Genomic DNA, 70,375 nt, shown 5'->3' with positions numbered 1-70,375 from the left:
GAAGTAATTTTTTCTGTACAGAGCTGAGACATGCTGCAGGGGCACCCTTTGGATTTTCTGTCTTTTCCATCAGACCAGGAGCTGACGGGCTCCTTATCTCCGCTCTCTGACATTATAAACACTTATTACAGCTCAGTTATTATCTTACTGATAAGAATGTGGCTTAAATAAGTGTTTATGACCAGTGATGGCCAGTTCGCATTGTTCGCCAGCGAACACATGCGGGCTGCCATCTTAACTCACAAGTCCGGCGAGGCACAGGTAAGCCCTTACCTGTGCCTGCGCCGCGAGCCGGTCTGAAACAAATGTGGGAGCAGGCAGTTCCGAGAACAGCTCGATGAAGGCCCCCGGCGGCTGTTCTCGGAACTCCCTGCTCCCGGTGACCGCATTTGTTTCAGACCGGCTTGCAGCGCAGGTAAGGGCTTACCTGTGCCTCGCCGGACTTGTGAGTTAAGATGTCAGCCCGCATGTGAACACGGCGAACTGGCCATCACTGTTTATGACCTCTTAGTGGTTTAGAGATGCGGGTTAATAGATGACCGGCACAAAGTGAAAGTGTAAGTACCAGTCACACAGTTAGAAAAACTGTTTGTGACAGAACAGCTCAATATTTAAAAAAAAAGATTTTTAGCCAAAAATGAGTAACATGCAAGCCTAAAAAAAAATATATACACATACTTGCCGACTCTCCAGAAACATCCAGGAGGCTCCAGAAAAAAATGGGCAGACCTCCAGGAAGAGATGGCAACTCTCCGGCACGGCATAAGCCTCGATGTAGTGGTGCATCATCAGACTCAGCCCTGGTATCCTGTTATTCAAATATAAACTGAGGGGCAGTGAGTGTCACAACAAGGGGTGCAGTCTATAACAAAAAGAAAAGGGACGTCATTGGAGAAAAGGTGTGTCAGTGTCCAAAACTAATGCTGTCTCCGCACCTCTAGTGCCACGTTCTGCATCCCACTTCTGGAAGGTTGGCACGTATTCTAACAATTTGGTGGTAATATTCGGAACGGACTGAGTTGGGTGGCATCGCTCCCTAAACCTTAGACTTCGGGGTCGGGTGGTGGATCACCCCGGACAGATGTTTACACTGACAGTGATGTCACTGGGACCAGCCCTGGATACGTAGGGGGTCATTTATTAAGAAATATATGACACATTTTGTTGCAATGGGGTTTTGCGGCAAAATCTGCCACTTTTCCCTGCTCACGCCACTTTTTCGAGGTTGCGGAAAAAGTGAGCGTGGGAGGGGAAGAGGGTGGCCGGGCCGTCTCATTAACCATTTTCTACGGAAATTTATGGCGTGGAAAATGGTCTTAAACTACGCCAGCAAGGGAGCTGACATAGTTTAAACCATGTCGCACGGCCGGTGGAACCAAGCGCCAAATTTATGTGGAGTCCTGCGCCTCTACATAAGTTTGGTGCATCCGCCGCCAGCCCATGGAGATTAAGACTGGCATAGAAATCTCTGGTCTTAATAAAGGACCCCGATGGTAGATGACCACCTTGGAGAGTGACTTACAGAGTGATGCAGCAATGGCTGTGTTAGAGGGGGCCTATGAATTTTAACGCCCCCGTTTCTTGTTTCCCACAGAGTGGACTAATATGATGGGTTCGGAGTGGATTGTCTGCCACACCCCTGAAAACTGGACCCTGTTGCAGTTCTCTAGAGGTGATGACATGATAGCGATGGTCCACAAAGCGGAGGCCTGGATAAATGTGATAAATGTGGACAGGAATGGGTCAGCATTCTTCATCACCTCCACCGCTGAAGAGGATGATGGGAGTTCTCCCTCCTTTGAAGAACCAGTGATAAAGACGTTAAATGTGACATGTCGGTGGTGGAGTCCACCCAACAAGGCGAAAGGTAAAGTAACGGCTGGGGCTGCCATGTAGACCGCTCCACATGGCGGCCTAACTGCGCCCCACACTAGAAGCTTCCCTGGGCGAGGGGGTATCTGATGGCTCCCATAAATAATGTATGAATTGTCGCAATGTGTGGGATATGATGATGGCGACTCTGGTGGTACGGTGACTTGTGCCGTCTCTTTCCTGGCAGGGTGGCAGCTGTTCCTGGAGGGGAGATACTGGATCATCGTGGCTGTGGCGTCGTCCTCTGCGCTGCTCTGCCTGACGCTCATGGGCTGCTTCGTAAGCGTGAAACGCAGTGCGTGTTACATTACAGGTCCCAGCACCTGTCAGGATGTGTGGGCAGATATGCAGGAAATTTTTCAATAGACTTTGTGGTTCAATGCTTGCTGTCAATGAATGAATGCATTCATTTTAGCTATTTATAGGATGATTGTGTCTAAGAAATATCTGATTCTAGAAGATTTACGTTTCACTCCATTGTGTAAACGTCTATAATTCCCTTCCTTCTCCCCAATAACTAGAAGACGTGCGGCCATGATACCCGAGTATATTGTGACTCATAGTGCAGCGTCTTCAGGTGTGGCTCAATCCTTCTCGCTAGAATTCTTAGAAATTCTATTAAACTGCTTCTCAATTAGAAAGCTGGCGCTATAGATCCCGGAGGGGTTGTCACTTACCAGGTTCCTGATTAAATGTCAGATGTGCTTAGTTGGTTAGTAATGCCGGGGCTGTGTGGTTTTGTAACTCGGGAAAGCTGGGTGATGATTATATTTCACGTTTCATTCCAGGGAGGAGGGTGAGGAGACAGGCCAAGAGCAGGTGAGTCCTCGCCGTCACCTCAGGAACGTCTACGTTATTTCCTGATAATGGAAATGCTGACCGCTCATAGACTCGTGGGTGAGGGGCCTTGTATCAGTCCAGACATTGCAGAGGATTGACGCTGTTCCCTGTCATCCAGGTTCTTCAAGGTGAGCACAACCACCAGGAATCTCTACACAGACTCCATCGACCCGGAGGCAGGTAATGTTCTGTGTCGGGTCATGTCTACTTCTTTCCCTACTTCCTCTTTACCTGCTCCTTCCTTTATCTTGTTTTGGCTTTTCATCCTTTGTTTTTTTTTTTCTTCTCCTTCTCATTTCCTCCTCCTTCATCTTTTCTGTACATTTACATCTTTTACTTCTCCATCTCCTTTTCCTTCGCCTGTTTTTACTTTTTATTCTATTCCTTTGTTTCTATTTACTTCTTCTTTTCATTCTTTTCTTTGTTTGCATCCATTCATCTTTCTTTTTCATCTCTTTCCTGTCCTTATTCTTCTCTTTCTTTATTTTCTTCCTCTCTTCCTTTGCATCCATTCCCTTCTCTTCTTTCCCATCTTCCTATCTTCCTTATTCTTCTCTCTGTTTCCTACTTCTTATCCTTCTTTTCCTCTTTTCTTCCTTTGCATCCATTTCCTTATTTTCCTTTTCCTACTTCCACTCTTCCTTCTTTTTTTCTTCTCCTCCGTTTCCTTATTCTTTTTTTTTCTTCTTTTGTATCCAATTCATTTCTTCTTTTTTCTTTCTTTCCTTTTCTTCTTTTTTTCTTTCTTCTCCAGTTTCCTTCTTCTTTTTTTTCTTATTTTCCCTTTACTCTTCATTTGCCTCGATTTCCTTCTCTTTACTTCCCATCCCTTTTTCTTCTCCTCCTTTCCCCTTTCTTTCTCTCCATTCCTTCTCTTTCTTTTTCTTAGGCCTCATGCACACGACCATTGTTGTGGTCCGCATCCGAGCCGCATTGTTTGCAGCTCGGGTGCGGATCCATTCACTTCAATGGGGCCGCAAAAGATGCGGACAGCACTCCGTGTGCTGTCCGCATCCGTTGCTCCGTTCCATAGCCCTGCAAAAAATATATAACCTGTCCTATTCTTGTCTGTTTTGCGGACAAGAATAGGCATTTCTACAATAGGCCGCCCATTCCGTTCCGCAAATTGCGGAAGGCACAAGGGCGGCATCCGTTTTTTGCAGATCTGCGGTTTGCGGTCTGCAAAAAACGGAACGATCGTGTGCATGTAGCCTTATTCTTACTTTTCATCTTCATCTTATTTCCTATCTTTATTTCCCTCTTTTGTTCCTTCACCTTCTTTTTATGAAAACGATAACAATATTAAAGTGTAACTGTCATTCTTCTTTTTATTTTTGTAATGTGTAGGGGCAGCGATACTGACCATTTTTGTAATATACTTTTATTACTGAAATCGTACATTTCTATTAGACAAATAGCTCTAAAGTGGCCCATTTTGAGCCTTAGCAACGCTCCTCTGTCTTCTGTTTACATAACAGTGGAGACTAACTAACACTGACTGTGTTATGTAAACAGAAGACAGAGGAGCGTTGCTAAGGCTCAAAATGGGTTACTTTAGAGCTATTTGTCTAATAGAAATGTACGATTTCAGTAATAAAAGTATATTACAAAAATGGTCAGTATCACTGCCCCGATACATTACAAAAATAAAAAGAAGAATGACAGTTACCCTTTAATGATAATCATGTAGTTATTTTCCAGTTTAGTGATGATGATGATGATGATGATGATGATGATGATGATTAGACAGGACCTTAATCCTCTTTTTTTACATTATTCACCAATTAGACGTTGCCTACAAGGATCAGGATTTCACCTATCAGAATGTGTCTCTGTCTAAAGTCGTCAATGATGATTGTTTCTCGAACAAGAGCTCCTTCCTGTCTGTGGGTGAGTGTATCCCAGGGATCCTGAGAGACAGAACACATTCTCCTCTCAGCAGCCAGGACATGTGTATATGTACATGCATCCATATAGGGCCCACATGACACTGCCAGCCATGGCTAAGAAATAGTCTGATTCAGTGTCAATATAATACTGCCATACAAATCCTAAATAGTTATTGACTTTATGGTAGAGTTTCTGGTGGTCTGTGGCGTGAAGGGATTAATGGTAAAGTCCCTTGTAGTCTAGGGCAGTGATGGGATAAATGGTAATGTCCCTGGGTTTCTAGGGCAGTGCAGGGATAAATTGTAAAGTCTCTGGTGGTTTGCAGCATGGAAGTGATTAATAGTGAACATCCTGGTGGTCTGTGGCAGTGAAGGGGTTAATAGTAAAGTCCTTGGTGGTCTGTGGCAGTGAAGAAATAAATGATGAAGTCCCTGGTGGTCGGCAGCATTAAAATGATTAATGATAAACTTCCTGGTGGTCTGCGGCAGTGTAGGGATAAATTGCAAAGTCTCTGGTGGTCTAGGGGAGTGATGGGATAAATGGTAAAGTCTCTGGTGGTCTAGGGGAGTGATGGGATAAATGGTAAAGTCTCTGGTGGTCTAGGGGAGTGATGGGATAAATGGTAAAGTCTCTGGTGGTCTAGGGCAGCGTAGGGATTAGTGGTAAAGTCCATGGTTGTCTGCAGCATTGAAGTGATTCATAGTAAACTCCTTGGTGCTCTGTGGCAGTGAAGGGGTAACGTCCCTGGTGGTCTGGGGCAGTGAAAAGGTTAATGATAAATTCCCTGGTTGTCTGTGGCAGTGAAGTGATGAACGGTAAGGTCCCTGATGGTCCAGGGCAGTGAAAGGTTTAATGGTAGGTGAATGTTTACATGCTCCACTCCCAAGTTGTTACGGGCACCCTAGGAAACAGGGCCTGGACAGTTGACCCTCAAGCTGGATGACTCGTTGGTCGGTGGCAGAGGCTCACAGGGAAGGAAGGAGAAGATTCACTTAGCAGCCATCATGTGGCCAAACATCTTCAAAGCTATCCCTCTCAACCTCCCCATACACAAGCACACTGGGTTCAGCTCCCAGGACATGCCCCATTAGGGGCTCAGGTTTGAACTTGTTGTTGTTGTCGATCGCTCCGTGAACTTTATGTCTTTGGTTCACATTATTGTAGGGACGGGGTCATTTTTGAGACTTCCAATGCTTTTTTGCTTACTCTTGGTTACTCCATGGTCTGCACCACGCCCCTCCCCCACCCGCCGTTCTGAGAACTGTCACTCCCCAACAGTCAGAACAAAAGAGGAAACGAAATTATTTTCTTCCATCGTGTTGTTGCCATGTGTCACGCTTCCCCGGTCTCCCCCTGACAATTCAGCCTCAAAACATGTCTCTAATAAACACTAATGTCCACTAAGAAGCCGGTATAATAAGCTTTATATCGGGCCCCTGCATTCTAGGGCCCCTCTTGTTTTATGTAAATTAATTAAAATCTAATAGTCACTAGGCCTCACTTATCCGAACTGTAAGACTGTCCTTGTTGCTCGTAGCAACCAATCAGAGCTCAGCTTTTATGTCTGAAACTGCTCTGGAGAAATGAAAGCTGAGCTCTGATTGGTTGCTAGGGGCAACAAGGACAGTCTATAGGTGCCCATTACCCCCAGCCCCCTACCCTGTACACATGCACGCTTGGTTCAGATGCATTATCATTGGGGCGAGGAGATCCCTCAGGCGGTGGGCCGTCTCCCATGGCAACAAACGATCAGGCATAATACAATTTAACATCATGCTCGATCCATTCTTGTGCCATAGGGGAGAGATGTGAGTCCCCCATACACATAACATGGCGGGTTCTACTGACTTATCTTCTATAGGGTGACCATTTTTAAGATCTCTGCTTGCTGTCAGTGAATGGAACAATGTATTGTTTACAATTAGAAGGTGATTGCCTGCCCAGACCTAATTCTGCTTACTCAGCTGAGGGTTCGTAGCAATGTATTAGTGTTAAGAATCCTCTGAGAGCTAAATACAGCATCAGTACTAATCCACCCCCCCCTCGCCCTGGGACCTAGACATCCCCTTTAAGTGTTTTATAATGTAATCTCGCAGGTGGCGATTCTTATCTGGAGCCGATGGTTGAAGGAGGTGATCAGGTGTCCGATGGTGAGAACACGAAATATACCGTATACCCCTCTCTCACAGAGAGCAGGAGTGTAATACCCTCTCTTCACCTGCAGGTGGCTGCTACGAGAACACCACTCCGGATCGAGGCGACCACCAGGGCTCCCTAGGTAAAGTGACCTCAGGGGTGGTCGGAAGGATGAAGATGTCCGCCTACGTGACGCTAACATGGCTGACGCTTCTCTCTTCTGTCTCCTAGATGGCGACTGCTATGAAAATGCCAGTGAAGAAATAAAAGATGGATCGGAGGGTGCGGGCTCAGGACTATGTATTGTATTCAAGACTATGTTCTAATGTAGTAATGGCGCCAGTTCATGTATGTTCTCCCCGTGTCCCAGGGTCCCAGTCATATGAAGACATGAAAGGATCCATCTGTCTACAAACGGAAACCGAGACTCTGCCTGACGAGGGGATAACGCAGGACGAGGGTGAGCGGCCATCATGTCGAGGGGCAGGGGCCGACAATTTACTCTAGTCACAGCAAGAGCAGCGTCCGAAACTCTGCTGTAACTATAGGAGGGGGAGACCACGCCAAGCCACCAGTGACCGCATGTTTTACTACAAAACCGTGTATCCATTGGCCCTTGCAGGTGGCGGTTTGATCTCCATCTATTGGTAACGGTAGTTTTTCAGGTTGAGATTATGCTTCTCACTCCTGTCTGTCATCGACAATGGGCGGAGCCAGGAAGTGAGGGAACGGGGAGGAGCGGGCAGGGCCTGTGCGTTACTATAAAGCCCAGGTGACTAGGTAACTGCTCCATAGCTAGAAATGGCTACTGTTACTTCCTGCTAACAATGGAAAAACAGGTCAGGGGCGTGACTGGCGGACACAGGATGAACAGGTCAGGGGCGTGACTGGCGGACACAGGAAGAACAGGTCAGGGGCGTGACTGGCAGACACAGGAAGAACAGGTCAGGGGCGTGACTGGCAGACACAGGAAGAACAGGTCAGGGGCATGACTGGTCGACACAGGAAGAACAGGTCAGGGGCGTGACTCGCGGACACAGGAAGAACAGGTCAGGGGCGTGACTGGAGGACACAGGAAGAACAGGTCAGGGGCGTGACTGGCGGACACAGGAAGAACAGGTCAGGGGCGTGACTGGCCGACACAGGAAGAACAGGTCAGGGGCGTGACTGGAGGACACAGGAAGAACAGGTAAGAGGCGTGACTGGCGGACACAGAAAGAACAGGTCAGGGGCGTGACTGGCGGACACAGGAAGAACAGGTCAGGGGTGTGACTGGCGGACACAGAAAGAACAGGTCAGGGGCGTGACTGGCGGACACAGAAAGAACAGGTCAGGGGTGTGACTGGAGGACACAGGAAGAACAGGTTAGGAGCGTGACTGGCGGACACAGGAAGAACAGGTAAGAGGCGTGACTGGCGGACACAGGAAGAACAGGTCAGAGGTGTGACTGGCGGACACAGGAAGAACAGGTCAGGGGTGTGACTGGCGGACACAGAAAGAACAGGTCAGGGGTGTGACTGGCGGACACAGGAAGAACAGGTCAGGGGTGTGACTGGCGGACACAGAAAGAACAGGTCAGGGGTGTGACTGGCGGACACAGGAAGAACAGGTCAGGGGTGTGACTGGCGGACACAGGAAGAACAGGTCAGGGGCGTGACTGGTGGACACAGGAAGAACAGGTCAGGGGCGTGACTGGTGGACACAGGAAGAACAGGTCAGGGGTGTGACTGGTGGACACAGGAAGAACAGGTCAGGGGCGTGACTGGAGGACACAGGAAGAACAGGTCAGTGGCGTGACTGGCGGACACAGGAAGAACAGGTCAGGGGCGTGACTGGCCGACACAGGAAGAACAGGTCAGGGGCGTGACTGGCCGACACAGGAAGAACAGGTCAGGGGCGTGACTGGCGGACACAGGAAGAACAGGTCAGGGGCGTGACTGGCCGACACAGGAAGAACAGGTCAGGGGCGTGACTGGCCGACACAGGAAGAACAGGTCAGGGGCGTGACTGGCCGACACAGGAAGAACAGGTCAGGGGCGTGACTGGCCGACACAGGAAGAACAGGTCAGGGGCGTGACTGGCCGACACAGGAAGAACAGGTCAGGGGCGTGACTGGCGGACACAGGAAGAACAGGTCAGGGGCGTGACTGGCGGACACAGGAAGAACAGGTCAGGGGCGTGACTGGCGGACACAGGAAGAACAGGTCATTGGTGTAGCATGTGTAAGTGATTTCCATAGTGATTTTTTGCTTTAACCAATATTTGCATATACTCAGATCCATCCGCCCGTGTAGGACGTTCCCACTGCCGATGTAACACCGCCATATAGTGAATGAGGAGATTCTCATCTTCCGCTCTTTTCTTGCAGATGCTGATTCCTATGAGAACATGCAGACTCCTCTGTACACCCAACTAAATCGTATCATTTACCCCCCACACAAACCCACCGAGGAGCAGGCTGAGGGCAGGAAGGCAAGTCTGGTGGACCCCACTCCCCACCTGCACCCCAGAAAAGAGTCCACCAAACTTCAAGAACTCAGTAGGTGTCAGGACAGTAGCTCTGGGCTAATTGTGAGCTGAGGGTCGTCAGGGGGGGGCGAACGGCCTAGGACCTCCACCTGCTGAAGCTTCCAACACCGTCTTCAGGGCATGTGGAGGGACTCTGTACAGGACTGTATTTGGCAGCATATGGCGGTATTGTTTGAGCACTGTATGGCTGTTACTTGATCCTGTATGACAGCATTACATAGGAAATATATGGCCGTATTATTTGGGTCCTAAGTATCGTTATATTATTTAAGCCCTGAGTTTGGCATGTATGCCTGGGGTGTGCCAAATGTAAGCTTAGACTATGCATGGCGCTAGTGCGTCACCTGGGCTACATACGGCCACAGCATAAGTGTAATATTACAATAGTCTGCGGGCATTCTATCTATCTAAAAATGGAAGAAAGGCGGCACGGATAAAAAAAAAATGAAATGGGTGCTATGTCCAGGAGTGTGGCTCCTTACCCAATGTGATAAGCAAAGAGATGGACAGCACTGCCAGTCAAAAGCTCGCGGCGGATTATTCACCCACGTGGTACAGTGAGGCAACGTTTCGGCTCCTACAAAGAGCTTTTCTCAAGCAAAGAACACAAGTGAAATACAAGATATATACAGTCAGGTCCATAAATATTGGGACATGGACAGAATTCTAACATTTCTGGCTCTATTCACCACCACAATGGATGTGAAATGAAACAGACAAGATGTGCTTTACCCGCAGACTGTCAGCTTTACCCGCAGACTGTCAGCTTTACCCGCAGACTGTCAGCTTTACCCGCAGACTGTCAGCTTTACCCGCAGACTGTCAGCTTTACCCGCAGACTGTCAGCTTTACCTGCAGACTGTCAGCTTTACCTGCAGACTGTCAGCTTTACCTGCAGACTGTCAGCTTTACCCGCAGACTGTCAGCTTTACCTGCAGACTGTCAGCTGTAATCTGAGGGCATTTACATCCAAATCAGGTGAACGGTGCAGGAATTACAGCAGTTTGCATCTGTGCCTCCCACTTGTTAAGGGACCAAAAGTAATGGGACAATTGTCTTCTCAGCTGCTCCATGGCCGGTGTGTGTTATTCCCTCATTATCCCAATTACAAGGAGTAGATAAAAGGTCCAGAGGTCATTTCCACTCGGCTATTTGCTATTTGCATTTGGAATCTGTTGCTGTCAACTCTCAAGATGAGATCCAAAGAGCTGTACTATCAGTGAAGCCATCATTAGGCTGAAAAAACACAACAAACCCATCAGAGAGATAGCAAAAACATCAGGCGCGGCCAAAACAACTGTCTGGAACATTCTTACAAAGAAGGAACGCACCGGGGAGCTCAGCAACACCAAAAGACCCGGAAGACCACGGAAAACAACTGTGGTGGATGACAGAAGAATTCTTTCCCTGGTGGAGAAAACGCCCTTCACAACAGTTGGCCAGATCAAGACCACTCTCCAGGAGGTAGGTGTATGTGTGTCAGAGTCAGCAATCAGGAGAAGACTTCACCAGAGTGAATACAGAGGGTTCACCACAAGATGGAAACCATTGGCGAGCCTCAAAAACAGGAAGGCCAGATTAGAGTTTGCCAAACGACATCTAAAAAAGCCTTCACAGTTCTGGAAGAACATCCTATGGACAGATGAGACCAAGATCAACTTGTACCAGAGTGATGGGAAGAGAAGAGTATGGAGAAGGAAAGGAACTGCTCATGGTCCTAAGCATACCACCTCATCAGTGAAGCATGGTGGTGGTAGTGTCATGGTGTGGGCATGTATGGCGGCCAATGGAACTGCTTCTCTTGTATTTGTTGATGATGTGACTGCTGACAAAAGCAGCAGGATGAATTCTGAAGTGTTTCGGGCAATATTATCTTCTCCTATTCAGCCAAATGCTTCAGCACTCATTGGACGGCGCTTCACAGTGCAGATGGACAATGACCCAAAGCACAAAGCATACTGCAAAAGCAACCAAAGAGATTAAGGGAAAGAAGTGGAATGTTCTGCAATGGCCGAGTCAATCCCCGGACCTGAATCCGATTGAGCTGCATTTCACTTGCTGAAGACAAAACTGAAGGGAAAATGCCCCAAGAACAAGCAGGAGCTGAAGACAGTGGCAGTAGAGGCCGGGCAGAGCATCACCAGGGATGAGACCAGCGTCTGGTGATGTCTATGCGTTATGTCACCGTTCACCTGATTTGGATGTAAATGCCTCACATTACAGCTGACAGTCTGCGGGTAAAGCTGACAGTCTGCGGGTAAAGCACATCTTGTTTGTTTCATATCAAATCCACTGTGGTGGTGAATAGAGCCAAAGATGTTAGAATTGTGTCCATGTCCCAATATTTATGGACCTGACTGTGCAGCTCAAACATTTCATTAAGATCATAATTGCATAATTAAAAAAAGTGAACAAATCAATCATAAAAACAAATGTGCATGAAGTGATAGGTAATATATAAATTACAAATGCATGATCAGATATAATATATATATATATAATACATAAATCCATAAATATTTCCACAAAATCCAATAAAATGCTCAGTGGCATAGACTAAGCCCAGGTGCAGTGTAAAGTGATAAGACGCTCTGTCTATATATATTGTGCAGTGTCGTTTTTGCTGTGATTTTCCCGTTTTCGCTGTTTTCCGCTCACTTTTTCTCACTTTCTCTTCGTTGACAGATGGAGATTTTTATGTTTCCTATGAAACCAACAACCTGTGACAGGAGCCGAGCGCAGAGAGGGAATCCCCGCAGCAGCACAACCCTCATCAGAGCAGACTATGGGGCGTCGGGACTGTGCGCTGGATCCGCACCAAGGACCTATGGACATGTATGAAGAGGTCTACTGACTCCGTTCCTGGGCTGCAGAGCTGACAATTCGTGACTTTACTGATACTCAACAATTTCCTGCGCCGACCAGTCAGGGATGTGAAAAAGACGCCATCTTCATAAAGAGGAGACATCTTTGGGGACATTTCTTGTTTGCAGTTCTCACATTGGCCACTAGATGGCGACACAACAGCCGAAGAGTCGGGAGAGTCTTGTTTTCCGACTGCTGTGAAGACGCCAATGTGACCGCACTGAAATAGACTGAGCCACGAGACGCCGCTTTTTATACCAAAGGACTCGTTCTGTTCTTATCTTAGTTTTGGTTGAATTTTATTACATTTTAGATACTGATAATTAAAAGGTATAAAAAAAAAAAACAGGGAAACGTAATGGAGGCAACGCCATCCTGCGACATTCCTTTAATCCGGCATCTGATCGCCCAGCTAGCAGACACCTCTCTGAAGTGATGGCGGCATTCTCCTAGAGGTCACGATTATAACCGCCTGATAATCTGGAATATCTGGTCGTGTCTTATCAATGCCGAATTAAAAGAGTTTTTATAAAATAATATTCCATTCGATTATACACCCGCCGCACACCTATGATGGGATATAGCGCACAGCGGGACAGGAAACAGAGAGGAGGAGAAATCCCGAGAAATGGGATAGCGACATGACGGCCGCTGTACAAGAAAAGGGTTAATAAGATCTTTGAGGTTTCAGTGTATCCGGTGCGTGAGGGAATGAAAGGACGCACATGTGCGTTATTTCTGCGCCAATGCCACAGGGAGCGAGGGGTAGAAAGTATCTAGAGCATTTCATAAATGTGGTGCTTTTTTGGCCTAGTTTGAGTCTGACTTATGGCACGATCCACTTAGTAGGCCTCCGCCTATGTGTCAGCTTTGGGGGTCCCTTTACCAGTCTGGAGCTCTGCACAGGGGGGGGGGTCCCTTTACCAGTCTGGAGCTCTGCACAGGGGGGGGGGGGTCCCTTTACCAGTCTGGAGCTCTGCACAGGGGGGGGGGGGGTCCCTTTACCAGTCTGGAGCTCTGCACAGGGGGGGGGGGTCCCTTTACCAGTCTGGAGCTCTGCACAGGGGGGGGGGGGGTCCCTTTACCAGTCTGGAGCTCTGCACAGGGGGGGGGGGGGTCCCTTTACCAGTCTGGAGCTCTGCACAGGGGGGGGGGTCCCTTTACCAGTCTGGAGCTCTGCACAGGGGGGGGGGGGGGTCCCTTTACCAGTCTGGAGCTCTGCACAGGGGGGGGGGTCCCTTTACCAGTCTGGAGCTCTGCACAGGGGGGGGGGGGGGGTCCCTTTACCAGTCTGGAGCTCTGCACAGGGGGGGGGGTCCCTTTACCAGTCTGGAGCTCTGCACAGGGGGGGTCCCTTTACCAGTCTGGAGCTCTGCATGGGGGGGTCCCTTTACCAGTCTGGAGCTCTGCACAGGAGGGGGGGGGGGTCCCTTTACCAGTCTGGAGCTCTGCATGGGGGGGGTCCCTTTACCAGTCTGGAGCTCTGCACAGGAGGGGGGTCCCTTTATCAGTCTGGAGCTCTGCACGGGGGGGGGGGGGGGGGTCACTTTACCAGTCTGGAGCTCTGCACAGGGGGGGGTCACTTTACCAGTCTGGAGCTCTGCACAGGGAGGGGGGGTCCCTTTACCAGTCTGGAGCTCTGCACAGGGGGGGGGTCCCTTTACCAGTCTGGAGCTCTGCACAGGGAGGGGGCCTTTACCAGTCTGGAGCTCTGCACAGGGGGGGGGGTCCCTTTACCAGTCTGGAGCTCTGCACTGTGATAAGTAGTGGATCCTGAAGAGAAGAATCAGGGTTTTCCACATTGATGGTCATTACTATAGATCTTGGGGCAGACACACCGCCCTCTAGTGGTGACTGGAAATAAGACCCACTATTAGGAAGAAAGGACTACAGTTCCCGGCATGCACAGAGCGCGCAGCGGACGGATGAGGTCTCGGCGCCTGTGAGTGACGTCATGAGACGCGGTTTCTGTGGTAACCGGACGCTTCGGCCTAGTGATGGCGCCGATGCTGGCAGCTCCTCGGGCTTTATTACTTTTTATAGCCGCCGTGCTGTATGGACTCCGGGCAGTGAGCGGTAAGTGATCTGTGTAAAGAGAAGTGCCGCGGGCGTGTGTGACGTCATCTCCGAAGGGATAGCGTCTGCGTGACGTCACGTTTAAGCTATGTGACTGTATGACCTCATATCCTGGGGGGACAGAGTCTACGTGATGGCATCTCTTAAAGGGATAGTCTGCGTGACGTCACGTTTAAGCTATGTGACTGTATGACCTCATATCCTGGGGGGACAGAGTCTACGTGATGGCATCTCTTAAAGGGATAGAGTCTACACGACCGATAGTGTCTGCGTGAACTCTTAAAGGGGCAGTGTCTACACGGCTTCATTTCTTAAAGGGATCCTGTCTATACGATGTCATCTCTGAATGGTCTCACCATGACTTTATCTCTTAAAGGGATGGGGTCTATATGACGTCATCCCGGAGGGATACAATACAGTGTCCTCTCTTAAAGGGATCCTGTCTATACGATGTAATCTCTTAAAGGGACAGTGTCTTGCATTGCAGGTGTGACCATCTGCACGTGTGACCTTTCACCTGGAAGTTGTGACCCTAACTGCTGCTGTGACCCCGACTGCTCGCCCGGTGACCCCACAAACGTCTTCTCCTTCTGTTTACCTGGAAGCACCAAGTAAGATGATCCCGGAGCAAAGCGTCACCATGTAAAGCGTATTCCTACGGCTGACGTCAGCGCTGGGATCGGCGGGGGGTTGTGCCTCCTGGGGGGGGGCAGCAGACGATACCGTCCCTTTAAAGCCTTCGTTTTCTCTCATTTAGGGCAGAACGTTGGTCGTGTCTCTACAACTGGCTCATCTTCAGGAATAACACGCCCTACCCCGCCGCCGTCCTGGGCGCGCCCCCCGCACAGCTCTTCTGTGTCTCCTCAGCAGACGGTAAGACTCGGCTCCCGATCCTGGATCTGACCCCTGACCCCCGCAGCCCCGGTGCAATGTCTCTCTGTTTGCAGCCTCCCTGAATTACTTCGCGACCCCTCAGAAGGTGGATGCGGCAAACTTTGCCTCCGTCAGTGATCCGTACCGAGGAGCATCCTTCTCTCCGGCCTCCGCCGGCGCGCCCGCCTTCTCCACCTTCTACCGGGTAAGCTACAGCAGGATGGGGGTTATAGTCTTCCTCAGGCCTCATGCACCCGACCGTATCCTTTTTGAGAAAATCGCAGATCCGCAAAATACAGATACTGCATTTTTTGCAGACCCTTTGACTTCAATGGGTCGACATTTTGCGGACATTTATAGGACTTGTTCTGTCTTTTTTTTTTACGGAACGGACACACGGATCATGTCCTTTCCACAAACCCATTGAAAACAATGGAACCGCAAATAAAGTGCGGGCGGCACACGGACCTCATCTGTATTTTGTGGATCCACGGATGCGGTCGTGTGGATGGAGCCGGTATGTTTTGGGGGTCCCAGCGTTTGATAGGCTCCAGGGTCAGTGCTGTCACGTTTCCTGCCGTCTCCTCTTAGGCCGGCGACCCCGTTCTCACCGTTTCCGCGTCCGGTGCGTTGGGCGTGTTGATGCAGCCGGCCCCCCTGGGAGATCAGAGCCTTTGTTCAGATAGCAGCCCCGCACGTGAGTCTATTGCTGACTGCAATGTCCTTCGGTGGGATGGCCTCCCGGACCCCCATGACCACTGCACTGATATCGCGCGTGTATTGCCTCCTCTACAGGATTCCTGCAGAAGGACGCCACGTCCTGCGTGCGCGTGCTCAGCAATCTGACCGCCAGCTGTGAGGCTGAGCGCTCCTTGGCAGCGTCCTTCTATCACCGGGACGTGGCCGTACTGAGGGTGAGATCTGCTGCTTCGTGAATTTAATGTGATGGCGCTAATGTGAGATAAAACCGCCAAATGATTTCTCTTGTCGTCCTGTGAAGGTCCCGGCGGATGCGACGGATCGGAACGCTGTAACGGTAAGAGAAGGGACTGATGGGAGGATGGGGGTTGTGCTTCTGAGACCCTGTGTCCTCTCACCACTCTGTGTTCTCAGGTCCCCATCACCAGCTCCGTGACTGCCGCCCCCGTCCTGCAAGGAGACGTCTGTAATAACGTCGTCACCCAGGTGATTGGACCCACACCCGCCAGTTTAATAACCCCCATCCTGCGGGAGCTGTGATGGCAGCCATATTGGTGTCACCCAGCTTTCCCAGGGGCAGAATAAATAGTATCAGGTCGTACACTTCCTGTGACGTCAGACCCTGATCCTCGCTGTTCTGTGGCAGGTGGTCTACACGGTGCTGTACAACGGTACGCAGGGCATCGCGAGCGTGAGCGCGGACTTCACCCTCAGCAACGTGTCCACAGCGAGCGCCCTCATCAGCCAGACCTTCTCTGTGCTCTACAAGGTGCGTCCTATAGGGGTCGCTATGTCGGAGTGATTATACAGCAGCGGTTGTGGAGCTACAACTCCCAGCATGCATTGTGCTGCGCCGATCACATTATGTCTTCCTCCATGTCTATGACATCATGGTCTCTTCTACAGCCCGTTGCCTCAGCCTCTCGTGGTTCTGGCCTGTCGAGGAGTGGAAATCCTGGATATCTTGTTGGACTTCCTGTGCTGAGCGACATTGGCCGTGTATCCTTAATTAACCCTTCACTTCTCTGCTGTGAGACCCCCGTTACAGTCATAGGAAGCCTGTAGCCATAGATAGGTGATTGATTAGGAATACCTGCTCTCTGGCTCCCCCCGGTGTCTACTCTCTGTTATTACCCCTGACGCTCTCTGGCTCCCCCGGTGTCTACTCTCTGTTATTACCCCTGACCCCCTGCAGCTCTCTGGCTCCCCCGCTGTCTACTCTCTGTTATTACCCCTGACCCCCTGCAGTTCTCTGGCTCCCCCGCTGTCTACTCTCTGTTATTACCCCTGACGCTCTCTGGCTCCCCCGGTGTCTACTCTCTGTTATTACCCCTGACCCCCTGCAGCTCTCTGGCTCCCCTGGTGTCTACTCTCTGTTATTACCCCTGACTCCCTGCAGCTCTCTGGCTCCCCCGGTGTCTACATCCTGTTATTACCCCTGACCCCCTGCGGCTCTCTGGCTCCCCCAGTGTCTACATCCTGTTATTACCCCTGACCTCCTGCAGCTCTCTGGCTCCCCCAGTGTCTACATCCTGTTATTACCCCTGACCTCCTGCAGCTCTCTGGCTCCCCCGGTGTCTACATCCTGTTATTACCCCTGACCCCCTGCAGCTCTCTGGCTCTCCCGGTGTCTACTCTCTGTTATTACCCCTGACGCCCTGCGGCTCTCTGGCTCCCCCTGTGTCTACATCCTGTTATTACCCCTGACCCCCTGCAGCTCTCTGGCTCCCCCAGTGTCTACATCCTGTTATTACCCCTGACCTCCTGCAGCTCTCTGGCTCCCCCAGTGTCTACATCCTGTTATTACCCCTGACCCCCTGCGGCTCTCTGGCTCCCCCGGTGTCTACTCTCTGTTATTACCCCTGACCCCCTGCGGCTCTCTGGCTCCCCCTGTGTCTACATCCTGTTATTACCCCTGACCCCCTGCGGCTCTCTGGCTCCCCTGGTGTCTACTCTCTGTTATTACCCCTGACCCCCTGCAGCTCTGTGGCTCCCCCGGTGTCTACATCCTGTTATTACCCCTGACCCCCCTGTGGCTCTGTTATTACCCCTGACCCCCTGCAGCTCTCTGGCTCCCCCGGTGTCTACTCTCTGTTATTACCCCTGACCTCCTGCGGCTCTCTGGCTCCCCCGGTGTCTACTCTCTGTTATTACCCCTGACCCCCTGCGTCTCTCTGGCTCCCCCGGTGTCTACTCTCTGTTATTACCCCTGACCCCCTGCGGCTCTCTGGCTCCCCCGGTGTCTACATCCTGTTATTACCCCTGACCTCCTGCGGCTCTCTGGCTCCCCCGGTGTCTACTCTCTGTTATTACCCCCTGCAGTTCTCTGGCTCCCCCGCTGTCTACTCTCTGTTATTACCCCTGACCCCCTGCGGCTCTCTGGCTCCCCCGGTGTCTACTCTCTGTTATTACCCCTGACCCCCTGCGGCTCTCTGGCTCCCCCGGTGTCTACTCTCTGTTATTACCCCTGACCCCCTGCGGCTCTGTGGCTCCCCTGGTGTCTACTCTCTGTTATTACCCCTGACCTCCTGCAGCTCTCTGGCTCCCCCGGTGTCTACATCCTGTTATTACCCCTGACCCCCTGCAGCTCTGTTATTACCCCTGAGGCTCTCTGGCTCCCCCGCTGTCTACTCTCTGTTATTACCCCTGACCCCCTGCAGCTCTCTGGCTCCCCCGGTGTCTACTCTCTGTTATTACCCCTGACCCCCTGCAGCTCTCTGGCTCCCCCGGTGTCTACATCCTGTTATTACCCCTGACCCCCTGCGGCTCTCTGGCTCCGCTGGTGTCTACTCTCTGTTATTACCCCTGACCCCCTGCGGCTCTCTGGCTCCCCCGCTGTCTACTCTCTGTTATTACCCCTGACCCCCTGCGGCTCTCTGGCTCCCCGGTGTCTACTCTCTGTTATTACCCCTGACCCCCTGCGGCTCTCTGGCTCCCCCTGTGTCTACATCCTGTTATTACCCCTGACCCCCTGCGGCTCTCTGGCTCCCCCGGGGTCTACTCTCTGTTATTACCCCTGACCCCCTGCGGCTCTCTGGCTCCCCCGGTGTCTACATCCTGTTATTACCCCTGACCTCCTGCAGCTCTCTGGCTCCCCCGGTGTCTACATCCTGTTATTACCCCTGACCCCCTGCAGCTCTGTTATTACCCCTGAGGCTCTCTGGCTCCCCCGCTGTCTACTCTCTGTTATTACCCCTGACCCCCTGCAGCTCTCTGGCTCCCCCGGTGTCTACTCTCTGTTATTACCCCTGACCCCCTGCGGCTCTCTGGCTCCCCCGCTGTCTACTCTCTGTTATTACCCCTGACCCCCTGCGGCTCTCTGGCTCCCCGGTGTCTACTCTCTGTTATTACCCCCTGAGGTTCTCTGGCTCCCCCGCTGTCTACTCTCTGTTATTACCCCTGACCCCCTGCGGCTCTCTGGCTCCCCGGTGTCTACTCTCTGTTATTACCCCCTGAGGTTCTCTGGCTCCCCCGCTGTCTACTCTCTGTTATTACCCCTGACCCCCTGCGGCTCTCTGGCTCCCCGGTGTCTACTCTCTGTTATTACCCCCTGAGGTTCTCTGGCTCCCCCGCTGTCTACTCTCTGTTATTACCCCTGACCCCCTGCAGCTCTCTGGCTCCCCGGTGTCTACTCTCTGTTATTACCCCCTGCGGCTCTCTGGCTCCCCCGCTGTCTACTCTCTGTTATTACCCCTGACCCCCTGCGGCTCTCTGGCTCCCCCGCTGTCTACTCTCTGTTATTACCCCTGACCCCCTGCGGCTCTCTGGCTCCCCCGGTGTCTACATCCTGTTATTACCCCTGACCCCCTGCGGCTCCCCCGGTGTCTACTCTCTGTTATTACCCCTGACCCCCTGCAGCTCTCTGGCTCCCCCGGTGTCTACATCCTGTTATTACCCCTGACCCCCTGCGGCTCTCTGGCTCCCCGGTGTCTACTCTCTGTTATTACCCCCTGAGGTTCTCTGGCTCCCCCGCTGTCTACTCTCTGTTATTACCCCTGACCCCCTGCAGCTCTCTGGCTCCCCCGGTGTCTACATCCTGTTATTACCCCTGACCCCCTGCGGCTCCCCCGGTGTCTACTCTCTGTTATTACCCCTGACCCCCTGCAGCTCTCTGGCTCCCCCGGTGTCTACATCCTGTTATTACCCCTGACCCCCTGCGGCTCTCTGGCTCCCCCGCTGTCTACTCTCTGTTATTACCCCTGACCCCCTGCGGCTCTCTGGCTCCCCGGTGTCTACTCTCTGTTATTACCCCTGACCCCCTGCGGCTCTCTGGCTCCCCCGGTGTCTACATCCTGTTATTACCCCTGACCCCCTGCGGCTCTCTGGCTCCCCCGGGGTCTACTCTCTGTTATTACCCCTGACCCCCTGCGGCTCTCTGGCTCCCCCGGTGTCTACATCCTGTTATTACCCCTGACCTCCTGCAGCTCTCTGGCTCCCCCGGTGTCTACATCCTGTTATTACCCCTGACCCCCTGCAGCTCTGTTATTACCCCTGAGGCTCTCTGGCTCCCCCGCTGTCTACTCTCTGTTATTACCCCTGACCCCCTGCAGCTCTCTGGCTCCCCCGGTGTCTACTCTCTGTTATTACCCCTGACCCCCTGCGGCTCTCTGGCTCCCCCGCTGTCTACTCTCTGTTATTACCCCTGACCCCCTGCGGCTCTCTGGCTCCCCGGTGTCTACTCTCTGTTATTACCCCCTGAGGTTCTCTGGCTCCCCCGCTGTCTACTCTCTGTTATTACCCCTGACCCCCTGCGGCTCTCTGGCTCCCCGGTGTCTACTCTCTGTTATTACCCCCTGAGGTTCTCTGGCTCCCCCGCTGTCTACTCTCTGTTATTACCCCTGACCCCCTGCAGCTCTCTGGCTCCGCTGGTGTCTACTCTCTGTTATTACCCCTGACCCCCTGCGGCTCTCTGGCTCCCCCGCTGTCTACTCTCTGTTATTACCCCTGACCCCCTGCGGCTCTCTGGCTCCCCGGTGTCTACTCTCTGTTATTACCCCCTGCGGCTCTCTGGCTCCCCCGCTGTCTACTCTCTGTTATTACCCCTGACCCCCTGCGGCTCTCTGGCTCCCCCGCTGTCTACTCTCTGTTATTACCCCTGACCCCCTGCGGCTCTCTGGCTCCCCGGTGTCTACTCTCTGTTATTACCCCCTGAGGTTCTCTGGCTCCCCCGCTGTCTACTCTCTGTTATTACCCCTGACCCCCTGCAGCTCTCTGGCTCCCCCGGTGTCTACATCCTGTTATTACCCCTGACCCCCTGCGGCTCCCCCGGTGTCTACTCTCTGTTATTACCCCTGACCCCCGGCGGCTCTCTCAGTTACGCTCTCTGGTAGGAGAGTCTTGCATTCACAGTGATGTCCAGTTTGGCGTGAACTCTCTGAGCGGCTGTGCGATGCGGTGAGCGCTCCGGTTTTACTGTCCTGTCTGTTCTGGCAGAATGTGAAGTGCAGATAACGATAAGTCTCTCTCCTCCATAGTGGAACGAACAACGGAACGTGCAGTGGCCTCCAAGAGCGGGCGTACCAGCTGCTGGTCGGGGGAAGGGCACCAGGGAGCCTGGCAATGTTTGGTAACCTCACCGCCGGGCAGACTGGGGACCGGATGCCCATAATATACCAGAACTGCAGCCTCCAGGTGACGCCTCTCTTACCCTCCTATAATAGCTACACAGAGAACTACAAGTCCCAGCATTCAGTCAGGATATTCTGAGACTTGTGGTTCCACAGCAACTGCAAATTATTGGGACCTGTGCCGATGGCTCAACAGTTGTACTGAGACTGGTATATACACCTGAGATGCAGCTCTGGATGTGACTGGAGTAGAAGAGTTGATAAAGGACTTAAACATGTATTATTCTGCTGTTCTGTTCCTATGACACCGGCCGACCTGTTACATGTGCGCTCGGCCGCTGAAGGCGTCTGTGTTGGTCCCATGTTCATAGGTGTCCGCATTGCTGAGAAAAATTATGTTTTAATATATGCAAATGAGCTTCTAGGAGCAACAGGGGCGTTACCATTACACCTAGAGGCTCCGCTCTCTCTGCAACTGCCACACCCCCTGCACTTTGACAGGGCCAGGTAGGTGTGATGTTCTGCGCTGTTTGGCCCTGTCAATCACAGTGCAGGGGCGTGGCAGTTGCAGAGAGAGCGGAGCCTCTAGGTGTAATGGTAACGCCCCCGTTGCTCCTAGAAGCTCATTTGCATAAATTAAAACATCATTTTTCTCAGCAATGCGGGCCCATAGGAACATGGGACCAACACAGACGCCTTCAGTGGCCGAGCGCACATGTAACAGGTCAGCCAGTGTCATAGGTACAAAACTGCTGACAGATGCCCTTTAAACTTGGCCAACCCCTAAATGAATCTGCACCCTCCCGTTTCCAAAGCTGAGCTCTGGACCTCCCGCTACTGGCGTCATCTTCCTGGCTGCAGTGGTGACGTTGCATGCACATGTCTGCACAGGGGGTTAAAACGCTGACAGTATAGACTGACACTGCTCCTCCATCTGTCCTCAGGGTGACTGCGCCTCCAGCTGCCTCATCCCGACCTCCCTGCACATGCAGATCCTGTGGGCTCAGGTTGGCCTGCAGTCTAATCCCCAGGCCCAGGTGCTTGGGGCCCGGTTTGTCTTCCGGTGTCAGTCTGTACAGGTGAGTCTTCAGCCGCTGCCATCTCAGTCCCTCCAAAAAGCGTACGCCTACATTACGGCATGTGTTGTGCGGCATTTTTTTTATGATTGTCGATGGTGTTGCAGCGCGACATGGCAGTCACACAAAAATCCAACTTGGACGGATTTTTTGCAACTGTTTAGTCGTGTTGACAATCATTATATAGAAGGTCAGGTGACTTTGGTGCCGCACATGTCGCCCGAGCTGTCTGACGTGTCCTCTTCTGCAGTGTGGGGACACCACCACCACCATTCTCCAGACCCAGGTCTCCTTCACGGACCTGACCAGACGTGGCCCTGCTCCGCGCTCCAGCCCCGCGGTCACCGGCCGAGCGCCCCTGGACTTCTTCTTCCCATTCAGGAGCAGCGCAGCAGGGACTCCACCAGGGACCCTTCTCCTGGGGCTGACCCTCTCCATGCTGACTATCCTCAAGTGAAGCACCAGGAGGGGCAGTGATGGTTCTAGAGATTTACATTTTCCAAATAAATTAAGTATTTTTCTATTTACGTCTCATTTTATTTCTGCTTTGTGCTACGCCTGCGCCAGAGGCAGAGAACGCGTCACTTAGGCCTCTTACACACAACCGTTTTTTTTCTTTTCTTTCTGTATACGGAACCATTCATTTCAATGGATCCACTAAAAATAACGGAAGGTACTCCGTATGCCTTCCGTATCGTTCAAAGATAGAACATGTCCTATTATTGTCTGCATAACGGACAAGGATAGGACGGTCCTATCAGGGGCCAGATGTTCCGTTCCGCAAAAAAAAAAACGGAATGCACACGGACGTCATCCGTATTTTTTGCGGATCGCAAAATAAAAAAAACTATACGGTTGTGTGCAAGAGGTCTTACAAAGAATTGCCCTAGAGACATAGATGAGAATCCCCTGCGCTCACTGGGGGTGAGGACGACCTGCATCCAGATCTACAGTCCAGACCAACATTATTCTGACCACTTTCTACTGGCGATGTCGGCAGCGTGTAGCTCATGAAGTCCCATGTGCCGAGCTGGCTCAGTGGGTATATGTATATCAGGTGTGCCAAGCTGGCTCAGTGGGTATATCAAGTGTGCCAAGCTGGCTCAGCGGGTATATCAAGTGTGCCAAGCTGGCCCAGCGGGTATATCAAGTGTGCCAAGCTGGCCCAGCGGGTATATCAAGTGTGCCAAGCTGGCCCAGCGGGTATATCAAGTGTGCCAAGCTGGCCCAGCGGGTATATCAAGTGTGCCAAGCTGGCCCAGCGGGTATATCAAGTGTGCCAAGCTGGCTCAGTGGGTATATCAAGTGTGTGATAGGTCTGCGCACATTTCCCTGCAGTCATGAGTAAAAGTGATTTATCAGCTGTAAAACAGGATATTATTGATTTTCGGTATTTCTGAACTGCGCAGTGTGAACTGTGTATCGTGTCGTGTATGGACAAATGGCGCCATTGTGAATAAGCGTCATGGAAACTGCGGAGCACCGCGTGCCATGGATACAACACGCTGCAGTGGAGCAGTTCACCACCAGACGGGTGTCTAATGCTACTGCGTGTGGGGGCTCCGGCGCAGACAGCGGTCACCGCACCTCCGATAACGAAGCTGGAGTCACATTTCCTGGAGTCACATTTCCTGCTTCTTGGAACGGACGGACGCCGACTCTGAGCGAAGCGCGCTGCGGAGGCTTTATCCAAAACTTCAGAATACTGCATGGAGATCCGTCCCTGTCCATTATTAGACTGTATGGGCTCCGATGAGAAACTATTTGCGAAGTCGCGCGTGACTTCAGTAGTTGATTTTTAAAGTGGGAAAACTACTTTAAACAAACTCGGCTTCAGTTCTGACCAGTACCTCGGACCCAAAGCGGAGGGCGTTTTCAAGGTGGCAGGAGAGAAACATCTGAGAGGGAACACCCTGCAACCATCGCTGGAAGAGCACAAGCTGGTGGGGGCGGCGTGATCACCTGGCGGCAGCTTTCCTGGCATTATCAGAGCCACTCATCCTTGCTGATTGTCTCCCCGGGGGCAGATGGGATCTTCCAGCAAGAAGACAAGTCTAGAACTGTCCAACATTGGTCGGAGGCGCCTGACCCAGACTTCTACATATTAGCCTGGCCCCTAATTCCCTAAACTTGCACCCAACTGAGCACCTGTAGGACCACCTCAAGGGTCGCGTTCTCTCTATGGATCCTCCTCCAGCAGCTGAGGGATGCATTATGTAATGAACGGGGCTGGTTACCATTCACTCCAATGGGAGCAGCGCTGCGGTCATCAGCTCCATCCACCGCCTGATGGACAGACGTTCTCATGCCGCAGCTGACTGGCAGGGTGCCAGGGCCCGGAGATCGGAGGGTAGGGCATTAGTGGGAAAATCCTGCTAATAAATAACAGCCTGTTCCGGATGCAGCGATAATAATCACCTCTTATATAATTTCTTTTTTCCCCGTTACTTAGCGGACTTGACTCTGGCAGGGGCGGTAACCTGCAGCGCGCCAGCTGTTGTGAAACTACAACTCCCAGCATGCATACTCGCTCTACTCAGAAATAAATGCGCGACACGGCCTCCTGATTACTTACCTAATACACTAATGCTTCTTAGGCTTGTCACGTGGGGGGCATTCCTTTTGCAGCCACAAATCCTGGCCTGACTGCAGGGGGGGGGGGGGGGGGGGGCCCACACAAGACAGGATTTACAACTAACGCAGACGCTAAAATCCACCGACAGTACAGACGGCTATTAGCCTAATAAGCGGTGGTATGTAGCCTGAGGGGTACAGAGGCAATTACAATATCAGAGAGTAAACTGGAACTTAAGGGAGTCTGTCACCACATTAGACTGATCAAACAGCGTTCTATGCGCCACCGAGAACTTAAAAACGGTCCCTTTGTTGTATCTAATGGAGTTTTCTTTCAGCCAAAAATGAACTTTTAAGGTTCTGTAAATGCGGCGTCTCAATGGTCCGAGCGCCAGGCAGCACCTCCTCAACGGCTCATAACCCCGTGTGCCTCTGCCCGCCCGTTTACTCTCCTCCTCTCTCCTGTTCCACTGCGGCTGCGCGGTCAAATTCGTAGCGGGCACAGTGGAAAAGGAGAGGAGAGTAAACGGGCGGGCAGAGGCGCACGGAGGGCGGGTTATGAGCCGTTGAGGAGGTGCTGCCTGGCGCTCGGACCATTGAGACGCCGCATTTACAGAACCTTAAAAGTTCATTTTTGGCTGAAAGAAAACTCCATTAGATACAACAAAGGGACCGTTTTTAAGTTCTCGGTGGCGCATAGAACGCTGTTTGATCAGTCTAATATGCTCAAATGTGGTGACAGACTCCCTTTAAGGGGTTATCCAAGATTTAAAATGCCTGCCTGCCCCCCCCCACCACCACCATATGCCATACTTACCCCGCTCCTGATGCCAGCACGGCCACCGCTGCATCTCCCTATCCTGCGGTGACGTTAGGTGGGGTTTAGCCCAAAGCAGGCCATGACGGGGATAAGGCGCCCTAGCAGCGCAGGCGACGCGGAGGGGGGCTCTTCCCCCGTTGCGGCCAGCAGTTGGCTGAACCCCACCTGTCGCCGGACGTTTTCATCCGCATGGTGGGGTTATGCAGCAGCGACCGTGCCAACATCAGAAGTGACGCGGGCACTGGGGAGAGGGGCATTCTAGATTTTTTTTATGTGCAATAGTTTAATTTTAGATGCAATGAATACGCCATTAGGGAATGTGCGCACCATGCGGATTACAGTACAGTACCAGCTAAGTCGCGGCATGCCAACTGTTTGCAGAGGAAACTCTGCACAATGAAGCAGAAATGCAGCCAGGACGGCACCAGAATCCGCACCAATGACACCACCGTGTGCGTACAATCTACCCCGACTCTACCCGTCCACCAATCCCAAAGACGCCAGATCATTTCTGCATTCACTTTATTTCAGACAAGATAGAAATTCCCATTAAAAACCCCAAATTCAGCTTTTCAACAGGGAAGAGACACAGGAATGTTACCCCCACTCGTCGTCAGCCGCCCTGTCCATCCCTTCCGATGGGAACCGATATGTAAACTCAGGACTACACTTCCCATCATTTACAGTCAGAGGACTGACAGGGCCAGCTGAATGCGGAGATGCTAGTTACCGGCCTCCGCTGCCATAGGCCTCAAGCACACGACCACGGTTCTGGGTCCTCGTCCGATCCACTTTTTTTTTTTTGCAGCTTGCACACGGCCAGTATGTGTATTTTGCAGGTACACGGACTGCATAACGGATATGGTCACGTGCATGAAGCCATACTCCGATGATCCCTACACTTTAAAAAAAGAGACAAAAAAAAAAAAAACACTGACTCTTATTGGTCCCTGAGCAGCAATTCAAGCACAGGTTCAAGTCATAATCATTACCGCTCCAGTCACACCCAGAGCTGCAGTCACAATTCTACTGGCAGCCATCCGTTAGCAGTATGCTACCAAACTCCGCACAGCTTTAACAGTGATCCCATAATGTCTCGCACCCCCCCCCCCCTCGTGTCGCACTTTGCTCCCACCGCGCAAAGCATTATGGAATCATAAGGGGCAAATCTCAACAGTTCTGACCAATACAATGAATGCAGCTGTGGATGTGACTAGAGGCCAATCCATGTAAATCAGTCTCTGGAGCTCTATCATGTAACAGGGGTCCACGTCTCACCCTACACGTCCAAGATTGAAAGCACATTTAGCAAAAGTGCCATCCACACGTGGTACGTCACCATCTGCACGGGCGCCACAGAAGAAACAAAACGGTCAGAAAATCCCAGCAGCAGCAGTTCAGGTAGACAGTAGGTACATCTCCAGCATCCAGCCTTACCCGCCACATACACGGGGGTAGGGGGCCATGCAGGGCACAACCAGTAGGTCGGTCTGTGAAGCCCATGAAACATGGCTTCTGCCCATAGCAGGCGACCGGTAAAACCTGACCCAAGTGCAAGACATTACAGCAGTAACCGAGAGTCGCTATAGTGGTTGGCTCACCCTTCGTCTTGTGCCCCCTTAATCCTGAAGCACCAGAAAATAATGCCCCCGTAAATGCCAGTTTATAGAACCTGGCCGGGGGTCCGTGCGCCATTAGGGTTCAGCAGAAATGATGCGACACACATGGGTCGCCAGAGAGGAATACGAATCCAGCACGAGTGGTTTTACTTTTACACCCGGAGATGAGCGCCACGCGGGTACTGGAGAAAGGCACCTGCTGGTCCCCGAGTAAGAGAGGTCAACGCAGAATAGAGGACTGGACTCTCCGTATCGGATCTAGAAGTCCAGCAGTGGATCTAAAAAACACTCAGCAAACGTGGCCACGTCCTCGCATAGGGACACATTCAGATGTTCTACAGGAGGTAGGCAACCGGTGGCCTCTACAGCAGCTGCAGAACAGTTTCCAGCAAACCGGGCCTTGATGGCAGGACTGGCAGTGCCACAACCTCACAGCTGACACACACACAAAGATAAAAAGGCAACGTAAACGTAACGCAGACACAAGGCGCACAGTCCTACAGATGGTGGGGCGGCTCATGTCTGGGTGGTGTTCTGCTACTGTGTGCAATAAAAGCCCTGAGACCGTTTGCTGTATGGCCACCACACTGCAGTAAGGCACCGCAAGGAAGAACGGACTCTGCGCATCTCAACCGGCCGCGTCCACAGAGTTAAGGCAGAGACGGCTCCTATAGCAGGTGGTCTTCATCCCTGGAGACCCTGTGTCAGTGCGAGGTAACGTGAAGGCTCCCAGCCCAGAGTCCTCCTCCAAAGAGGAAGAGGAGGAATAGATTTCAGGAGTCCTGGAGGGAGGTTAATGTCAGTGTGTTGGGGGGGACTGAGGGAAGTGGGGACACGAGGGGGAAGGACAGGGGTGATTATTTCTTTTGCTTGTTTTTGGCAGAATTTCGGGGTGGGGTGACGGGGCGGCTCTGGTTAGCACCACTATAACCAAATAGCTTCTTGTCAGCAGGCTTCAGTATCTGAAGGGGAAAAAAGGAGATCATGTCAGTCCACAACGTAGGAGAAACATCTGAAGCAAGGACTTTACACGTTGCCTTCTCCTGCACTATTTCATACCCCCCACCCCCTATGTGTCCAGGTGCTGAGACTCCTCGCCGATCGCTGAGCACAGCGCCCCTGGAGGCCGTACACCAGTCTGCTCATGCCTAGGACCACTGCCACCAATAGTACCCAGGTACCCGCCCTATAGAGCTATGAAAAGGCCCAGGGGCCGAGACTAACCTGGAAGGAGCACATCAGCGACTCATCCACACTCATCATGGAGCCGGCGTTGTCAAACTCCCCGCAGTAGTTGGGCGCAGAGAAGAGCGTCACCAGCTGTCGCTTGGCAAAGAATTCATAACCGTCCTCCACAACCTGCCGGCAGGGATATGTAGAGTCAGGTCAGGGTGATATATTACGGTGTGCCTGCAGAGCATTGCACCCATCACTCACCTGATGTGCTCTGCAGATCAGATCCAGGTCGTGCTTGTGAAGAAACTTTGCTACGACATCAGCCCCAAATGTAAACGACACCCCGCGGTCATTTTCTCCCCAGCCTAGAACGTCCTTGTCGGGGTCGGACCACAGGAGATCGCACAAGAGGCCCTGATCGGGGACGTCGGTGGGCCGCAGTATCCTCCGCACTTGCTCCATGGACTGCAGGTCGGGGGACAGACCTAAAAATGGAGATGAAAGTACATGAACAGAGGGGAGCTGATGACAAAGCGTGAACGGGATCACGGGCACCTATTACACACGTTACTGGCACAGACGCTGCTGTTGGCATGAAATAGGGGCATGTATGTGATAAAAAGTAAAAGGAGACCACAAGTTCACATAATCTCCACTGCAACATAAACCTGATACTCTATAATCCATAGTAAACCTAATTATGGCCAAGAATGCAGCTGCCCACGCAGTGGGCACAGGCGGGACAGGAGCAGACAGCCGGGCACCACGAGGCCACAACACCTCACTAAAATATAACAGCTTATGGGGAGGCCTGTGTGGAGTGGTGCCAACCCTGCGGTCTCATTCCGCCATCTACTGCCTCCTGTTCTCGGCCACTTCAGCCTGCACAGAGTGGTGACTGACACCTCCCTGCCCCCCCCACCATGACGCAGGACCTCACCTCCATGGCAGCAGAAGATCTTCTCATCCACAATGGCAGCGACGGGTAAGCAGTTAAAGCAGTCGGTGAAGGTCTTCCACAGCTTTATATTATAGCGCCTCTTACCTGTAGGGAGGACACAGTGTAAGTCTCAATGTGGGGCGCTACAATCACTTAAGATAACAAGATGGCCACTCACACTCGTCGTAGAAGCCGTAGATGCGGTTGATGCTGGCACATTCGTGGTTTCCACGAAGCAGGAAGAAGTTCTCTGGGTATTTGATCTTGTACGCCAGCAGGAGGCAGATGGTTTCCAGAGATTGCTTGCCGCGGTCCACGTAGTCACCCAGGAAGAGGTAGTTGCTTTCTGGGGGAAACCCGCCATATTCAAAGAGTCGAAGAAGGTCATAATACTGACCGTGAACGTCTCCTGCAAGAATGTGAGAGCATAAGGCTAGGTCTACACGACGACAATAAGGCACAACTACACTGCAACATTTGTCGCGCGACAATTTTTATAATGGCAGTCTATGGTGTCGCACTGCGACAGTCGCAGAAAAATCCATCTGCTACTCCAGTCACATCCAGAGCTGCATTCACAATTCCACAACTTTCTAAGTGGCAGGAGCCTTCCTCTGCAGTGTGAAGTGACTGCATCTCCCAGAACGCAATACAGCAGCGCCAGTTATGTCAGATCCCAGGAAAGTCTTGGGGTAGGGTCACACGGTCAGGTTTGAAAGCCAGGAATAATTCAGAACGAGAAGTGGTATCCTTCATACTTCCCTCCTTTTATGATCCGCTCCCGATTTTGGCTTCCAAAGCCGCATCCGGAGACCCGACCGCGTGGCCACACCCCGACAAACCATACAACAGATCCAGAATGCAGCCGCCATGGGAGGAGACCACAGACTCACCGCAGATCTTTAGTGGGGCCTCCAGCTCCAGGAGGATGGGCTGGCTGAGGAAGATCTCACGCGACTTCAGACACAACCCGCGGATCTCATTCTCTGTCAGCTGGACGTTCTTCCCAGGACGACATCCCTTCACTGGGGAGAGATTTAAAATGGAAGAAATTAATAAGTGCACGTCCTACTCATCAATATTACTGGGAGGGGACGACACTAGTGAACCCCAAGTCTATAGCTTTAAGGCGCCATGCGTAACATCGCCCTGAATACACTCTGCATTAGTCTCTGACTACAGGACTTTATACTCAGCCGGGGTTGTCACAGGTTTATTAGCACCTGGACTGGCACGTTTCCATTCACCGACTACAAACAGAGGTCTTGAAATCAGTGAGGAACTGAAACAAGGTCAATTAGGATCTCATTCGTGACTGTACGGCCTCGCTGACAGGAGAAAACCGGAAAGGCCAGTGCAGGAGCCTGAAGACCATGACAGGTGAGCGACGGCACAAACACAATTACAGGAGAATCTCCAACCAAGGCAACGGCAAACACCAGCGGAGGGAGGACAGGGAGTCGTATACAGCACTGCGGCGGCGCGCAGGTTGTTTGCAGTATACACATTCCCTCCCCTAAGCAGTGCAGAAAACACATCCTAGTTAAAGGCAGAGCCGTTACAGTGTATCAGAGAGGTCCTCTAACATACCCCCACCTGATAGACGCATGCTCCCCATCCACCTGAGGCTCGGGACTGGTTCGATGGCACACCAACCCTGAGTGGTCGAAAGATAGCTCCCGGGTCAAATCAAATAGAGATCAAGATCTCAAAACGCAAATGTGAAACAGACCTAAGACCAGTAACTCCAGGGAAGCACTGCGCCTTTAAGAGGGCGACAGGCTCTTAATGCAGCGAGGATTGATGCAACATGTGGAAGTAATTATGTGCCCCCCATGGGATCGACGCCTGCAATGGTGACCTGCGGTGATAGGCGTTACACGGGCAATGCCATCTTAGACCAGATATGGGCAGCGCCACTCCAATACAAGAGAATAAGCCAGGTGACCGATTCAGAGGACAGCGAGTTTGCCATCACATAAGCAACAGGCGGGCATCTGTCACATAACACCTGAAGGCTACACCCACCACTGGCCTGGGCACCCTGAGGGGGCATGCCCACATACAGGGAGCCGGGGAAGTTGTACAAGGATCCCCCGAATCGAGACACTGCCTGAATGGCATAACACGTGAGCCAAGTGACCCTAGGACTGACCATAAAGATTAGGTTAGTCCTAGGGTATGGAGGTGCAGCACTGTGGAGAGGACGAGTAGGGTGGTAGAAGGAGATGAGGGAGGAGATGTATGGAGGGGCAGCACTGTGGAGAGCACGAGTAGGGTGGTAGATGGAGATGAGGTGGAGATGTATGGAGGTGCAGCACTGTGGAGAGCACGAGTAGGGTGGTAGATGGAGATGAGGAGGAGATGTATGGAGGGGCAGCACTGTGGAGAGCACGAGTAGGGTGGTAGATGGAGATGAGGGAGGAGATGTATGGAGATGCAGCACTGTGGAGAGCACAAGTAGGGTGGTAGATGGAGATGAGGGAGGAGATGTATGGAGGGGCAGCACTGTGGAGAGCACAAGTAGGGTGGTAGATGGAGATGAGGGAGGAGATGTATGGAGGGGCAGCACTGTGGAGAGCACGAGTAGGGTGGTAGATGGAGATGAGGAGGAGATGTATGGAGGTGCAGCACTGTGGAGACCACGAGTAGGGTGGTAGATGGAGATGAGGAGGAGATGTATGGAGGTGCAGCACTGTGGAGACCACGAGTAGGGTGGTAGATGGAGATGAGATGTATGGAGGTGCAGCACTGTGGAGAGCACGAGTAGGGTGGTAGATGGAGATGAGGTGGAGATGTATGGAGGTGCAGCACTGTGGAGAGCACGAGTAGGGTGGTAGATGGAGATGAGGAGGAGATGTATGGAGGGGCAGCACTGTGGAGAGCACGAGTAGGGTGGTAGATGGAGATGAGGGAGAAGATGTATGGAGATGCAGCACTGTGGAGAGCACAAGTAGGGTGGTAGATGGAGATGAGGGAGGAGATGTATGGAGGGGCAGCACTGTGGAGAGCACAAGTAGGGTGGTAGATGGAGATGAGGGAGGAGATGTATGGAGGGGCAGCACTGTGGAGAGCACGAGTAGGGTGGTAGATGGAGATGAGGAGGAGATGTATGGAGGTGCAGCACTGTGGAGACCACGAGTAGGGTGGTAGATGGAGATGAGGAGGAGATGTATGGAGGTGCAGCACTGTGGAGACCACGAGTAGGGTGGTAGATGGAGATGAGATGTATGGAGGTGCAGCACTGTGGAGAGCACGAGTAGGGTGGTAGATGGAGATTAGGAGGAGATGTATGGAGGTGCAGCACAGTGGAGAGCACGAGTAGGGTGGTAGATGGAGATGAGATGTATGGAGGTGCAGCACTGTGGAGAGCACGAGTAGGGTGGTAGATGGAGATGAGGAGGAGATGTATGTAGGTGCAGCACAGTGGAGAGCACAAGTAGGGTGGTAGATGGAGGTGAGGAGGAGATGTATGGAGGTGCAGCACTGTGGAGAGCACGAGTAGGGTGGTAGATGGAGATGAGGAGGAGATGTATGGAGGGGCAGCACTGTGGAGAGCACAAGTACAGTGGTAGACGGAGATGAGGGAGATGTATGGAGGTGCAGCACGAGTAGGGTGGTAGATGGAGATGAGGAGGAGATGTATGGAGGGGCAGCACTGTGGAGAGCACAAGTACAGTGGTAGACGGAGATGAGGGAGATGTATGGAGGTGCAGCACGAGTAGGGTGGTAGACGGAGATGAGGGAGATGTATGGAGGTGCAGCACTGTGGAGAGCACGAGTAGGGTGGTAGATGGAGATGAGGAGGAGATGTATGGAGGTGCAGCACTGTGGAGAGCACGAGTAGGGTGGTAGATGGAGATGAGGAGGAGATGTATGGAGGTGCAGCACTGCGGAGACCACGAGTAGGGTGGTAGATGGAGATGAGGAGGAGATGTATGGAGGTGCAGCACTGTGGAGACCACGAGTAGGGTGGTAGATGGAGAGGAGGCGGAGGAGATGTATGGAGGTGCAGCACTGCGGAGACCACGAGTAGGGTGGTAGATGGAGATGAGGAGGAGATGTATGGAGGTGCAGCACTGTGGAGACCACGAGTAGGGTGGTAGATGGAGAGGAGGCGGAGGAGATGTATGGAGGTGCAGCACTGTGGAGACCACGAGTAGGGTGGTAGATGGAGAGGAGGGAGATGTATGGAGGTGCAGCACTGTGGAGAGCACAAGTAGGGTGGTAGATGGAGAGGAGGGAGATGTATGGAGGTGCAGCACTGTGGAGAGCACAAGTAGGGTTGTAGATGGAGATGAGGGAGGAGATGTATGGAGGTGCAGCACTGTGGAGAGCGTGAGTAGGTGGTAGATGGAGATGAGATGTATGGAGGTGCAGCACTGTGGAGAGCACGAGTAGGGTGGTAGACGGAGATGAGGGAGATGTATGGAGGTGCAGCACTGTGGAGAGCGTGAGTAGGTGGTAGACGGAGATGAGGGAGATGTATGGAGGTGCAGCACTGTGGAGAGCTTTGTGGGGGAGAAGTTTGAACTGTATTCTGTGGTGGATGGGCAACCAGTGAAGTGACTGGCACAGACTAGTAGCATCAGTATAGCGGGTGTATAGATAAATAAGCCTGGCTGCAGCATTTAGGACAGACTGAAGGGGGGAGAGCTTAGGGAGAGGGAGACCGGTTAGTAATGCGGACCCTGTCAATCCTACGGAGCCACAAAAATATGCGGACAGCACACGCATGTATAGAACATGTCCTTTTCTTCCGTTTTGCAAACAAGAATAGGTATTTTTACTATGGATGCACACAGCCCACATCTGTACTTTGTAGATCCGGGACATGCGGACCGCAAAACGGATACGACATGAACGTAGCCTTAGACAAATCCATCGGTAACAGCCATGCCACGTGTACAGGGGCCTCCTGACAAATTCAACATGGGCCTCCCTGAGGTGATACGCCCCTGCCGGGAGCCGGGCTGCTGTACACACACTAGGCCGAGGATGCACGTGTGTGGAGGGGCCTGCAGAGACCACAGCGCAGCAGGGGAGAGGCTTCTGCAGATGATACGTTGGCCGCGTTCACATGTAATACATGATCCATCATGGCTGCAGGGGGAAGAGGAGTCACAAACTGCTTTATGACCGGCACTGCCTGCACCCCGCATGGAAGGTACAACACGAGGTGCGAATACCCTTCCTGTACGGACCCCCCCCGAAATAACAGCAACACGTCACCCCTGAAACCAGCAGCAGCGACATGCACGTAGATGGCACGCGACTAGTGTTGAGCGAACTTGTGTTTTAAGTTCTGCGTACAAAGTTCAAGTTATCGAAGAATCCCGTTCTGGTCGGTGGTAGCGGAATCCACAATGGGATTCTCCGATAAACAAATTCGCCCAAAACTACACGCGACGCCTCCAATCCAGGAGGGGCGCTGATCCGGGAGGTTAAAGTATTGACGAATAACTGTGCGATCTGATTGATTGCTCTGCACAGCGGCAGCAGTGTGAATACTGCCCGCGAGAAGACAACCCTCATTATCCACAGTGAGACGGCGGCACGTAAACAATCCGCATCCACTATTGGGGTTCAGAACGACCCCATAAACCCGACTCTGGGGCCAAGAACTATAAGACTGACACCCACAGCGCCCCCTGGTGCCCTCAGCTGATCAAAGAATGGGACCCCCCCTTTGGACAACAGCCCCTTCAATTGACTGGTATGTGACTTCCATAAATACACACAGGATCTCACCTGTACAATATGCACATCAGACTGGTATACAGGACACTATATAGAGGCTCATAAGACACACCCTACATGTATACAATACCCTCCGCCTATATCCCACCCTATACACACACATACCTATACCCTACACGTATATATCGCTATCGCACACCCTTATACCACATATATATATCTATATCACACACCCACATATATATATCACACCCCTATACCCCCACATCTATATCACACCTATATCCTACACGGATATATCACACACACCTATACCCCACACATATATCTATATCACACACCCATATCCTACACACACTATACTATATATATATATATATCACACCCTATACCCTACATATATCATATCACACACTATACGGCCTCACAGCCAGCACTCCCGTGTCCGCCCCTCACCCTCCAGCAGCCGCTGTATGATGGAGTCGAGGTTGAGCTTCTCTCCGTCCCCCATGGTCCGTGTAATCAGGGCTGGCAAAGATTAACCGCGGCAAGAAAGCGGGGAGGGATCGAGGCAGGCCTGCGTGCGAGCCGGTCCCGACCTCCGAGGCAGGCCTGTGCGCGAGGCGATCACGTGCGAGAGCCGGTCCCGACCTCCGCCGGCTAATGACGTCACCGCACGTACAAGGCCTCCCCGGAGACCGCTTGCGTATTTCAGTGAATGGAGGGAGGGCACGCAGCGCGCCTGCGCCAGCCAAAGACGCCGGATCCGATTGGCTGAAGATGATGGAGGAGTTCGAACTTTTTTTTTGGACCACGCCTCTTTCCGTTGCGTAAAAAAGAAGGAAAAAAAATCTTTACAAATGAGAGCAAGACACGCCCCCCCAGCCGCGCTGTGGTTGGCTGAAGCGAAGTCGTCGCTGATTGGTGGAACGTCCCAGCGGTAAAAGAGGCAGTGACTGTTAGTGACGTCAGAGAAGGACGGGCAGACTCGAAGCCTGATTGGCTGGCTCAGGGTGCGCTCTGAGTAATGGTGGAGTCACGGCCTGTGGTGATAAGTGAGCCCGAGCTGCACCCCTGTCCTCACTGTATGAGGGGCTCCAGATAACACCCGCCAGTGTGGGTGACTCAGGGTGGAGTTTCCATGGTAACTGAACATAGCACCAGAGTAGTCACCGATTTTTGGCCTACAGAAGCTGGGGATACATGGCAAGGACAGCTGTCACGTTGTGTGGTGGCAGCGTGACCCCCAGAGTCCCCCAAAAATGCAACCCTGACGACCTTATAGTGATTCTGGGGTCACGCTGCGCCCCTCATTTCTAAGCCCGCCATGTACCCCAGCCCAATAACGGATCGCTGGCACTAGAGTCCATACAACGCCGGCAAGTCCTGACCGCGCTGCAGGTCCAACGCCATCGATATCACTAAATAGGTCGAAAAGACACAGGTCTGCTGCCCCGACTTCTATACAAAATGGCTGCCAACTGGACCACTCCCCACCGGCCTGGGAGGAGCCGGCGCCGACCACATGTAGAACCCATCCGATCCGTGTCTTCTCCCGCTAAAAGGGAGGGAGGACTAACAAAAACCAGCGGCCGGTGTCACCTTCGTTTTATGACATAAATCAACGTGTACGGAGAAAACGGCGATGTTATATGTGGATGTCGTAACGCGCTGCTTCTGTATTGCAGCGTAGTGTAACCGTCAGACAGTTTTAGGCCCCGTATTTTTGCTGCGGATCGGAGCCGCAAAAAACGCGGACAGCGCATTCAACCACCCCACAAAAAAAAGACGGAACGTGTCCCATACAAGTTTGTGACCATTGCATCTGGGAGGTCAAAAACTAGGAGCGCACGCTCCCAACAATGTACTGGCTCCCCTTAGCGAGGATCGGGGGAGCCTGTGTGTGTGTGCGGCAGCCTCAGTCCTCCCGAGTAAGAAAAGGCTGCTGCACATTAGTTCCTATGGAGCCGCTGCCTGTGGCATTCCCATAGACTCCAGTGCTAATACGCTGAGGTCTGTGAGAGAAGCAATCTACTGACCGCATGTTCAAGCGCCCTAGAAAAACTATATAAACTTTAAAAAAAATTAAAAATATTTTTAAAATAATCTAAAAATGAAAATAACCCCCCCTTTCCTCAAAATTAAAATACATAAACAATAAAAAAAATACACATCATGGGCATTGCCGCATGTGAAAACGCTTGTACTATTAAAACATAAAACTATTTATCCCATACGGCGAATGGCAAAATGGAACTAAAAGTCAAAATGGCCAATTTGATGTTTTCTGGTCGATTTTCCTCTCTCCCACAAAAAAAATAGAAAAAGTCATAAAAAAAATATACAGATCACCCCACAAAAATGAGCCCTCACACAGCTCCGCACAAAAATAATAGGAGTCAGAATACGGCGATGCAAAGAAAATATTAGTTTTTTCCAATGTTTTTATTTTTATTTTGCGTATTAATATGCAAAAGAAAACAACCCCCCCCCCCCCCCCCTCGCCAAGCCGAGGTGGAGAGTCTCAAGCCGTTATTTCTTTGCCAAAAAGACAGTACCAGCCCGGCACACACATGTAGAACAGAAGGTGGTCCAGTCCTTGAGCCTGTCGGTGTCTGCCAAAGTGCACGGCAGCACCGACGTGTGGAGCTGTAACTACGGTCAGGGAGAGTACATGTCTTTTAAGGCCCAATGGGTGACTTTGGTTCCTGCACAGCCACACCAGCAACTTGGCCAGGTGATGCCGCTTCCGCCTCCATGTTCTCAGTCCGTTGGTCCTGCGACAATGTCCGCCTCTGCCTCCTCATCCTCCACCATGTCCTCAGCCTCCACTGCAGGGACAATTCACAGTTCCCCTCCAGTATACCACATGTGCAGGGCATCGCGGTGTCACACTGTTCTACACCTCGTTTGCCTGGGTCACACAGGGGAGGAACTGCTCCGTGTCCTAAATCAAGAAATCGAATCCTGGCTTTCTCCTCGACAACTCAAAATCGGAACCATGGTGACCGACAACGGGAAAAACATGGTGCCTGTGCTGCGTCAAGGAGGGCTGAGCCATGCGTCCTGCATGGCACACGTGTTTAATCTGGTTGTCAAGCGGTTCCTGAAGTCTTCCTCCCATCTGCAAGACATCCTAAAAATGGCCAGGAAACTCTGCATGCACTTCAGCCACTCGTACACCGCAAAGCACACCTTCCTTGAGCTGCAGCGGCAGAACGGCATCCCCCAGCATAGGCTGATATACAACGTTTCCACCCGTTGGAATTCCACCCTCCATATGTTGGACCGACTGTACGAACAGAGAAAGGCCATCAACAATTTCTTGATGATCCAAGCGGACAAGAGTACCCTCCTGTGTAACTTCGATGTCAGCCAGTGGCAGCTCATGCGTGACACCTGCTGATTGCTCAGGCCCTTTGAGGAGGCCACGTTACTTGTCCTGGAACAGATGCTGGTGAATATGGCTGGTCAGGGGACAGGAGACGTGCGCCTAGATCTCACAGCCACATGAGCCCTGTGGGGGCTGAACTGGAGGAGGAGGACATTGGAGCACAAGCAATGTGAAGCGAAATTAGTTTTTTTTTACACAGGTGACAGGAGAGGAGCATGAGCAGCCAGAGGAGCTACAGGGCGATGAGGAAGACAAGACAGAGGACCCAGACACACCGTGGCAGTATGCAGTGGGGATGGAGGCAGGGAGTCCCTCCGAGTCACTTGCTTGCACAAATGGCCCGATGCATGCTCACTTGCTTAGTAGTGACAGCCGAATTGTCACCATTCGTCAGCGGGATGACTTCGGGCTCTCCACCTTGTTGGACCCTCGCTACCGGTCCAAAATAGAGCCCGTTTTTACACCCGCTGAACGGGAGGACAAACTGAACTACTATAGAGACATCCTATGTGGTCAGTTGGCGGCTGCCTATCTGCGCCATCGTCCATCCTCTCGAAGGTCTGACCGGGGGGGGGGGGGGGGGGGGGCCCCTCTGCGTTCACGTTCCTCTGCCATGGCCGCTTAGGAGGGGTGACAGGAGCAGTACCAGCTCCTTCAGCAGCATTCTGAGTCTAGATTCGATGATTAGCAGCTTTCATACTTGGAGTGCACCCTGCCAGCCGTCAAGATCCGCTGGACTACTGGGCAGCTAAACTGGATTTGTGGCCACAACTGGCAGAGTTTGTCCTGGAAAAGTTGTCCTGCCCGGCCAATAGTGTGGCATCAGAGCAGGTCTTTAGTGCGGTGGAAGCCATAGTTACCCAAGAAGAACTCGCCTGTCCATCCAAAATGTGGAGAGACTGACCTTTGTTAAGGAATCAGGCGTGGATCAGCCAGGATTTCCACCTACCAATTCCTGATGCATCAGATTAGATCATCCATGCTGCCTTACCCAAACCTTGACAAAAGAGACCGTTTTCTTCTGGCTACCTGCCTCAGCTACTATTCTGATGCTGCCACCCGCCTGATGCCACGTACCACTCTGTGGTCTCCTCATGCTGCCGCCACCTCCACACTCTGTCATTGGGCCACTCTGTGGACTTCTCATGCTATTCCCACCCTCCCCACTTCATGAGTGGGCCACTATTTTGCCTTTCGGCCTGGCTGACACCATCATTTATTTGACCCTTCTGATCTGTCAGAAGGAAGGAAAAATGAGATGCACAACGGATCCTGTCTATGTAGCAGCTGTAAGGCCTATATGGTGAGATAAGAATTGGCTTCTGATTTGGTAGCCAAAAGCAGGAATGGGTACAAAACACAGAAGACATGCAAATATTCCATTCACGTGTCATCTCCACTTTTTTTTGGGCATTAGCAATACTGATGGATTACTGACCAAATGCTGACCGAGTGAAGGCGGATGCTCCACAGACCGGATCCGTTTTTTGGGAGGTTATTGTTCTGACGGATCAGAGGAAGGGCAAAATAATCAGTGACATCAACACAAACTTACTGCTGACACCCTATATTCTCTGTCGGGGGCTCTACTTGTATAAGCGTTTAATAGAACAGGTTCTGTAGACATCTATGAGGAATCAGCTGCCAACAGTGTAAAAGGAGTGCGCTTCTTCTTGGCGCTAACATCGACCTGTAAGGCTGAGTTCATACTTGAGTTATTTGGTCAGTTTTGGCCCCGTAACTGCCGTGATTCTAAGAGCGATGCCTGTCATCTGCATGTCATACTGACTCACAGTATTATTTCACTACCACAGCAGACTCCCTATGCGTGTTACTGCAAGGCACAGTGTTCTACACCCCCATACAGGCTCTCAGCAGCCAGGAAATAGACGTTTTTAATGAGATTCGCCACGAATAAATTCGGTTCGAATCAAATGTTTTAAAAAAATTTGGTGATCCGGCCGAATAGAATTTTTGAGACATTCGCTCATCTCTAGTCATAACCATGGAAACAAGCAGTGTATAATGTGATGGAGAAATAAATCCAGCCAGCAAAGGAAGCAATATGGACAATCACAATACATTAGTAAGTGCCTTGGGCTGGAGGTTGTGCGCCGCTGGGTTGAAAGGACCAGAAGACAAAAATCCCAGATTGTGCCAAAGTTAATGTAAGAGAATTGCTGTTTATTTATTACCAGCTTCACTAGTGTCCATCCAGGACCTTTCACACAGTGAGGCCACGATGTATTGGAATGGTCCTCTCGTGTGACAGTCGCACTGTGAACGGCAGAGAGATGGAAGGAGGCGGGGAGCGAGAAGTTTAGTCAGGGGGACGACTTCTTCTGCATTTAAGTAAGAGGTCTACGTATCTGAGCACACAGCACGCCAGAATAAGCCATATCCTACCCATAGAAGAGAAGGAGGCCGTGTCCCTGGAGGAATGGATCAGCGGGTGGTGAGTGGAGGATTGGGGGAGAGAAGCCACCGCAGGAGACATATCAGACGGTGGTATAACTCCTATCTTCCGATGCACGTATACGGGGAGGTCCGGCACCTTACTGTAAATTCATCTAACCGGGATCTCAAGTGTATGGCCAGCTTTAGATACATGAACCATTCTTCTCCACTCACATTCAAAGCTATAAGCAGAAATCTACACTGTGTGCATTGTGGGAAGGGAACCAGCAGATACACAAAGCTGAAGGCAGGTGGTGCTAGACTGCAGTCTGTTTCCAAGGCAACAAGGAAGACTTTGAAAGCAGCTTTGGATGTGACTAGAGAAATATGAGGCAAAATAATTAGCAAATTTGTGTAGACTTAAACTGAAATATTTCTGAAACCAGAACAGTCCATTTATAAGAAAATATAGTGCGCGTCAGACAGTAATAAGTTAGAGAATATCGTATAAACATAAATGTCTAAAGCTGAGTGATCGTAAAAAAAAAAAAATAACTACAACTCTCATTCTGATTGTCACTGAATCTTCCTTGACTCCTAAATCTGAGCTATGCAGCAGCCGGATGCAGGACCTGTTGTTCAGGAGCCCATGGGTTGTCACCCAGCTTTCCCACAAACAGATATAAGAAGATAGCCGGGGTTTCTTTCACCAACTTGACAGAAGACGACGAGTCCAAGGCTGAGGGGTGACTAGAGTCATCCTCATGTGTGACAGCAGATGGTGGAGTCCTCCAGCGCTATCCTACAGGGGGCGCTGACGCAGTGCCCGGCTATCAGTGGAGGGGAGCTCATCACCCGCCGCTCTGTATCTGTGCGTTCCTTTAGTGGCTTCTGTTGACGGGACGCTGGACTTCACGTATCTTAGTAAATTCAGTATGGCGGCCGGAGTCACTCCAGGAATACGGAAGGCGGCACCAATCTGTGAGAAGTGGAGAAAATATATATAAGACAATCACATCCACCATGTAAAGGTTCCGTCACCGGGCAGGAGCGGCACATGACAAGTATAACACCCGGAAATCCAGTCCACTAGATGATGTCATTTATCTATAGAGAGCAGTATTAAAGTAGTTATATCCTTGTACATAGGAGCAGTATTATAGTAGTTATATCCCTGTACATAGGAGCAGTATTATAGTAGTTATATTCTTGTACATAGGAGCAGTATTATAGTAGTTATATTCTTGCACATAGGAGCAGTATTATAGTAATTATATTCTTGGACATAGGAGCAGTATTATAGTAGTTATATTCTTGTACATAGGAGCAGTATTATAGTAGTTATATTCTTGTACATAAGAGCAGTATTATAGTAGTTATATTCTTGTACATAGGAGCAGTATTATAGTAGTTATATTCTTGTACATAGGAGCAGTATTATAGTAGTTATATTCTTGTACATAGGAGGCAGTATTATAGTAGTTATATTCTTGTACATAGGAGCAGTATTATAGTAGTTATATTCTTGTACATAGGAGCAGTATTATAGTAGTTATATTCCCGTACATAGGAGCAGTATTATAGTAGTTATATTCTTGTACATAGGAGCAGTATTATAGTAGTTATATTCTTGCACATAGGAGCAGTATTATAGTAGTTATATTCTTGTACATAGGAGGAGTATTATAGTAGTTATATTCTTGTACATAGGAGGCAGTATTATAGTAGTTATATTCTTGCACATAGGAGGCAGTATTATAGTAGTTATATTCTTGTACATAGGAGCAGTATTATAGTAGTTATATTCTTGTACATAGGAGCAGTATTATAGTAGTTATATTCTTGTACATAGGAGCAGTATTATAGTAGTTATATTCTTGTACATAGGAGGTAGTATTATAGTAGTTATATTCTTGCACATAGGAGGCAGTATTATAGTAGTTATATTCTTGTACATAGGAGCAGTATTATAGTAGTTATATTCTTGTACATAGGAGGCAGTATTATAGTAGTTATATTCTTGTACATATGAGGCAGTATTATAGTAGTTATATTCTTGTACATAGGAGCAGTATTATAGTAGTTATATTCTTGCACATAGGAGCAGTATTATAGTAATTATATTCTTGTACATAGGAGCAGTATTATAGTAGTTATATTCTTGCACATAGGAGCAGTATTATAGTAATTATATTCTTGTACATAGGAGCAGTATTATAGTAGTTATATTCTTGCACATAGGAGCAGTATTATAGTAGTTATATTCTTGTACATAGGAGCAGTATTATAGTAGTTATATTCTTGTACATAGTAGCAGTATTATAGTAGTTATATTCTTGTACATAGGAGCAGTATTATAGTAGTTATATTCTTGTACATAGGAGCAGTATTATAGTAGTTATAGTCTTGTACGTAGGAGCAGTATTATAGTAGTTATATTCTTGTACATAGTAGCAGTATTATAGTAGTTATATTCTTGTACATAGGAGGCAGTATTATAGTAGTTATATTCTTGTACATAGGAGCAGTATTATAGTAGTTATATTCTTGTACATAGGGGGCAGTATTATAGTAGATATATTCTTGTGCATAGGAGCAGTATTATAGTAGTTATATTCTTGTACATAGGAGGCAGTATTATAGTAGTTATATTCTTGTACATAGGAGCAGTATTATAGTAATTATATTCTTGTACATAGGAGGCAGTATTATAGTAGTTATATTCTTGTACACAGGAGGCAGTATTATAGTAGTTATATTCTTGTACATAGGAGCAGTATTATAGTAGTTATATTCTTGTACATAGGAGCAGTATTATAGTAGTTATATTCTTGTACACAGGAGGCAGTATTATAGTAGTTATATTCTTGTACATAGGAGCAGTATTATAGTAGTTATATTCTTGTACATAAGAGCAGTATTATAGTAGTTATATTCTTGTACATAGGAGCAGTATTATAGTAGTTATATTCTTGCACATAGGAGCAGTATTATAGTAGTTATATTCTTGTACATAGGAGGCAGTATTATAGTAGTTATATTCTTGTACATAGGAGGCAGTATTATAGTAGTTATATTCTTGCACATAGGAGGCAGTATTATAGTAGTTATATTCTTGTACATAGGAGCAGTATTATAGTAGTTATATTCTTGTACATAGGAGCAGTATTATAGTAGTTATATTCTTGTACATAGGAGCAGTATTATAGTAGTTATATTCTTGTACATAGGAGGTAGTATTATAGTAGTTATATTCTTGCACATAGGAGGCAGTATTATAGTAGTTATATTCTTGTACATAGGAGCAGTATTATAGTAGTTATATTCTTGCACATAGGAGCAGTATTATAGTAATTATATTCTTGTACATAGGAGCAGTATTATAGTAGTTATATTCTTGCACATAGGAGCAGTATTATAGTAATTATATTCTTGTACATAGGAGCAGTATTATAGTAGTTATATTCTTGTACATAGTAGCAGTATTATAGTAGTTATATTCTTGTACATAGGAGCAGTATTATAGTAGTTATATTCTTGTACATAGGAGCAGTATTATAGTAGTTATAGTCTTGTATGTAGGAGCAGTATTATAGTAGTTATATTCTTGTACATAGTAGCAGTATTATAGTAGTTATATTCTTGTACATAGGAGGCAGTATTATAGTAGTTATATTCTTGTACATAGGAGCAGTATTATAGTAGTTATATTCTTGTACATAGGGGGCAGTATTATAGTAGATATATTCTTGTGCATAGGAGCAGTATTATAGTAGTTATATTCTTGTACATAGGAGGCAGTATTATAGTAGTTATATTCTTGTACATAGGAGCAGTATTATAGTAATTATATTCTTGTACATAGGAGGCAGTATTATAGTAGTTATATTCTTGTACACAGGAGGCAGTATTATAGTAGTTATATTCTTGTACATAGGAGCAGTATTATAGTAGTTATATTTTTGTACATAGGAGCAGTATTATAGTAGTTATATTCTTGTACACAGGAGGCAGTATTATAGTAGTTATATTCTTGTACATAGGAGCAGTATTATAGTAGTTATATTCTTGTACATAGGAGCAGTATTATAGTAGTTATATTCTTGTACATAATAGGCAGTATTATAGTAGTTATATTCTTGTACATTGGAGCAGTATTATAGTAGTTATATTCTTGTACATAATAGGCAGTATTATAGTAGTTATATTCTTGTACATAGGAGGCAGTATTATATCCCAGCATGTAAAAATCTTACCGTCTGAGGGCGACTCAGTGATAGCTTCTCCCGGACTTCATGTGATAAAGTGACATTGAGGTCCATGTAGTCTAGGTCTTCTGGCAATATCAAGGACTCGTCTCTCTGAACATCAGCGATCTCTTTCTGCTGGAATGTGACGTATAGCTCGTACAAAGCTGCAATATAAAAGCCTTTATGTCTTCCTGAGTGATGTAGACATCCCATAAAGTAACCAGTAGACCTCTGACCAGTCTTGAGTAGATCATTGACTTGGTTGGGTTTTCAGCTCAGATATGAGCAAGAAAACTTCCTTCCACTGACAGCAAGTAGAGATTTTGAAAATAGTGAGAAATGGAAACCAAGTATATTAAAGAGTGGAAGAACTGGGACCACTGATCAAGCTCTTGTTTTGACCCCTTCCTGCCTCAACCATTTTCCTTTTTTTTTTCTTCAGTTTTTATGGGTTTTGTTTTAAGGGTGTTCCCTATGCGGTGGAACTGACCTGTTACCTTCATTCTCTGGGTCAGTAGGAATACAGTGATACCACATAGATGGAAATATAAAACAGTGATGGGGTTAGAATATTTTTTTCTTATAGGTTTTTATTGTTTTTACTGCAAAAAAATTGGAAAAACATTTTATATACATATATATTTTTTTTTTTGCATCACCATAACTTTTCTGAGCTGTGTGAGGGCCTATTTTTGTGGGGAGATCTATAGTTTTTACTGATACCACTTTGGACTGTGTATCACATCCCGAACCTCCGGTCCCCGGCTCCACAAAAAAATAGAACATGTCCTATTCTTGTCTGCAATAGCGGACAAGAATAGGCATTTTCTATTATAGTGCCGGCGATGTGCACATGGCCGGTGTCAGTGTTTTGCGGATCTCCAAAACACTTACGGACCTGTGACTGGACCCTAATAGTGACCGTAGGGCCCTCGTGGTAAGGAAAAATAATGTGTCCTGTAGGAAATGTCCTCATAAAACGAGGCATCCTTGTAGTACAGGTTATATAAAAAAAAAAAAAGTATAAAAATGAAAAAATAAAAGATAAAGAATTGAAATAGGTAACGTTATGCAGTCCACAAGTTCCCAATATCCATGTCCATATTGCTTCTATGATGGCTGCCACATGAATAGAAGTGTCCCATGACAGCAGCACAGACTTTACATAAGATTTATGGGTAATTCTAGCGCTGTTGCCCCTAGTATAGTGAGTACAGGATATTTGATGCGCTGCCGATCAGGTGCCTCATTGCATGTTGTACAGTTAATGATCCCTTTAAGCTTTGGGTATTGTCTCTGCGGTTGTATCGCCGCTCACGGTTTTCTGAGTTCTGCGGGGCCTGACAGTTCTGCGCGACTGTGCGTCTATGTAATCCTGAACAGGCCCTCTCTCCGCTGCAGCGTCCTCGTGTATCTTTCGGTACAGACAGGTCTGTGACTGGGTCGCCATAAATGAACCGTCATAAAGATCCCAGATGCGTTTTGGTTTCATCTCAACTCCTTCTTCTGTGGTATCAAGATAGGTGGGCGATCGGCAGCACATTTAGACGAGCAGATTGTCAGGAATGAGCTTTCGCAGAAACATTCGCGCCCGATTATCGGGCAGTGTAAATCCACTGTTACTATTCGCTAACATGGTACCAAACCTTTTTGAACACTTCTATTCACGTGGCAGCCATCATAGAAACAATATCGTGGATGGACATGGATATTGGGAACTTGATTAAAAAAGTGGACTGCCTAACGTTACCTATTTTATATCTTTTTTTTTTTTTTTCATTTTTGTACCTTTTTATACTCTTTTATTTAATACCCTTCACTACAAGGACATTCCCCACAGGACACATTATCCTAACCACGGGGCCCGGCCGTCACTATTAGTGGAGGGATTACGTGTAATTAAATATACTGTTTATTATTCATTTTGAAGGAATATTTTATATAACTATAAATCCTAATATTTTGGTATAATATCTGCCGGGTTCTTTTTCATATATCTATCTATCGCACTTTGTTTTGGCTATTTTGGACAGCCAATGAGCTGGAGCGCCCCCATCATCCATATACCAGTCAGCCGCAATCTAGTGTGAATTATTCCAGTTTGGGTATTCTGAGACACGGCAATGCCAATGGTCTTCATATTTTTATTATTTATTTTTAATATGGGGAAAGGGGGCGATTTTCATTTTATATATTTTTTGCATTTTTTAAAACGTATAAAATCCCCCTAGGGGACTTTAACGTGCGATCACCTGACCGTTTCTCTTATTCACTGCAGTGATTTAACACTGCAGCCTATGGGAAACTCAATACACACCGATGGAGCCCTGCTACATATGAACATTGTTGTGGCAGGCCTTGAAGCCTTCGGAAAGCCTGATGCTGCCATCGATACCGAATGGCTCCCTTGACCTCCGAGCAGAGAATGGGGAAAGCCATTAATGACCAAGAGATCCGCATTATTGCCGATCGCAGACCCAGGTGTCTACTGTGTAACAGAGCAGGCACCCAGGGCAATGAAGCCTGATCAGCTTCTGAGCAGGCGCCTTGTTTGAAGGCCGCATCTGAATGTACAGAAGACGTTCAGAGAAGAGGAAACATTTTACAGCACATGCAGGACATGGCAGTCTGCCCCCCAATGTCCTATAACTGGCGTTACCTTCTATCTTTAAGCGCCGAGCTATATCATGCCGTTTGCTAAATCTCCTCAGGGCTTCCGGAAACAGCCTGGAGAGGGTCTGGAGCTCCACTCCATCGTAGCGCAGCATTTCCACCCCACTAGAGGATGAGATAACAACGTATTAGACATCTGTGCAGCCAAGATGGCGGATACGGGCTCAGACTCGGATTAGTAAGGGAATTCCCAGTTCATGACCACACAACCTTCCATCAAGGGCGTGTGATCATTCACATCTTGTTACCTCATCTGATGTCCCTCCTACAATATACAGACCGATTTGCCAATTGTAAAACATCCAAGGGCATCAAATATTGATATCCCAGTACAATGGGGGCTGCACAGTTCCACCTTCCCATCCCTCGATGGCGCCACCTGAAGGTGAAGCTATGAGCTGCACTGATAGAGGCAGTAGAGATTACCTGAGCACGTTCACACGGGCACTGCTGATCTGCGCCTCTGGAATCAGCTTCTGCCACTTGACGGATGGAAACTGGAGGGAGCGGAGAGCAGAGAGCCCGTCGTCTAAAGCCTGTCTGGTGGCACGCGCCCGTTCGTACCGCTCCCGAGACACACAGTCCGCTTCTTCATATCCTAAACAAATAAGAGTGCAATATGACATTAATGAGGCACCGCTAATCCAAAATCCTGTCCCCATGCCAGATTATCAGAAAAAGGGGTCTTCCAGGAGCTCCTCGGTTTTTACTTGTCCCCTCCCCCGGGGTGTCTGACCTGTATCACACTCACCTGGTCCAAGTCGCTACGATCCTGTCCTGTGGATAGGGTTACGTGCACTGCTGCAGCCAATGGTTGGCCTCTGCGGTGAAGTGTCCCCAATCAGCACGTGCTCCTGCAGTGACGTTCCGCTTGGGGACATGTCACTGCTGAAGCCAGTCATTGGCTGCAGCAGTGCACATGACCTTATTTGCAGGCCTGGGACTGCAGTGAGGGCACAACACTGGAGCAGCAAGGACAAGGTGCGTATGTTTCTCGTATAGGTCAAGCATGCTGGGTGAGAGGAGGGCTACGTAAAAACAAGGGGATTCCTGTTTTTATTATTATTATTGCATTTTACTCATTTTGAGCTACAAATCATATGTCAGCCTCTGTGTATTTGCAGAGTAGCAGGATGTTCAGCGAGTGCTCATGTGTAGTCTTATCGCTGAATTCCTGACAGCTCACCAACACTCATTTATCTTATAATTTAATGATTTTTAGCCCAAACTGAGTAAAAGGCACTCACACAGTGTTCACAGCCTTTAATCATTGCATTATGTAAATTTCTGCAACTTTCTAACATGCTCTGTTTACTACATCACCAGTTTCAAGATCTCTGCTTGCAATCAGTGGAAGTTTCCGTCAAGTGGCTGAAATCCGTGAACAGTCCTAACACTTCACACAGATGAGAGTTTGCTACAATTGCATCCAATCTAAGCAAACAATCTGTCAGCTGTGAGAACTAGTAGGTCAGGAGGTTCCCAGTCACTGGCAGCAAGCAGAGGGAACTGAAACCTAATGGGGCAGATATACTAAGGCTACTTTCACATCTGCATTTTAATTCAGGTTTTCAATTCCGGCCAAGGATCTGAAAACCTGAATTAAACCGATCAGTTTTGTCCCCATTCATTGCCAATGATCAGGATGCAGGAGCTCAATACCGGAAAAAAAACTGATCAGTTTTATCCCCATGCCTTCTGGATGGAGAACAGTCCGTTCAGGATGCATCAGAATGTCTTCAGTTCAGTCCCTCTTACGTTTCTGAACACTTGCCGGAATGCCGGATCCGGCATTAAGTGTTCCGGCAAAACGGATCCGGTTTTCCGGTCTGCGCATGCGCAAACCTTTAAAAATGCCAATTTTTTTTTTTAAATACCGGATCCTTTTTCCGGATGACACCAGAGAGATGGATCCGGTATTTCAATGCATTTGTCAAACGGATCCGTCTGACAAATGCTATTCCTTTGCAACGGAACTGCCTGCCGGAATCCTCTGCTGCAAGTGTGAAAGTACCCTTAACCGCTGAAACTGGAAAAACCTGATCAGGCATGAAAATCAATGTGGCTACTTTCGCACTGGCGGCAGCAGGGTCTGGCAGGCTGTTCAGACATCTTGCTGCGGTTTTTGTCCGTCCGCCTCTCGGCTTGTTTGCCGTGCTGCCGCCAGACCTCCGCCCCACCCCCATTATAGTGAATAGGGCCGGAGTGGACTTCCCAGGGGCATAGTGGGCTAGCGTTCACCGGAACAGCCTGCCAGACCCTGCTGCCGCCAGTGTGAAAGTAGCCTATGTCAATGGTGCCTGATCCGTTTTTTTCTGTTTCTGTTCAGGGGCAATGCTTTTCATGCCTGATCAGGTTTGTTCTGTTTTGATTTAATATATCCTGATGACGGATCCGGTTGTATTAAATGTAACGGATCCTTTTAATTCAGGTTTTGAGAGCCTCTGCTGGATCTCAAAACCTGAATTAAAAATTCAGATGTGAAAGTAGCCTAAGGCCCCTTGCAGACGAGCGTGAGCGGATTAGGTCCGGATGCGTTGCGGATGCGTTCAGTGAAAACCGCATGATTTTGCAAGCAAGTTCATTCAGTTTTGTCTGCGATCGCGTTCAGTTTTTATCGCGCGGGTGCAATGCAATTTTATGCGTTTTCCACACACGTGATAAAAAACTTAAGGTATACAAACATCTCTTAGCAACCATCCGTGAAAAACGCATTGCATCCGTACTTGCTTGCGGATGCGATTTTCACGCAGCCCCATTCACTTCTATGGGGCCTGCGTTGCGTGAAAATCGCACAATATAGAACATGCTGCGATTTTCACGCAACACACAAGTGATGCGTGAAAACCAACGCTCATGTGCACAGCCCTATTAAAAGGAATGGGTCCGGAATCCGTGCGGGCGCAATGCGTTTGCATCACGCATTGCACCCGCGCGGAATACTCGCTCGTGTGAAAGGGGCCTAAGACGGGAGTTTCATAAGTCAGAGTCCATGAAAAGTGAACTGGCGAAAAATGCACCAAATTTATGAAGATGACTCCAAAGTCTGTGTGGCAGAAATTCTGATCTACGCCACCTTCTGGTGGAAATTATAGTAAATGTGACAGGCCACGGATGACCCCGCCTTCTCCTGATAAGCCACACCCACCTTTCTCGCCACGTGGTGAGAGAAAAGTCGCAAAGTGCAGGTGTGTGGTGTAAAACCTTCTATACATCTGCCCCATCGTCCATTAGACAGAACTTTCCACCGCACCCGTTACCTCCTCACCCCTCAGTGTAAGCCGTGTGTCCGCATTGTCCGGTCGCAGAGTCATGCGGTATTCTGCGCGGCTGGTGAACATGCGGTACGGTTCTCGCGTGCCTTGCGTCGTCAGGTCGTCAATAAGGACTCCAATGTACCCCTCCGTGCGGCTCACAGTGAAGGCTGGCCGATCCTTGGCCCTGAGAGCGGCATTGATTCCTGCAATGATCCCCTGGAAGGACACGACATAGAAAAGCTTCAGTAAGGAGGCCATTACAGCACGTGGGCCCTCTCGGTGTATGAACATGGACACATCAGGAACGGCTAAGCCTGCAGTATGTGTGATGACCCAGACGTGTACCTGGGCCGCCGCCTCTTCATATCCAGTGGTGCCGTTGATCTGTCCGGCCAAAAACAGTCTTTGGGCTAGAAACGTCTCCAGAGAAGAGCGGAGCTGCCGAGGGTCGAGAAAATCATACTGCACCCCATAACCTGCAGGCGAGACGAGCGGGGTCAGAATGTACACCTACATGATGGGTAACACATACACTGCACCAACACAGTGTGCAGAGCGGTACAGGAATGACCACTAACCAGGCATCAGCATATGAGCGTTCTCCAGTCCAGGGATCTCCCTCAAAAGCCTCTCCTGAGCCTCGGCCGGAAGCGTCACAGACAGGCCCTGGGGGTAGATGACATCAGAGTCCAGGCCCTCGGGCTCCAGCCAGACCTGGTGTCTCCGACCCGGAAACCGCAAGACTTTCGACTCAATGGAGGGGCAGTATCTAAGGGAGAAAGGTGAAGCTTAGGTGATCAGGACAGGTCTGGTTAGGTTTAATGACAGGTAGGATCTGAGAGTCCTTACCGGGGGCCAGCGCTCGTCTCCTTCACATGACTGCTCAGATGGAGGTTTTCTTGAATGATCTGCTCCACCGCAGCCGTCGTGTAGGTCAAGTGACACGGAAGTTGTTCCTCAGGCTGAAGAAAAGGCATGAAAAGTTCTCACTGTTAATAAAGATCTGCCGTCCTCCTGCTCTAAGACCCAACATCTCCCTGTACAATGGCGGACGTATCAATTAGGGGTCTGGCCTGGGATCTGATCATTTTCGGGTCTGGGATCTGATTATTTTGAGGTCTGGATTTGAATCTGAACGAATTTAGGGGTCAGGTCCAGGGTCTGAACGAATTTAGGGGTCAGGTCCAGGGTCTGAACGAATTTAGGGGTCAGATCCAGGGTCTGAACGAATTTAGGGGTCAGATCCAGGGTCTGAACGAACTTAGGGGTCAGGTCCAGGGTCTGAATGAATTTAATGGTCAGGTCCAGGGTCTGAACGAATTTAGGGGTCAGGTCCAGGGTCTGAACGAATTTAGGGGTCAGGTCCGGGGTCTGAACGAATTTAGGGGTCAGGTCCAGGGTCTGAACGAATTTAGGGGTCAGGTCCGGGGTCTGAACGAATTTAGGGGTCAGGTCCAGGGTCTGAACGAATTTAGGGGTCAGGTCCGGGGTCTGAACGAATTTAGGGGTCAGGTCCAGGGTCTGAACGAATTTAGGGGTCAGGTCCGGGGTCTGAACGAATTTAGGGGTCAGGTCCAGGGTCTGAACGAATTTAGGGGTCAGGTCCAGGGTCTGAACGAATTTAGGGGTCAGGTCCGGGGTCTGAACGAATTTAGGGGTCAGGTCCAGGGTCTGAACGAATTTAGGGGTCAGGTCCAGGGTCTGAACGAATTTAGGGGTCAGGTCCAGGGTCTGAACGAATTTAGGGGTCAGGTCCGGGGTCTGAACGAATTTAGGGGTCAGGTCCAGGGTCTGAACGAATTTAGGGGTCAGGTCCAGGGTCTGAACGAATTTAGGGGTCAGGTCCGGGGTCTGAACGAATTTAGGGGTCAGGTCCAGGGTCTGAACGAATTTAGGGGTCAGGTCCGGGGTCTGAACGAATTTAGGGGTCAGGTCCAGGGTCTGAACGAATTTAGGGGTCAGGTCCAGGGTCTGAACGAATTTAGGGGTCAGGTCCGGGGTCTGAACGAATTTAGGGGTCAGGTCCAGGGTCTGAACGAATTTAGGGGTCAGGTCCAGGGTCTGAACGAATTTAGGGGTCAGGTCCAGGGTCTGAACGAATTTAAGGGTCAGGTCCAGGGTCCGAATGAATTTAAGGGTCAGGTCCGGGGTCCGAATGATTTTAAGGGTCAGGTCTGGGGTCCGATTGATTTTAAGGGTTAAGTCCAGGGTCTGAATGAATTTAGGGGTCAGGTCCAGGGTCCGAATGAATTTAAGGGTCAGGTCCGGGGTCCGAATGATTTTAAGGGTCAGGTCTGGGGTCCGATTGATTTTAAGGGTTAAGTCCAGGGTCTGAATGAATTTAGGGGTCAGGTCCAGGGTCTGAATGATTTTAAGGGTCAGGTCCAGGGTCCGAATGATTTTAAGGGTTAGGTCCAGGGTCTGAATGATTTTATGGGTCAGGTCTGGGGTCTGAATGATTTTATGGGTCAGGTCTGGGGTCTGACTAACTTTTGGGGTCTGATTATTAAGGAGTCTGGGTATTGGGGTAACATATCAGCACTTGACAGTTAGGTTCTACCCATGTCCGGCCGCACTGAGTGGAATCATCCGATGTAGAGAAAAACTCCATCCCCAACAGCGCGGTGCAGCAGGACCTCGCCTAAGCTGTTAGGGTCAGATCAGTCGGCACAGAGCTGATGGGGGACATGCCGGCCCAGGAGCAGTCATCTACAGGCACACAGCATTCCATACCTTGATCCAGACCCGGTCATTCATGAAGCTGAAGGGCACAGGTGGATTATCAGCCTCGTGTCTCGCCACAGCACTGAAGTTAACAGACTCCTTCGATATACGAGGAGGGGTTCCAGTCTTCAACCTCCCAACAGCAAACCCCAAGCGCTCCAGAGTTTGTGCAAGACCGACAGCCGGAGCTTCACCCCAACGTCCGGCCGGAATATGTTCCGTACCCACGCGCACCATTCCACGCAGAAACGTGCCATTGGTCAGCACCACGCTGTGGGCAAATATCTTACTTCCATCCGCTGGAGAAATAAAGAGGCATAATGTAACATTGTGATATTGTGCTGGCACCAAGTTCTGCTCTGTCCCCCTCCATGCTTTACACTGCAGCTTTGCCTACTCTGAGTGGATGCAGTGTATAAACACAAGCTGAGCATGAAATCAGGACGCAGGGAGCCTGGAGACTCTATGTATCACATGTGCAGGTCACGGACTAGTCAGCTCAGGAAAACAACAGGCAATGAGAGTGGGGAAGGACATGGGGACCATACATACCCAGGATGACCCCACTGACTTGACATTTCCCAGGGTGAGTGGGGTCTGGGGGGTCCAGGATTAAGTCTTCTACAGAACCTTCTGTTACAGTGAGACCCGGTGTGTTCAGGATTTCCTTCTGTAGAGAGTATACAGATATTCACGTATACAGCTGTCCCATAGAGTACAATGCAAGTGTGCTGCCATCTGCTGGTGAACGCGATACACAACGTAGGACAGATTTCTCAATGTCTCCGGACAAGAAAACTGTGCATAGAAAACAGTCTTCTCACATTGTGTAAATCTGCCCACTGTATAAATAGCACAAGGCAACCTACTGGTGAAAGGCACCTACCTGCAGGTTCTGCTTGTATAACTTCCTGTCGATCTGTGCTCGCAGCCCCCATACTGCTGGGCCCTTGCGTCGGTTCAAGACCTTGTAATGGATCCCAGAGAGATCACAAATCCTCCCACAAACTCCATCCAGAGCATCCACTTCTCTCATTAGGTGACCCTTACCGATGCCCCCGAAGGACGGGTTACAAGACATCTGACCTGAAGGTGCACAGAAATCACCATTAGATATGGACCATAGAGGGCATCACAGCTTAGTCATGTGCCCGGCAGTCTGGCTAAGGTGACAGCATGGCATTATGCCAAGCCCAAGGATGGCAGACTGTCTGAACATTGCCCTGTGTATATAGGGCATACACTGATGTTGTTACCTATTGTCGCCACCTTGTGTGTAATGAGCAGGGTGCTGGCTCCAGACCGTGCCGCGGCTGCAGCAGCTTCAGTGCCCGCATGTCCTCCCCCCACCACCACCACGTTGTAGCGCGCCACCTCCTCATCGCTCGGGGCTGAACTGAGTGCCCGTCTGGACATCCGGGAAAATGACGAGCGAGCTCCATGATAGAGGATCCACTGCAAGAGAGATAGAGAAAGATACAGTCAGAGATACAGATACAGGCAGAGATACAGCCAGGGATACAGGCAGAGATACAGCCAGGGATACAGTCAAGAATACAGATACAGGAAAAGATACAGCCAGAGATACAGTCAGAGATACTGGCAGAGATACAGCCAGGGATACAGATACAGGCAGGGATTCAGCCAGGGATACAGTCAGAGATACAGGCAGGGATACAGGCAGAGATACAGCCAAAGATACAGGCAGAGATACAGGCAGAGATACAGTCAGGGATACAGATACAGGCAGGGATTCAGCCAGGGATACAGTCAGAGATACTGGCAGAGGTACAGCCAGGGATACAGATACAGGAAAAGATACAGTCAGAAATACTGTCAGGGATACAGTCAGGGATACAGTCAGGGATACAGGCAGGGATACAGGCAGGGATACAGGCAGGGATACAGGCAGAGATACAGCCAGAGATACAGCCAGAGATACAGCCAGAGATACAGGCAGAGATACAGTCAGGGATACAGTCAGGGATACAGTCATGGATACAGGCAGAGATACAGGCAGGGATACAGGCAGAGATACAGGCAGAGATACAGGCAGAGATACAGTCAGGGATACAGGCAGAGATACAGCCAGGGATACAGTCAGGGATACAGTCAGGGATACTGGCAGAGGTACAGTCAGGGATACAGATACAGGAAAAGATACAGTCAGAAATACAGTCAGAGATACAGTCAGGGATACAGTCAGGGATACAGCTAGAGATACAGGCAGAGATACAGGCAGAGATACCGGCAGAGATACAGTGAGATAGTCACAGACAGAGTCAGGGGCAGGCAACGGCCTGGACATGTGACCAGCTCTGCCCTCCATATCCCCCAGATAAACCCTGAGGCACCCCCTGATAGTGAGCAGATTGGGGTCCTGCTGCCCACCATGAACTGTCTCCAGAAGAACCCCGCCCTATGTCAGGACTCCTCATCACAGCAAGCAAGAGCTGCTCCTTGTAGAGGCAGAGACAGTCATTAACCCTTCCTGAGAATCAGCGTATCCATGGTAACCAAGCAGTTCTGTAACATATCCAGAGAATGTGAATTATTGAGAGGTGTATCTAATCTTATGTGCGATACTGTCTGCAAAGCGCTGTATCTGAGGCTACTTTCTCACTAGCGTTTTTTGCAGATCCGTCATAGATCAGAAAAAAACCGCTTCCGTTACCATAATACAACCGCATGAGTCCGTCATGACCGGATCCGGTTGTATTATGTCTTCTATAGCCATGACTGATCCGTCATGAACACCATTGAAAGTCAAACGGATCAGTTTTCTATTGTGTCAGAAAAAAAACGTCTTGCTCCGCTTGCAGCGTTATTCTGTCCGTGATGGGAGCGCAACTAAACTGAACGGAATGCATTTTGGAGCAGTTCAGTTTTATCCCCACTGACAATGAATGGGCACAAAACAGAAGCGTTTTCCTCCGGTATTGAGACCCTATGAGAGAAAGGGAAAGCGCAGATGTGAAAGTAACTTAATCCCCTCCTGTGTGATACTGTCTGCTGAGCGGTGTATCTAATCCTATCCTGTGTGATACTGTCTGCTGAGCTGTGTATCTAATCCTGTCCTGTGTGATACTGTCTGCTGAGCTGTGTATCTAATCCTATCCTGTGTGATACCGTCTGCTGAGCGGTGTATCTAATCCTCTCCTGTGTGATACCGTCTGCTGAGCTGTGTATCTAATCCTATCCTGTGTGATACTGTCTGCTGAGCTGTGTATCTAATCCTATCATGTGTGATACTGTCTGCTGAGCTGTGTATCTAATCCTATCCTGTGTGATACTGTCTGCTGAGCTGTGTATCTAATCCTATCCCGTGTGATACTGTCTGCTGAGCTGTGTATCTAATCCTATCCTGTGTGATACTGCCTGCTGAGCTGTGTATCTAATCCTATCCTGTGTGATACTGTCTGCTGAGCTGTGTATCTAATCCTATCCTGTGTGATACTGTCTGCTGAGCGGTGTATCTAATCCTATCCTGTGTGATACTGTCTGCTGAGCGGTGTATCTAATCCTCTCCTGTGTGATACTGTCTGCTGAGCTGTGTATCTAATCCTATCATGTGTGATACTGTCTGCTGAGCTGTGTATCTAATCCTATCATGTGTGATACTGTCTGCTGAGCTGTGTATCTAATCCTATCATGTGTGATACTGTCTGCTGAGCTGTGTATCTAATCCTATCCTGTGTGATACTGTCTGCTGAGCTGTGTATCTAATCCTCTCCTGTGTGATACTGTCTGCTGAGCCGTGTATCTAATCCTCTCCTGTGTGATACTGTGCTGAGCGGTGTATCTAATCCTATCCTGTGTGATACTGTCTGCTGAGCTGTGTATCTAATCCTATCCTGTGTGATACTGTCTGCTGAGCTGTGTATCTAATCCTGTCCTGTGTGATACTGTCTGCTGAGCTGTGTATCTAATCCTCTCCTGTGTGATACTGTCTGCTGAGCTGTGTATCTAATCCTATCCTGTGTGATACTGTCTGCTGAGCTGTGTATCTAATCCTATCCTGTGTGATACTGTCTGCTGAGGCTGTGTATCTAATCCTCTCCTGTGTGATACTGTCTGCTGAGCTGTGTATCTAATCCTATCCTGTGTGATACTGTCTGCTGAGCTGTGTATCTAATCCTATCCTGTGTGATACTGTCTGCTGAGCTGTGTATCTAATCCTATCCTGTGTGATACTGTCTGCTGAGGCTGTGTATCTAATCCTATCCTGTGTGATACTGTCTGCTGAGCTGTGTATCTAATCCTATCCTGTGTGATACTGTCTGCTGAGCTGTGTATCTAATCCTATTCCTGTGTGATACTGTCTGCTGAGCGGTGTAATCTAATCCTATCCTGTGTGATACTGTCTGCTGAGCTGTGTATCTAATCCGATCCTGTGTGATCGGTCTGCTGAAGCTGTGTATCTAATCCTAGCCTGTGTGATACTGTCTGCTAAACGGTGTATCTAATCCTATCCTGTGTGATACTGTCTGCTGAGCTGTGTATCTAATCCTATCCTGTGTGATACTGTCTGCTGAGTCCATGTATCTAATCCTCTCCTGTGTGATACTGTCTGCTGAGCGTGTATCTAATCCTATCCCTGTGTGATACTGTCTGCTGAGCTGTGTATCTAATCCTATCATGTGTGATACTGTCTAGCTGAGCTGTGTATCTAATCCTATCAGGTGTGATACTGTCTGCTGAGCTGTGTATCTAATCCTATCATGGTGATACTGTCTGCTGAGCGGTGTATCTACTCCTTCCTGTGTGATACTGTCTGCTGAGCTGTGTATCTAATCCTCTACTGTGTGATACTGTCTGCTGAGCTGTGTATCTAATCCTATCCTGTGTGATACTGTCTGCTGAGCTGTGTATCTAATCCTCTCCTGTGTGTACTGTCTGCTGAGCCTGTGTATCTAATCCTATCCTGTGTGATACTGCCTGCTGAGCTGTGTATCTAATCCTATCCTGTGTGATACTGTCTGCTGAGCCGGTGTATCTAATCCTATCCTGTGTGATACTGTCTGCTGAGCCGGTGTATCTAATCCTCTCCTGTGTGATACTGTCTGCTGAGCTGTGTATCTAATCCTATCCTGTGTGATACTGTCTGCTGAGCTGTGTATCTAATCCTATCCTGTGTGATACTGTCCTGCTGAGCTGTGTATCTAATCCTATCCTGTGTGGATACTGTCTGCTGAGCTGTGTATCTAATCCTCTCCGTGTGATACGTCTGCTGAGCTGTGTATCTAATCCTATCCTGTGTGATACTGTCTGCTGACGGTGTATCTAATCCTATCCTGTGTGATACTGTCGCTGAGCGGTGTATCTAATCCTATCCTGTGTGATACTGTCCTGCTGAGGCTGTGTATCTAATCCTATCCTGTGTGATACTGTCTGCTGAGCTGTGTATCTAATCCTCTCCTGTGTGATACTGTCTGCTGAGCTGTGTATCTAATCCTGTCCTGTGTGATACTGTCTGCTGAGCTGTGTATCTAATCCTCTCCTGTGTGATACTGTCTGCTGAGCTGTGTATCTAATCCTATCCTGTGTGATACTGTCTGCTGAGCTGTGTATCTAATCCTCTCCTGTGTGATACTGTCTGCTGAGCTGTGTATCTAATCCTATCCTGTGTGATACTGCCTGCTGAGCTGTGTATCTAATCCTATCCTGTGTGATACTGTCTGCTGAGCTGTGTATCTAATCCTATCCTGTGTGATACTGTCTGCTGAGCTGTGTATCTAATCCTATCCTGTGTGATACTGTCTGCTGAGCTGTGTATCTAATCCTCTCCTGTGTGATACTGTCTGCTGAGCTGTGTATCTAATCCTATCCTGTGTGATACTGTCTGCTGAGCTGTGTATCTAATCCTATCCTGTGTGATACTGTCTGCTGAGCTGTGTATCTAATCCTATCCTGTGTGATACTGTCTGCTGAGCTGTGTATCTAATCCTATCCTGTGTGATACTGTCTGCTGAGCTGTGTATCTAATCCTATCCTGTGTGATACTGTCTGCTGAGCTGTGTATCTAATCCTATCCTGTGTGATACTGTCTGCTGAGCTGTGTATCTAATCCTATCCTGTGTGATACTGTCTGCTGAGCTGTGTATCTAATCCTATCCTGTGTGATACTGTCTGCTGAGCTGTGTATCTAATCCTATCCTGTGTGATACTGTCTGCTGAGCTGTGTATCTAATCCTATCCTGTGTGATACTGTCTGCTGAGCTGTGTATCTAATCCTATCCTGTGTGATACTGTCTGCTGAGCTGTGTATCTAATCCTATCCTGTGTGATACTGTCTGCTGAGCTGTGTATCTAATCCTATCCTGTGTGATACTGTCTGCTGAGCTGTGTATCTAATCCTATCCTGTGTGATACTGTCTGCTGAGCTGTGTATCTAATCCTATCCTGTGTGATACTGTCTGCTGAGCTGTGTATCTAATCCTATCCTGTGTGATACTGTCTGCTGAGCTGTGTATCTAATCCTATCCTGTGTGATACTGTCTGCTGAGCTGTGTATCTAATCCTATCCTGTGTGATACTGTCTGCTGAGCTGTGTATCTAATCCTATCCTGTGTGATACTGTCTGCTGAGCTGTGTATCTAATCCTCTCCTGTGTGATACTGTCTGCTGAGCTGTGTATCTAATCCTATCCTGTGTGATACTGTCTGCTGAGCTGTGTATCTAATCCTATCCTGTGTGATACTGTCTGCTGAGCTGTTATCTAATCCTCTCCTGTGTGATACTGTCTGCTGAGCTGTGTATCTAATCCTATCCTGTGTGATACTGTCTGCTGAGCTGTGTATCTAATCCTATCCTGTGTGATACTGTCTGCTGAGCTGTGTATCTAATCCTATCCTGTGTGATACTGTCTGCTGAGCTGGTATCTAATCCTATCCTGTGTGATACTGTCTGCTGAGCTGTGTATCTAATCCTATCTGTGTGATACTGTCTGCTGAGCTGTGTATCTAATCCTATCCTGTGTGATACTGTCTGCTGAGCTGTGTATCTAATCCTATCCTGTGTGATACTGTCTGCTGAGCTGTGTATCTAATCCTATCCTGTGTGCTACTGTCTGCTGAGCTGTGTATCTAATCCTATCCTGTGTGATACTGTCTGCTGAGCTGTGTATCTAATCCTCTCCTGTGTGATACTGTCTGCTGAGCTGTGTATCTAATCCTATCCTGTGTGATACTGTCTGCTGAGCTGTGTATCTAATCCTATCCTGTGTGATACTGTCTGCTGAGCTGTGTATCTAATCCTATCCTGTGTGATACTGTCTGCTGAGCTGTGTATCTAATCCTATCCTGTGTGATACTGTCTGCTGAGCTGTGTATCTAATCCTATCCTGTGTGATACTGTCTGCTGAGCGGTGTATCTAATCCTATCCTGTGTGATACTGTCTGCTGAGCTGTGTATCTAATCCTATCCTGTGTGATACTGTCTGCTGAGCTGTGTATCTAATCCTATCCTGTGTGATACTGTCTGCTGAGCTGTGTATCTAATCCTATCCTGTGTGATACTGTCTGCTGAGCTGTGTATCTAATCCTATCCTGTGTGATACTGTCTGCTGAGCTGTGTATCTAATCCTCTCCTGTGTGATACTGTCTGCTGAGCTGTGTATCTAATCCTCTCCTGTGTGATACTGTCTGCTGAGCTGTGTATCTAATCCTATCCTGTGTGATACTGTCTGCTGAGCTGTGTATCTAATCCTATCCTGTGTGATACTGTCTGCTGAGCTGTGTATCTAATCCTATCCTGTGTGATACTGTCTGCTGAGCTGTGTATCTAATCCTCTCCTGTGTGATACTGTCTGCTGAGCTGTGTATCTAATCCTATCCTGTGTGATACTGTCTGCTGAGCTGTGTATCTAATCCTATCCTGTGTGATACTGTCTGCTGAGCTGTGTATCTAATCCTATCCTGTGTGATACTGTCTGCTGAGCTGTGTATCTAATCCTATCCTGTGTGATACTGTCTGCTGAGCTGTGTATCTAATCCTATCCTGTGTGATACTGTCTGCTGAGCTGTGTATCTAATCCTATCCTGTGTGATACTGTCTGCTGAGCTGTGTATCTAATCCTATCCTGTGTGATACTGTCCTGCTGAGCTGTGTATCTAATCCTATCCTGTGTGATACTGTCTGCTGAGCTGTGTATCTAATCCTCTCCTGTGTGATACTGTCTGCTGAGCTGTGTATCTATACTGTCTGCTGAGCTGTGTATCTAATCCTATCCTGTGTGATACTGTCTGCTGAGCTGTGTATCTAATCCTCTCCTGTGTGATACTGTCTGCTGAGCTGTGTATCTAATCCTATCCTGTGTGATACTGTCTGCTGAGCTGTGTATCTAATCCTATCCTGTGTGATACTGTCTGCTGAGCTGTGTATCTAATCCTATCCTGTGTGATACTGTCTGCTGAGCTGTGTATCTAATCCTATCCTGTGTGATACTGTCTGCTGAGCTGTGTATCTAATCCTATCCTGTGTGATACTGTCTGCTGAGCTGTGTATCTAATCCTATCCTGTGTGATACTGTCTGCTGAGCTGTGTATCTAATCCTCTCCTGTGTGATACTGTCTGCTGAGCTGTGTATCTAATCCTATCCTGTGTGATACTGTCTGCTGAGCTGTGTATCTAATCCTCTCCTGTGTGATACTGTCTGCTGAGCTGTGTATCTAATCCTATCCTGTGTGATACTGTCTGCTGAGCTGTGTATCTAATCCTATCCTGTGTGATACTGTCTGCTGAGCTGTGTATCTAATCCTATCCTGTGTGATACTGTCTGCTGAGCTGTGTATCTAATCCTTCCTGTGTGATACTGTCTGATGAGCTGTGTATCTAATCCTCTCCTGTGTGATACTGTCTGCTGAGCTGTGTATCTAATCCTATCCTGTGTGATACTGTCTGCTGAGCTGTGTATCTAATCCTATCCTGTGTGATACTGTCTGCTGAGCTGTGTATCTAATCCTATCATGTGTGATACTGTCTGCTGAGCTGTGTATCTAATCCTATCCTGTGTGATACTGTCTGCTGAGCTGTGTATCTAATCCTATCCTGTGTGATACTGTCTGCTGAGCTGTGTATCTAATCCTATCCTGTGTGATACTGTCTGCTGAGCTGTGTATCTAATCCTATCCTGTGTGATACTGTCTGCTGAGCTGTGTATCTAATCCTCTCCTGTGTGATACTGTCTGCTGAGCTGTGTATCTAATCCTATCCTGTGTGATACTGTCTGCTGAGCTGTGTATCTAATCCTATCCTGTGTGATACTGTCTGCTGAGCTGTGTATCTAATCCTCTCCTGTGTGATACTGTCTGCTGAGCTGTGTATCTAATCCTATCCTGTGTGATACTGTCTGCTGAGCTGTGTATCTAATCCTATCCTGTGTGATACTGTCTGCTGAGCTGTGTATCTAATCCTATCCTGTGTGATACTGTCTGCTGAGCTGTGTATCTAATCCTATCCTGTGTGATACTGTCTGCTGAGCTGTGTATCTAATCCTATCCTGTGTGATACTGTCTGCTGAGCTGTGTATCTAATCCTCTCCTGTGTGATACTGTCTGCTGAGCTGTGATCTAATCCTATCCTGTGTGATACGTCTGCTGAGCTGTGTATCTAATCCTATCCTGTGTGATACTGTCTGCTGAGCTGTGTATCTAATCCTATCCTGTGTGATACTGTCTGCTGAGCTGTGTATCTAATCCTATCCTGTGTGATACTGTCTGCTGAGCTGTGTATCTAATCCTATCCTGTGTGATACTGTCTGCTGAGCTGTGTATCTAATCCTATCCTGTGATACTGTCTGCTGAGCTGTGTATCTAATCCTCTCCTGTGTGATACTGTCTGCTGAGCTGTGTATCTAATCCTCTCCTGTGTGATACTGTCTGCTGAGCTGTGTATCTATCCTATCCTGTGTGATACTGTCTGCTGAGCTGTGTATCTAATCCTCTCCTGTGTGATACTGTCTGCTGAGCTGTGTATCTAATCCTATCCTGTGTGATACTGTCTGCTGAGCTGTGTATCTAATCCTATCCTGTGTGATACTGTCTGCTGAGCTGTGTATCTAATCCTATCCTGTGTGATACTGTCTGCTGAGCTGTGTATCTAATCCTCTCCTGTGTGATACTGTCTGCTGAGCTGTGTATCTAATCCTCTCCTGTGTGATACTGTCTGCTGAGCTGTGTATCTAATCCTCTCCTGTGTGATACTGTCTGCTGAGCTGTGTATCTAATCCTATCCTGTGTGATACTGTCTGCTGAGCTGTGTATCTAATCCTATCCTGTGTGATACTGTCTGCTGAGCTGTGTATCTAATCCTCTCCTGTGTGATACTGTCTGCTGAGCTGTGTATCTAATCATCTCCTGTGTGATACTGTCTGCTGAGCTGTGTATCTAATCCTATCCTGTGTGATACTGACTGCTGAGCTGTGTGATCTAATCCTATCCGTGTGATACTGTCTGCGAGCTGTGTATCTAATCCTCTCCTGTGTGATACTGTCTTGCTGAGCTGTGTATCTAATCCTATCCTGTGTGATACTGTCTGCATGATGCTGTGTATCTAATCCTCTCCTGTGTGATACTGTCTGCTGAGCTGTGTATCTAATCCTATCCTGTGTGATACTGTGCTGAGCGCTGTATATCTAATTCCTATCCTGTGTGATACTGTCTGCTGAGCTGTGTATCTAATCCTATCCTGTGTGACTACTGTCTGCTGAGCTGTGTATCTAATCCTCTCCTGTGTGATACTGTCTGCCTGAGCTGTGTATCTAATCCTATCAGTGTGATACTGTCTGCTGAGCTGTGTATCTAATCCTCTCCTGTGTGATACTGTCTGCTGAGCTGTGTATCTAATCCTATCAGTGTGATACTGTCTGCTGAGCTGTGTATCTAATCCTATCCTGTGTGATACTGTCTGCTGAGCTGTGTATCTAATCCTATCCTGTGTGATACTGTCTGCAGTGCTGTGTATCTTAATCCTATCCTGTGTGATACTGTCTGCTGAGCTGTGTATCTAATCCTATCCTGTGTGATACTGTCTGCTGAGCTGTGTGTCTAATACTATCCTGTGTGATACTGTCTGCAGTGCTGTGTATCTAATCCTATCCTGTGTGATACTGTCTGCTGAGCTGTGTATCTAATCCTATCCTGTGTGATAGTGTCTGCTGAGCCGCGTATCTAATCCTATCCTGTGTGATACTGTCTGCTGAGCTGTGTATCTAATCCTATCCCGTGTGATACTGTCTGCTGAGCTGTGTATCTAATCCTATCCTGTGTGATACTGTCTGCTGAGCTGTGTATCTAATCCTATCCTGTGTGATACTGTCTGCTGAGCTGTGTATCTGATCCTATCCTGTGTGATACTGTCTGCTGAGCTGTGTATCTAATCCTATCCTGTGTGATACTGTGCTGAGCTGTGTATCTAATCCTATCCTGTGTGATACTGTGCTGAGCTGTGTATCTAATCCTATCAGTGTGATACTGTGCTGAGCTGTGTATCTAATCCTATCCTGTGTGATACTGTCTGCTGAGCTGTGTATCTAATCCTATCCTGTGTGATACTGTCTGCTGAGCCGTGTATCTAATCCTATCCTGTGTGATACTGTCTGCTGAGCTGTGTATCTAATCCTCTCCTGTGTGATACAGTCTGCTGAGCTGTGTATCTAACCCTATCCTGTGTGATACTGTGCTGAGCTGTGTATGTAATTGTATTGGTGATACTGGTGGATGAATCTAGGCCTGTGACGGGCAATACTCTCTTGAGCTGCTGTAGGACTACAGGTCGCAGCCGGTGTGTGGTCTCTGATAACAGCCGGTGCTGTGTGACGTCCCGGTGTCCTGTCTCCTCCGGTATCTCCATCCTCACCTTTCCTCCATGTTCTGCGATGGACGCCGCCATCTTGATGACCTCCCGACCTACCATACAGACGGGACACGCTCTGCCGTCCGCTCTGCACGCTGGAGGACCGCAGCGGCAGGTCTCTATGGTGGCATTGTGTGTATGGCCTCCATGCTGCTCCCTCCTTCCTCATAGAGCTCTGTGTGTGTCCTTGTGGAGCGCTGCCATAGCATCTCCATGGACAGTGGCACCAAACCAGCCCACCATGTCACACACCATTAGCACTCTGTTCACACCTTCAGGATTTAATGAGGCGTCTTCTACCAATCCGCATCCAGTGCACATCAGTGGCTGAAACGCACAAAAAGTGCTGATGGATTCACTCCATCTAATGCACTAATCGTGCGGAATCGGCTCCGTGGCAGAAACGCGTCAGCCTGTGTCTGCACATCCGTTACATGTGATCACACTGTATGAGAGGCGCGGACGTCCGCGTGCTCGCCGCCAAAACAGTCCCATCCGTGTGAGTGGAACAGATCTTCTCTCCCTAAAATTTCTGCAACACCGTCCACTGTGTGTGAACACACCCTTAAAGTGTAGTTCTGTCCCCCAGAATGTAAATAAAACCCACTGGCCTGTCTGCCAATCACAGAGGTCATGGGGCCGGACAGCGGACAGGCAAGTTGGTTTTATGTTCCGGGTACAGAGAACCCTAGGGCCATTAGGATACTAGGGGCATTGTGGTGGTGGGGGGGGGGGGGAATAATATATACTGGGGGGGGGAATAATATATACTCAGGGCACTGGGGGGGATAATATATACTGAGGGCACTGTGGGGAGGATAATATATACTGAGGGCACTGTGGGGGGATAATATATACTGAGGGCACTGTGGGAGGATAATATATACTGAGGGCACTGTGAGGGGATAATATATACTGAGGGCACTGTGGGAGGATAATATATACTGAGGGCACTGTGGGAGGATAATATATACTGAGGGTACTGTGGGGAGGATAATATATACTGAGGGCACTGTGGGGAGGATAATATATACTGAGGGCACTGTGGGAGGATAATATATACTGAGGGCACTGTGGGGAGGATAATATATACTGAGGGCACTGTGGGAGGATAATATATACTGAGGGCACTGTGGGGAGGATAATATATACTGAGGGCACTGTGGGAGGATAATATATACTGAGGGCACTGTGGGAGGATAATATATACTGAGGGCACTGTGGGGAGGATAATATATACTGAGGGCACTGTGGGGAGGATAATATATACTGAGGGCACTGTGGGGAGGATAATATATACTGAGGGCACTGTGGGGAGGATAATATATACTGAGGGCACTGTGGGGAGGATAATATATACTGAGGGCACTGTGGGGGGATAATATATACTGAGGGCACTGTGGGGAGGATAATATATACTGAGGGCACTGTGGGGAGGATAATATATACTGAGGGCACTGTGGGGAGGATAATATATACTGAGGGCACTGTGGGGAGGATAATATATACTGAGGGCACTGTGGGGAGGATAATATATATACTGAGGGCACTGTGGGGGGATAATATATACTGAGGGCACTGTGGGAGGATAATATATACTGGGGGCACTGTGGGGAGGATAATATATACTGAGGGCACTGTGGGGAGGATAATATATACTGAGGGCACTGTGGGGAGGATAATATATACTGAGGGCACTGTGGGGGGATAATATATATACCGAGGGCACTGTGGGGAGGATAATATATACTGAGGGCACTGTGGGGAGGATAATATATACTGGGGGCACTGTGGGGAGGATAATATATACTGAGGGCACTGTGGGGAGGATAATATATACTGAGGGCACTGTGGGGAGAATAATATATACTGAGGGCACTGTGGGGGGATAATATATATACCGAGGGCACTGTGGGGGGATAATATATATACCGAGGGCACTGTGGGGGGATAATATATATACCGAGGGCACTGTGGGGGGATAATATATACTGAGGGCACTGTGGGGGGGGGATAATATATACCGGGGGCACTGTGGGGGGATAATATATACCGAGGGCACTGTGGGGGGGATAATATATACCGAGGGCACTGTGGGGGGGATAATATATACTGAGGGCACTGTGGGGGGATAATATATACTGAGGGCACTGTGGGGGGATAATATATACTGACGGCACTGTGGGGGGATAATATATACTGAGGGCACTGTGGGGGGATAATATATACTGAGGGCACTGTGGGAGGATAATATATACTGGGGCACTGTGGGAGGAATAATTTATTCTGAGGGCACTGTGGGGGGGGGGATAATATATTCTGAGGGCACTGTGGGGGGGATAATATATACTGAGGGCACTGTTGGGGGGATAATATATACTGAGGGCACTGTTGGGGGGAAGATAAACTGAGGCCACTGTGGGGAGGATAATACATACTGGGGCACTGTGGGAGGAGAATATAAACTGAGGGCACTGTGGGAGGAGAATATATACTGGAGGCACTGTGGGTGGGGAATAATATATACTGGGGGCACTGTAGGGGGATAATATATACTGTGGGGATAATATATACTTGGGGCACTATAGGGGGATGATCTATACCGGGGGCAATATGGGGGGATAATATATACTGGGCGCACTGTGGGGGGATAATATATACTGAGGGCACTGTTGGAGGATATCTACTGAGGGTACTGTGGGGGGGAGAATATTTACTGGAGGCACTGTGGGGGGGGGAATAATATATACTGGGGGCACTGTAGGGGCATAATATATACTGTGGGGATAATATATACTTGGGGCACTATAGGGGGATAATATATACTGGGCGCACTGTGGGGGGATAATATATACTGAGGGCACTGTGGGAGGATATCTACTGAGGGCACTGTGGGGGGATAATATATACTGGGCGCACTGTGGGGGGATAATATACAGTCATGTGAAAAAATTAGGACACCCTTTGAAAGCATGTGGTTTTTTGTAACATTTTTAATAAAAGGTTATTTCATCTCCGTTTCAACAATACAGAGAGATTAAAGTAATCCAACTAAACAAAGAAAACTGAAGAAAAGTCTTTTCAAGATCTTCTGTAAATGTCATTCTACAAAAATGCCTATTCTAACTGAGGAAAAAGATAGGACACCCTCACATGTATTCCCTCTTAAATTGGCTCAGATCTCACACAGGTATATCACACCAGGTGCACATAATTAGTAGATCGTTACTCTGCATGTTGAATGAGGCTTGCCCTATTTAAACCTCAGACATTTAGTTTGGTGTGCTCCTGACTGTTGAAGTGAGAGTGAGCACCATGGTGAGAGCAAAAGAGCTGTCAGAGGACTTCAGAAAAAAGATTGTAGCAGCCTATGAGTCTGGGAAGGGATTTAAAAAGATCTCAAAAGATTTTGAAATCAGCCATTCCACTGTCCGGAAGATAGTCTACAAGTGGAGGGCTTTCAAAACAACTGCCAACATGCCCAGGACTGGTCGCCCCAGCAAGTTCACCCCAAGAGCAGACCGCAAGATGCTAAAAGAGGTCTCCAAAAACCCTAAAGTGTCATCTCGAGAACTACAGCAGGCTCTGGCTACTGTTGATGTAGAAGTACATGCCTCTACAATCAGAAAGAGACTGTACAAGTTTAACTTGCATGGGAGGTGTGCAAGGAGGAAACCTTTGCTTTCCAAGAGAAACATCGAGGCCAGACTGACATGTGCCAGAGATAAAGTTGACAAAGACCAGGACTTCTGGAATAATGTTCTTTGGACAGATGAGTCCAAAATTGAATTATTTGGACACAACAGCAGAGGACATGTTTGGCGTAAACCAAACACAGCATTCCAAGAAAAGAACCTCATACCAACTGTGAAGCATGGAGGTGGAAGTGTCATGGTTTGGGGCTGCTTTGCTGCAGCAGGACCTGGTCAGCTCACCATCATAGAATCCACGATGAATTCTACTGTGTATCAGAAGGTGCTTGAAGAACATGTGAGACCATCAGTTAGAAAATTAAAGCTGAAGCGGAACTGGACCATGCAACATGACAATGACCCAAAACATACTAGTAAATCAACCAAAGATTGGCTGAAAAAGAAGAAATGGAGAGTCCTGGAATGGCCAAGTCAAAGTCCAGATTTGAATCCCATTGAGATGCTGTGGGGTGACTTGAAAAGGGCTGTACGTGCAAGAAACCCCTCAAACATCTCACAGCTGAAAAAGTTCTGCATTGAGGAGTGGGGTAAAATTTCCTCAGACCGATGTCGAAGACTGGTAGATGGCTACAAGAACCGTCTCACTGCAGTTATTTCAGCCCAAGGAGGTAACACTCGCTATTAGGGGCAAGGGTGTCCTATCTTTTTCCTCAGTTAGAATAGGCATTTTTGTAGAATGACATTTACAGAAGATCTTGAAAAGACTTTTCTTCAGTTTTCTTTGTTTAGTCGGATTACTTTAATCTCTCTGTATTGTTGAAACGGAGATGAAATAACCTTTTATTAAAAATGTTACAAAAAACCACATGCTTTCAAAGGGTGTCCTAATTTTTTCACATGACTGTATACTGAGGGCACTGTG

General features: G+C 49.0%; 4 protein-coding genes across 6 annotated transcripts in view; 2 read left to right on the top strand and 2 right to left on the bottom strand.

Moving 5' to 3' along the window:
• The window catches only part of LOC122945782, a 21,434-nt gene extending 8,698 nt beyond the window's left edge, over window positions 1-12,736 (top strand). Inside the window, exons 3-13 of one of the 2 annotated variants that reach the window (XM_044304972.1) lie at window positions 1,595-1,867; window positions 2,060-2,167; window positions 2,661-2,691; window positions 2,831-2,892; window positions 4,501-4,602; window positions 6,699-6,752; window positions 6,827-6,880; window positions 6,970-7,020; window positions 7,109-7,198; window positions 9,107-9,277; window positions 11,953-12,736. In XM_044304972.1, the coding sequence (XP_044160907.1) occupies window positions 1,595-1,867; window positions 2,060-2,167; window positions 2,661-2,691; window positions 2,831-2,892; window positions 4,501-4,602; window positions 6,699-6,752; window positions 6,827-6,880; window positions 6,970-7,020; window positions 7,109-7,198; window positions 9,107-9,277; window positions 11,953-11,993 (1,037 nt within the window). In that variant the 3' untranslated portion in view covers window positions 11,994-12,736. The remainder of the gene's footprint in view (window positions 1-1,594; window positions 1,868-2,059; window positions 2,168-2,660; window positions 2,692-2,830; window positions 2,893-4,500; window positions 4,603-6,698; window positions 6,753-6,826; window positions 6,881-6,969; window positions 7,021-7,108; window positions 7,199-9,106; window positions 9,278-11,952) is intronic. The other variant, XM_044304973.1, reaches the window with a different exon arrangement.
• Window positions 12,737-13,990: 1,254 nt separating this feature from the next.
• Window positions 13,991-22,946, top strand: TCTN3 (tectonic family member 3). Its single transcript, XM_044304118.1, has 14 exons — window positions 13,991-14,208; window positions 14,696-14,819; window positions 14,966-15,081; window positions 15,156-15,286; window positions 15,673-15,778; window positions 15,877-15,995; window positions 16,082-16,117; window positions 16,195-16,266; window positions 16,427-16,549; window positions 16,687-16,779; window positions 21,095-21,174; window positions 21,255-21,411; window positions 22,292-22,426; window positions 22,674-22,946. Exons 1-14 carry the CDS (start codon window positions 14,130-14,132, stop codon window positions 22,878-22,880), a joined length of 1,578 nt encoding a protein of 525 aa, XP_044160053.1. The 5' UTR covers window positions 13,991-14,129; the 3' UTR covers window positions 22,881-22,946.
• Window positions 22,947-26,322: 3,376 nt separating this feature from the next.
• LOC122944949 (serine/threonine-protein phosphatase PP1-gamma catalytic subunit A-like) lies at window positions 26,323-35,999 on the bottom strand. The gene is made up of 7 exons (XM_044303707.1): window positions 35,709-35,999; window positions 30,446-30,577; window positions 29,731-29,961; window positions 29,553-29,657; window positions 28,874-29,097; window positions 28,661-28,795; window positions 26,323-28,398 (listed from the first exon to the last, which is right to left on the bottom strand). Exons 1-7 carry the CDS (start codon window positions 35,761-35,763, stop codon window positions 28,294-28,296), a joined length of 987 nt encoding a protein of 328 aa, XP_044159642.1. The 5' UTR covers window positions 35,764-35,999; the 3' UTR covers window positions 26,323-28,293.
• Window positions 36,000-40,806: 4,807 nt separating this feature from the next.
• On the bottom strand, window positions 40,807-65,927 carry MTO1 (mitochondrial tRNA translation optimization 1). Of its 2 annotated transcripts, XM_044303492.1 has the most exons (13): window positions 65,804-65,922; window positions 55,204-55,402; window positions 54,834-55,033; window positions 54,500-54,617; window positions 53,957-54,246; window positions 52,073-52,185; window positions 51,802-51,992; window positions 51,569-51,699; window positions 51,235-51,439; window positions 48,393-48,564; window positions 47,953-48,071; window positions 45,300-45,457; window positions 40,807-42,022 (listed from the first exon to the last, which is right to left on the bottom strand). In XM_044303492.1, the coding sequence occupies exons 1-13, from the start codon at window positions 65,858-65,860 to the stop codon at window positions 41,846-41,848; spliced, it is 2,130 nt and encodes a 709-aa protein (XP_044159427.1). In that variant the 5' UTR covers window positions 65,861-65,922; the 3' UTR covers window positions 40,807-41,845. The 2 variants fall into 2 exon arrangements, with proteins under 2 accessions (XP_044159427.1, XP_044159426.1); XM_044303491.1 differs by having other exon boundaries at window positions 51,235-51,699; window positions 65,804-65,927.
• Window positions 65,928-70,375: the final 4,448 nt, after the last annotated feature.

This window comes from Bufo gargarizans, chromosome 8 (assembly GCF_014858855.1).
Source record: "Bufo gargarizans isolate SCDJY-AF-19 chromosome 8, ASM1485885v1, whole genome shotgun sequence".
In the NCBI taxonomy this organism is placed as follows: Eukaryota; Metazoa; Chordata; class Amphibia; order Anura; family Bufonidae; genus Bufo; species Bufo gargarizans.
This window is presented reverse-complemented; position numbering and strand designations above follow the sequence as displayed.

Excerpts from the sequence above, each read along its gene's own strand:
- MTO1 (XM_044303491.1), bottom strand. The coding sequence starts at position 65,860 with ATGGTAGGTCGGGAGGTCATCAAGATGGCGGCGTCCATCGCAGAACAT. Across the intron at positions 52,186-53,956 it reads ATGACCGGGTCTGGATCAAG|CCTGAGGAACAACTTCCGTG; the intron begins GTATGGAATGCT and ends CCTTTTCTTCAG. Across the intron at positions 51,993-52,072 it reads GAGACGAGCGCTGGCCCCCG|ATACTGCCCCTCCATTGAGT; the intron begins GTAAGGACTCTC and ends TTTCTCCCTTAG.
- LOC122944949 (XM_044303707.1), bottom strand. The coding sequence starts at position 35,763 with ATGGGGGACGGAGAGAAGCTCAACCTCGACTCCATCATACAGCGGCTG. Across the intron at positions 30,578-35,708 it reads CATACAGCGGCTGCTGGAGG|TGAAGGGATGTCGTCCTGGG; the intron begins GTGAGGGGCGGA and ends ATCTCTCCCCAG. Across the intron at positions 29,658-29,730 it reads CTACGGCTTCTACGACGAGT|GTAAGAGGCGCTATAATATA; the intron begins GTGAGTGGCCAT and ends TCCTCCCTACAG.
- TCTN3 (XM_044304118.1), top strand. The coding sequence starts at position 14,130 with ATGGCGCCGATGCTGGCAGCTCCTCGGGCTTTATTACTTTTTATAGCC. Across the intron at positions 14,820-14,965 it reads TGTTTACCTGGAAGCACCAA|GGCAGAACGTTGGTCGTGTC; the intron begins GTAAGATGATCC and ends TCTCTCATTTAG. Across the intron at positions 22,427-22,673 it reads TCCGGTGTCAGTCTGTACAG|TGTGGGGACACCACCACCAC; the intron begins GTGAGTCTTCAG and ends CCTCTTCTGCAG.